This window comes from Dipteris shenzhenensis, chromosome 32 (assembly GCF_047967505.1).
Source record: "Dipteris shenzhenensis isolate YYH24624 ecotype China chromosome 32, Dip_SZ_1.0, whole genome shotgun sequence".
NCBI classification, from domain to species: Eukaryota; Viridiplantae; Streptophyta; class Polypodiopsida; order Gleicheniales; family Dipteridaceae; genus Dipteris; species Dipteris shenzhenensis.
The window spans coordinates 26,520,862-26,592,950 of NC_141627.1; the positions used below are offsets into that span (position 1 = coordinate 26,520,862).

The 72,089-nt window shown below is 42.1% G+C and overlaps 1 protein-coding gene across 1 annotated transcript; it reads right to left on the reverse strand.

Moving 5' to 3' along the window:
- Window positions 1-1,882: 1,882 nt before the first annotated feature.
- ARP7 (actin-related protein 7) lies at window positions 1,883-32,247 on the reverse strand. The gene is made up of 7 exons (XM_087370833.1): window positions 32,098-32,247; window positions 31,764-31,985; window positions 29,818-29,959; window positions 19,656-19,900; window positions 7,466-7,652; window positions 7,258-7,328; window positions 1,883-2,593 (listed from the first exon to the last, which is right to left on the reverse strand). Exons 1-7 carry the CDS (start codon window positions 32,173-32,175, stop codon window positions 2,441-2,443), a joined length of 1,098 nt encoding a protein of 365 aa, XP_087226959.1. The 5' UTR covers window positions 32,176-32,247; the 3' UTR covers window positions 1,883-2,440.
- Window positions 32,248-72,089: the final 39,842 nt, after the last annotated feature.

Genomic DNA, 72,089 nt, shown 5'->3' on the forward strand with positions numbered 1-72,089 from the left:
TGTATGTATGTATATACATACATATGCATATATATATATATATATATATATATACATACATATGTATGTATATATAAAAGATTAAGTCACAAGAGAAGTTTAAATCACAAGTGGAGTAAGGAGCGAATAAGTGCATATTTTGAGAAGGGATTAGAGAAAGTATGGAAGGATTAGTGTGCTTGGTATGTGGGGTGGTTAAAAGAGAGTGTAAATGAAAGATTTCAAGAGGGATACATAAAAGAATCATTCTTAGTGGAGAAAGTATACATATTTACTAATCAAAATTATTCTCTCTCTCTCTCTCTCTCTCTCTCTCTCTCTCTCTATCTATCTATCTATCTATCTGTGTGTGTGTGTGTGTGTGAGATATCTTTTCATGCTTGTAACTGGTTGTCACATTTTGTGGGATTGTTCGTTGTAATATAAGGACAAATGGATTTCACAAGGAAAATTTTGTGTGAGGATTTTCTTTAGGATGCTTGTTCCCTTGGAGACCTTCCTCAAGCCCAGCTGGGAGTGTTTTACTACTGTTTCTAGTTTTAAGTATTAGTTGTTTCATTTTGGGACAACTGTGAATGTACATTCTTCTAAATAAACCATTTTTTAACAAAAAAGGTGTGCGCGTGCGTGCACTTGTGTGTCTCAAAACAAAGTACCAGTAGAAAGGCAACATGCTTATCTATATATTTATAATCCAAGGGAGTGATATAATGTCATGGATAATAGTGTTGTGGAAAATATCTTATATAATATATCTCGAAACAGAGCATAGATCTCTCACAAAGTGCCAGTAGAAAGGCAACATGCTTGCTTATCTATATATTTTTAATCCAAGGGAGTGATATAATGTCATGGATAATAGTATTGTGGTATAATATATCTCGAAACAGAGCGTATGTGGAGAGACAACATGCTTCCTTATCTATATATTTATAATCGAAGGGAGTGAGTCCTTTAAGTGTCTTGATTGATAATGTCATGGACACCAATGTTGTGGAAAATGTCTCAGATAACAGGGTCACCTTGTAGGGAAATGGAGGTTTACCTTGCCTTTGACATTGCTTTTTTTTTTTGCCTTGAGCGGTCTCTCCATTTGTCCTTGCTAGGTCTTTTAGATCATTGTGTTTGATCAATAAATGAATGTAATGAGATGTAAATCTATATGTGAGTAATATGAACATGCCATTTCTCATACCACTTCTCACATTGCTCATGACTCTCTTTCCTTTAATGCTGATTTCCTGCATGACTCTCTTTCCTTTAATGCTGATTTCCTGATTTTTGCAGTAATGACCTCTAATGCTTCACTTTCCGAAGTGTCCCTTTCATGCCAATTTCTTGAATTTGAGTTAACAATAACCTTTTATACTTATATTCCCAGTGTGTTCAGTACACATATGCACTTGTTTGATTTCATGCGACTCTGTTCCTAAAGGCAGTAAGCATTGTAATGTTTCAAAAATCAAACTTTTCAGTGACTACAGCAACACAGATTGAGCACTAGAGTAACTGCTAAAAATGAATATGACAAGCAGGAGAGACAACTTTAATAATGCAAAGCACAGAAGTTCAGAGCAGGTCTATGTCCCAAAAAAACAGTGGAGTTGAAACTTCAAACACTAAGTAGAGTTGATGTGCATTGCTGGAATTTCGTGTCAGCCAACCTAGAGTGGGAAAAAAAAACTTAAATGGTTCACAACACCAGTATACACTTAAATTGAAATCCGGAAATAAGAAGAGAATGTTTAGATCCCCAAGTTTATCTCTGTACGAGATTCTGAACAATGGTAGCAAGAATTGGTCCTAAGAATCACACTATAGAGACACACAAGCTACCCACCATGTTCTACACTTTCAATCATTCGCAAACAAAAGAAGCAAGATCAACATTCATATTTCCAATATTAATTTCCAAGAGAATAAATTCAGTCCCTGTTGTCCTATGCAGAAGTATTTTCAACTCCATCCTGGCTCTGCAGGAGTAGTAGAACTGAACACATGCCGGCTTATGAGCAAACAAGGTCCAATAAGCGGTAGTGAAACCATCAAGGACATTCTCATATGTTCTAGAATTACTTCCAGAAAGAGTATAACACAATGTCTGATATAGTGGAGACACCAGTCAATGTCAACCTTAGTGATATGTAACACTCACAACATGACCGCCTAACAACAGACTTAACCACTTTTGGATTGCATATATAAGTGGTTTGTATTCTCGTTTTTACCTGCAACAGTATGTCATGTGATTGCTGAAAAGAAATCAATTCTGCTGATACCAAGGTCTCCATGCTTTAGCACCAACCATGGGTTCTAAACTGAGTCGACTATAGGGATTGTCATTCTTAAGACACCATTACTATTCATTTGTATGCCCAACAGCACCTTCATCTACTGTACGAGGATACAGATTTCGAAATACACACCAGACATGGTCATATTAAAAGCACTTTTTGTGAACAATGCTTGGACCTGATTCATCATACTCAGCCTTTGTTATGTGTTGATTCTGAGGGAAGACAACCTTTGCCAGAATTGCACCTCCCATCCATGCTGAATACCGTAATGTGTTCTCCGGCATGTATTCAGGAGGCTATTAAGACAGAACAGCAAGTCTGCCAGATCAGCGCAGTTGTATATACAAATTGAAAAGAACATGAAACATTCATAAGTGGGGCAGGAAGGCATGTAAACAACACAGTACTCTAGTCTAGTTATAAGCATTTCATGATTACAAATTGAAGCAATCTTGTGTAATACATGTCTTATGCGACCACATCAGTAAATAAAAACAGAAATTCGTACACTAAGCGCTCAACGCATATGATGCACCACTGTATTATTTATGCTGCTGAAGTCGGGAATTACTTCAGAATAAAAAAATTCTCTAGTTCCAGATCATTATAAACCCCTATTCTTTTCCTTTACTATCTATAAAGTATCAGTCTTCTGAGTTCAAGCTCTCCACAAGATTCAGGGACTGCTTATCAACACTTTAGAGTGAGGGGTTTGCCAAGTATGAAGCTTTATTTAAGATTATTTTAACAAATAAAGAAATGCTGCTGGAAAATTTCTCCGAAAAAGATCTCATTTCATCAGCATCTAGCATAGATGTTCTCTACTCTAGGGTATAGCAGGACATTTCAAGGATTCCCTTTTTTGTCCGTGCGTCATCTCATTATTGATCCCATCAAGCATTCTAAGTTTTTGCCCCCTTTTTTTTTTCGGGGGGGGGGGGGTCCCTAAGTCACCTAGGACACTTGAGACTACTAACCTAAGGACTGGTAAGACAGTTCAAACACTGGCTTAGTCTAACCTAACCCTCCTTGTAACCCTAGTTAGTACTAACCTAACCTAGCTCTACCCAAACCTAAACCTAACCAACTAACCAAACCCTCTAACCCACCGTAGTATGCAACCTTAGAGGCTAAGGTTTGCAGATGGGCGGTGCACGGGCGCAGACTGGCGCAAAGATAATGCGCATGGGCGACGAGAGGCGCAGCTGGGATGCGCACCAATAGGGAGGCGCACCAGCCAGAAGCGGACGGGCAAATACGATGGACGGGTGACGATAACGGAGGTCGACGGTGTAAGAATCAAATTATCAATATATAGGATTACAATTAACTTCCTATCTCCCTCTGAAAAGACATATAAGTTTCCATCTAATCAACTTCGACACACTCCGGTTTTGTTGAAGAAGGATGTTTGCACACACAGACCAGGCTTGCCCACCGGCCCCACTGCTTTTCAACATCGGACCTGCTACGGTCTACTGCCAGGCCTGTAAATAGACCCTGGCATTGCAGCCCCATCTGCTGACATGCTACCAAGCAAACATGCTGCCAACCAATCACTCTGATTTGTAATGCCATGAATGTATGCATGCCGATAAGTCGTTTGTTGTTTCATATGCTCTCCTCTCATCGAACAGCTTGTCACGTTCTGAGCTGGTATCTTAGTTGCACCCCATTTGAACTTGATTGCACTCCAAAGGCTACACTTTTAAAACCTACTTGTATGAGAAATTGAGACAACCTTGAAATCCGTCTTCCAAATTCTATTGAAGGTTGATTTTGGCACCTCCTTATACCCTAGAGTTTTCATGGTTAGATTGATCTTATGCATTATGTCCAATTGTTTATACATATCTGGAATGACGATTTGTGTTTCTCTCTTATGATCCATTGTTTGAGCTTTATGAAGCATCCTTTCAGCATTGTTGTTCACAAACTCACGTAGATTCTTTTGTCAGGGACAACCCCCAATAGGATGCTCATAAGGAGGGGTGTGATGAGATCCCAGGGACTCATTTGCAATGGTGAGGATGATAGCAGCTGACACGGATAGGGAGAGGCCTTCTCTGGTGATGGTTCCTTCCATTTTTCCACCCCACCTCAAGACTCCATGCTGCTGCTGCAATCTCTGATGGAGACAATCCTCTAGTCAGATCCAGACTGCTCAGCAACACCCTGCTCCAAGTAACCCTACCTCACCATGTCCCCTAACCCCTTGTCCTCCTCATATGGGGCCTCACAGGTTGGCCAGTGACATTTCTAACAATAGGTACCACAAACATGGTACAAATATGGTATCTAATCAAACTATCGACCCTTCTTCTGATAGTCCTAAATTGAGTTCAAATCCACAAAGACCACTTTGCACTCTTTGCCTTCAGGAAATATTAGACATAGTGTTGATGCACATCAAGTACCTATTTCATCTATGGTAAGTGAGCCTGGAAAAGAAATAACTTCTCTTCCTATAATCATATGCCATGTGCAATCAATGAGTCCTAGCAAATGCCCTTATCAATGTGATAAGCACACTAATAGGCTGTTACACCATAATTGTGAGCAAGAGGGTATATTGAAAGCACAAAAGAGTGTTTCAAAGGGCCACCTCTAATGGTCATCTCCATTCCAAAGGGTCCAAACAAAACCATGATAAAGGCAAACCTTAAATTTCTTTACATACGTTGCAAATCCAAATCATGTGGAGAATTCCATTGATGACATTTTTCTGATGGAGATGCATTCAAGGAAAAACTTATCACCCTAAGGAGCAAGAATGAGAAATTGGCCTCTAAACTTGAATTGCTATTTCCATCTATTTTGAGGAACCAAACCTTAATGATATGCTCAAGGAGATGTGTATATGTGTTGAAATGGTCACCTCCCCATCTGTAAGCCCCCATATGAGGAGAGAATGGGGAAGAGAGACCTAGGGAAATACACCACAGAAAAAGAGAGAAAGGGGCTGCCACATGGACAGCATCATGGCTGTCATGTGGGCAGCACATCTAGAGAAGGTCCAGGAGCAGATCAGTGGCAATTTGTAGCTCCAGATAGAGGCGAGGAGTGGCTGCATGATGGCAACACATGGTGGCTGACCTCAGCAGCAGTACGGATCAGTACGGCACTGCACACGTGGCTGGAGAGAGCCTGGCAGAGGGCAGAACCAGCAGGACAGAAGGGACAGAGGTGGAGGCTATGGTGGGCCAGTCACCTAACCATAGATGTGCCCAAGGGTAGGGCCCAATGGGGGCTGCCCTTGGGACCAGGCAGCAACCCAAAATAGTCCAGCAACAGCCCTTATATAGGGCAGTAAAGTCGGCGCAGGAGGGCCCAGAAGAGTCGGTCAAGAGGGGCAGGAAGAACCGACCAGATCGGCCAGATCTAGGGGCCTGGGTCGGTGGAGTTCTCAGCCCCTTGGGGGCCTATAAAAGGAGGGCCTCCAGCCCTCATTCATCATCACTTGGAGCAGTTGGGGAGCAGACAGCAGCAGCAGAAAGCCTACCCTTGGACCTACACACAAGAGGAGAAGGAGGCTGACATAGGGCTGCAGACTGAGCTCAAGGTGCTGCCCACCTAGGCTGGTTTCCGGACAGCAAGGTGGAAGGGATCTAATGCTCGAGGTGGAGCATGTGGGCTCAGAGATCTGGAAGTGTCAAGCTTAAGTGTCAAGCTTGTAGTAGAAGGACCTTTTGGTATTGTATCCTGTCCTACTTTGTGTACAGACGGAAATATAAAGAGTTGCTTCTATATTTGTCTCTGAGCATTGTCTATTTACTGGCTTGCACATCGATGCACATAAGTTAAGAAGTTTGTGATTCCACACCCCACATCACACTGTGTGAGCTCCTGGGCATTACTATCAGTCTTCCGCTGTGCATACCCTCTGTTGGGTCATTAAAACAATATGTTGGAAACATCCCAGATTGATAAAACAACATAGGTATCCCACTCAGTTCAACTATCTCATATTGATCCCTACCATATGCTTGTCAATACAAAATAGAAAATTTGTTTAAAAATAATTATTCATCTTGTCCTCATGTCTTCCCAAAACAAGAAGCGAGGTTGAAAAAGAAAGTGTGTGTTTCCAAAGAGCCACTAACAGGTCTTGATGCAATGAACAACAAAATGTGTGCAAGGCTGAAACCTTGGAGTATAATTCCTAAACACATGCTTGACCAATAAGACATCAAAACATAGCTTGAAGTCTAATATACACAACCCTCTTGATTGAGTGGAGTCAAGATGTCAAGCTACTATGCCTATGGCGTCATGCAAGCAAGCACAATGCAAATTTTGTGTTCTCTAGCTATAATTTTGAATGTATAAATGCATCTCTAAACATCCATATCATGCTCTTCACTTGTGTTGAATTGTGAATCGGACTCTCCTTGCTCCTATCCAACTTCATTTGTTATCCTCACCTCCAATAAAACAAGTCGACGCTGCACGCATTCCTTGAAAATTGTGTTGAACTCCTAACAACATTTAGGTTGAAGGTGCAATAAAGACAATAACAATTCAACATATTTTTTAAGGAGTACTATGTCTCATAAACCATTTAGGCCTTTTTCCCTATGTACATATATCTTCACCCTTTATTGCATGTCAACATGAAACTCATGCCTTCAAGTTCAGATCAAAGTAGGAAAGTCAAGAAGGGTTTGTTGGAGACCTCAATAACACTTTCATGAGGATGCTTGCAAAATACTTTAGACTCTGGGTGCAATAGCTACAAGGAAAACCTGATGTCTTACACAATAAGCACTACACAAGACCACATGACACTGTCATTCTTTTTTTGTTGAAAAAAAAGACCCTTTTACAGCTAATCTATATATTTTTTGTAGCCTTTTCATAAAGACATCCATTTATTGCTAATTTATATATTTTTTGTAGCCCTATCATAGGGGCATCCAATTATTATCAGCCTATAGCATCATATGCCTTCAAGACTGACCTTGACAAGAGCAGGTCGAATAGATGGGGTTGCAAGAAGATTTGCTTCTTTCTGAAAGCGAAAATCAAAACCTGCATGTACTAAAATAAGATTATGACTTCTTATGCCATTGAACTTACTTCACTTGTCCTAGAAACATGCCTCGAATCATTTCCAACATGCAGCCATTCTAATTTAAAGAGAGAGAGCCATTTAGCAATTATTGTACCTAGCATGGTGGTTGTTCCTCCACAAAGAACAATATTTTCTAGCAACTGCCTTTGGCTTTCCGATGGCACACATAATGACACGCTCCGAAAAAGCGCCTCCACAATGCTATGCTCGTCAACACGAAGCAAAGATGGTTGAAATAATGCCTCACCAACCATATAACTCTCTTTGCTAATTGAGATGACCTGCTTGTATATAATATTCCATACATCATTCCACATCCATGGCACAAAATACTTATAAGGAAGTTATTCAATTGAATCTAAAATTGAACCAAGTAGTCAAAAGCTTAAATGCCGTGAGCAGCTCATGATAACCCAGAGTTCCTGTATTTTACACTCCGCCCTCAATTCAAAACATCTGTGTTGGGCACATCACATAGGATTTGCACGCTTTTGAGATTTGGGAACATTGACAACCCCCGCCCCCCCTCTCCAAAGAAGGCAAACATCAAGGAGAATCAAGTACATACTGAAGGAAAATTTAAAAAAGGATAAGATACAACACTCAGCACTCCGGAGGTGAAGGGCAGACTCAGCCATAACAAAGGTTAGCTTACTAAAGGAGAAGACTAATCAAAAGGTAGTCTTCATTCTCTTCATTCAAGCAACAACTCCTTGTGAAGACTATACGATCTCTCCAAAAAGAGCATTATAATGTAGATGCTAATGTTCTTCGTGACCATGATGCCAATTGAACCAATCAAGAGAAACATGCCCCATCAAGCATGCAGTAGAATTAAATTTAAGATCAGTCATTTGAGCATTATGTTGATGCATAACTTTGTCTTATGTCAACTTCATATAGTATTTCATTTGCCTTTGATTGCTATGTTTTGTTTTGTTTTGTTTTGTCTTTCAATGCATTGCATATGCACATATAATTGCTAATGTAAAGTACAAGAAATGGATCCTAGTTGGATACAAAGAGAAAAGCATACACGTTAATTTCATCCAATACTTTGACAATTCTTTGTTTCAAAAATGCTATCTGCAGCAGTGACACAATATCTTAGACATTGACAAAGCCAAACAATGTTTATTGCTTTTGTTCAAGGCATGCTTGGAATATTATTCTAATTTATCACGAATCCTACACTTTCATGAGAAGTATGTTCTCTTTCATCTACACCACTCTGTTGTTATGGTTCTTTTGCCAAATTAAAAGAATTGAGATGATATATTGATCACCAATGCCTTAAATTCTAGAAACTTGTTCCATCTATTTCTCTTCCCACCCATTAAATATATCCATGAATTTGTGCAATACCCATCAATAAAGTACAAAATAATATGAATCATTCATTGATCTAGTTTGTGACTGTTCCCAAACATTTGAAGGAATTAAATCCATTGTATCTCTAAATTTGAAGTTGTTTCTAGTATGGGCTTGCTTCCCCACACAAACTTTTCCAAGAAAGGAAATAGGCCAATAACACTATTCTCTCTTCTATTTGTCTTCCCACCATTAGATATATCCATGAATTTGTGCAATAACCATCAATAAAGCAAAAAATAATATGAATCATTCATTGATCTAGTTTGTGACTGTTCCCAAACATTTGAAGGAATTAAATCCATTGTATCTCTGAATTTGAAGTTGTTTCTAGTATGGGCTTGCTTCCCCACACAGACTTTTCCAAGAAAGGAAATAGGCCAATAACACTATTCTCTCTTCTAAGTTGAAAGACTGCTGAGATTGAAATGACCATACCATTTGTGGCCAATATTGAGTCTATTACGTTTCCTTCCTTACACCTTTAATTGATCAAACATGTATCACTACCCTTAGGAAACATATGTTGTTATAACCATCATTCTTTTGTAACTATTGCTATGCCCTAAATGTAGTAGCCATAACGTCTATCTCTATGTTTCTTCTTACACCCGTCATTATGACAATAATTGTTTTGAATATGTGCCTTTGAAATACCTCATTTTCAAATCGGATGTATTCTTGCATCTAATCCTCCCCTTGATAAAAACATGATATTGTTAGAGATGAATTACTAAGGTATTGTTTCATTGTGTCTCGTCAATTACCATCTACCTTTGCCTTTGCCACAACTTGTTGTGAAGGCTTGCTCACTGAATGACCCCTTTTGGCTTCAACAACTTTTACGCACATTGCTCTTTTACACAGCTAAACTCACAATAGATTATCCAACTCATGATTAGTTTCTTAAATCGCACTGCTTTGGATAAGATTTTAATATCCTTTCCTTAGTCCATCTAACAACCTAAATTAAATCTTCTTTGTTCCTACGTTAAGATTGATGCAACTTGATCGTCAAACATATGTAATGGATTAGATGCAAACTTTGACTCATAAGCTTCTTAAAAAACACCTACCATTTGTACTAGGTGCAACAAGCTAGGGGAGCTCCTCACAAGTACTAAAAGAGGGTGGCAAGTTGTACACTCTTGCCTCATTGAATGTGGGAGCATGTATTGCTTTCCAAACAGCAAATTTTGAATAATATTCAAAGGGCACGTGTCCCATGTAAACCTTGAGTGAGTTTTGCACCGGGCAACATGTTGTTTTGGCCAACCTCTTGGGAAAAATACAGCTTTTCTACTTGAACTCATTCACAAGCATATGAGGCACACACTAAACATATTGACACATTTGCATCCCTATTCCCCCAAATTGGGATCTCTAAACTAGTACTATATACGGAATATACATTTCCATCACACAGCCACGCAATCCCAACGTATCGTTTGACAAATGGAGCAGCAAATTCTTATGGGGATGGAGCCTTTGGGATCCCAATATATGAATGTTTCTACTTCTACATGTCTTGCAGTCCTCTTTTGTAATGTCAGCTATAATTACATGGCCTGATTGCGGCATGGGGTGGTAGACCCTGGTCGGGTCAACTTGGCTAAGTAACTATGGTCGGGTCACCCAGGTTGGCTGACCAGGGTCGGGTCCCCTGACCTGACCTAGGTTTGTTGACTGACCCTGGGTTGGCCGTTACAACGCTTCGGTTGGCCAATATACAGCCCCATAAATAGGATCTCCTCTCCCCTTCCTTGGCAGTCACTTGAGTATCCATCCAAGGCTGTGGTTGTATTCCTTGATTTATATAGTTGCTATTGCCTACTTTTGTGTCTACTTTTCTCTCTGTTTCTTGTATGCCTCCGCACACACTCCACTCTAACATGGTATTAGATGTCATAGTAGATGAGGGACCAAGGAGAGCAAGAGGAGCTGATGGATATTGATACGTTGATCACAGCATCTAGTTTAACGCAAGTTGAAGAAAAGGAAGCAAGAAGCTATTCGAAGGTACCTGTCCTAGGCGTGGACACATTCTCTTGGTCGGCAATCTGTTCTGAATACCCTGCCCATGGGGTGTTCACATTCTAATTGATCGGCATCTGGTTGGACAGCCCCACATGAGGTAGATAAGATAGGAGACTGTGTTGAGCAACCGGTCCTAGTGAGAACAACAGAAGGGCCAGCAGTAAGGCCACAAGGCAGCCTGTAGAAAACGGCATCAAGACAACCTGGGGTCGACATCCTGGAGAAGACAGCATCAAGGAAGCCTGGTCGGCATCTTATTGGAGAAATCAGCAGGGAAATTTTCTTTTCTTTTCTGTCCCACACCTCTATCTCGCCTCTCCTTTTTCTTCTTCTCAACCTTAAAGAGTGTCTTTCATCAACAAAGGCGTGTAACGAAAGAAAAGTTCCATGGGACCACCATGTACGAGTAAGGAGGACAAGCTCGGTGGCACAAACTATGCCCACTCTAAGTTCAACTTGAAGATCTGGTTTATACACAAGGGCTTATGGGAGATAGTCAACGATTCGAAAGGAAGCCCGAAGTCCCAAGAGCTCTATCTATTGGGATGCTCTTCAAAATCCTTGATTTTTAAGATGTATGCATCCATGTTGTCCCCCTCTTCCATTTTGACATTCTCCAATTGCATGCGTAAGAAAGCAACACGTGCCTCATTGCGAACTTGGTAAAGGTTAGCCAAGATGTCCCACGCAGCCTTCAATGCCTTGGAAGATCGAATGCCAGGAATGATGTGTCTCTTGACTGAAAAAGCAATGATAGAATATGCTTGGGCATCTCTACCATCCCATCTGACCTGGTCGGGTGTGGGAGGAGATGCTAGAGCAGTAGTAGAAGAGTGGGTAGATCCAGAGGTGGCTGTAACAGCTGCACTAGCTGTAGTAGCCGGATTGGAAGCCACAGAGGGAGGTCGAAGGTCCAATCCTAAGGCAATACCCCAAAAAATGTTGGCAACCAACAAATGTTTCACCATGTATGACCACATGGGATAATTGGGTCCATCAAGCTTGTCCTCTGCGGAGAACATACCCATCCAATCGTTGCTTCCCATTGCAAAAATAAATCTTTAAGGAAAATGTGTTCTCTACCGAAGACAATCCAGCATATATTTTCACCAAGGCTCTACCACAAGAGAAATTCTTCCTATGCAAGAATCTCCTTGGTATACAAGATAACTTGTTTCTTCAGAGGATGTAGGATGCTTCAAGCTCAAGCTCCTACAACTAGTTTGCATTATGGGGTAGGATGATGCACTCATGGATTGTAATTTGTAAATGAGTTTGAATCAAGAATTTGGCTCCAGTTCAATGAAGAAGTGTAGGTCCCCAAGAGCACCATACATGTAGCACTATACCAATTGTTTTGAGGTTTTCTAACTATTTCTTTTTATTTTTGAGTTGTGGCAATTCATTTCAACTTCTCAACCTTTCTCCAACCTAGTGTGCCTCCCCTCTCACAAGTTTCACAATAAAAGCCCCACTTCGTGCATCATTTAAATGGGTCTTACCTAGCCCATGTGCCCTCCTTCCATCCAGTAATCGAAGTCCAAGTGCAGGCGGCAACCTGGCAGTCCCTCATGGATTGAACTTCCTTGATGGTGGTTCCATTAAGAAGGATAATAATATGCCACCTATGTGGCAGCCTGGTTGTGGTTGCCTACATGGCAGCCCAGAATGCATACACGAGCGGCCTCTAGACAATATTCCCACATGACATCTAATCTACACCCATGCTTATGCAAGGTGTCAAAATGCTTACTTTCACGACTATGCAATCATTGCATCCCACGTCTTGTTAAAGGGGGAGAAACCATCCATCGTGATGGCATTTATCCATGTTGCATCAGCTTTAATCTTGCGCAAGTATCTCCAATACCCACCCCCCTTTGACAAGGGTGCATGGCGTTTTGCATGCATCAATGCAACAGGACTGCTCCTAACTAACAGTAAACACTACTAAGTTTAGTAGAATTTGCAGAAGAGTTAAGTAGTGTAGTACCTTATGTTTAGGAAAAGGGAAGGAGAGGAAGATCATGGGCTGTATCTTCAACAGGGACTTGTGAGGGGCTGTACAAGGACAGGAGGAAGTCAATCCTTTTTAGAATTCAGATGAGTACTGAACTCTTGCTATATATTCTATTTCAGTAATGAAGGACAAGTCATGAATGTCTTGCCAAGTACAACTAGAGCCCTTATATAGGTATGGCCCAAGGTAGTACAAAGCAGTATTGCTTATGGGATTACCTCCTAGGATGCCACGTGGCAACTTATGGTATCCCCCAAAAAAAGAAGAAAACACTTACAAGCCAATAAAGGCCTTTCTACTAACTTTTAGCCTAAGTAAAAAGTAACCCTCTGTTACAATCCTCCCTCCTCAAATTTGAAAAGGCTGTAACCTGGACATACAACGCTCCTTGTAAACCTGGGATGCGTCAATTTTACGAGCAAAAACCTATGAGCAAGTTTATCCGAGCGTGTTTTTCAAGAGATTTTTAAAAATGTTTTTCTTTAGGAAACATGGTTTTTACACTTTTATTTTCACTAGAACTAGATCCCTTTATCATAAAAATATACAGACTAGTCACTCATTCATTTTTACACAACAAAATTTTCTTATTTAGAGACATCCCTTTGTACCCCTATTATTACCTTAAAAAAGTGTTGATTCCTTTAAGAAACATTCCTCATAATCACTCTCAATGTAATAATACTATGCATATATAATTACTTATTAACACATTTATATCATATGGCAATATCTTTTTAGTGTTTTTATAGCATATTTATGGACATGTTTCTAAAGAAGTTTAAATTACTATAAATAAGTATTAACTTGGGCTTATATATCACTCTCATAAAATACATGTAATATTTAATACTATATATGAAAGATTTTCCAAAATATAACTCCATAGATGTGCTCAAATGGGGTGTTCCGATCAATTTGAGTGGTTGAATGACTATATTTGGACATTGGATATGAAAGTTATGTCACTTTTAAAAGTGCTGTCCAAGGTAGTTTCGCCAGCGAAACTACCTTGGGAGACTTGCTTCAAAGGGGTTTCGCTGGCGAAACTACTGGATGGCTTGCTTCAATGAGTTTTCTTTGAAGAAACTCTTTCATGAAGATAGGTTGAGAGAGGGTTTTCAATGTCACCCCCTATTAAGTAAAAGTTGTAAGAAGGATCATAAGGGAATTTTCATAGAGAAATCTACTCTACATGTGGGTTTCTTCAAAAGCCATCCCATTATGCTCTCACCATTCCTACAGATTCACCTAAAGATTTTTGTATAAAATAGGCATTGCTATAATACTTTGCATATTTCTAAGTGAAACTATGTTTTCTTCTGATCGATTTTTGCCATATTTATGCATAGTTGGAAGCTTTTTTTTTCCTTCGCTCGGACGCTCGGAAGATTTCGCTCTGAAAATGCTCGTCCCCGTAAACCTGAACAGCTCAATTCTGGTCATATCAACTGAACAATGAAGTTTCTCAGTCAAATACCTCCCTGTAGGCATGCTGATCTGTAAATGGATCATATAATATTCCCAAGAAATCAAGCGATTGGGTGGAAGAGCTATGCTGTCCAATATAACAGATCTGATAATATAATCCAGTGTGAGACATGCTGATCTGAGAAAGGATAGTGAATGCTGGCTGCAGCATGTCCATATATGCTATATAGCAAGAGAAAAACAAATCTGCTCATAAAGACTCAATTTTGGCCATAGAATTCAGCTAAGCAATTGAGGGTACTGCTCCACAATTGTAGATGGCTGCCAAGAAGACTCCTCATCAAGTAGACCTCTCCATTTGATAAGATATTCCATGTAGGACTTGTTCCTCGACACATGATCTCTAAATCCAAGGATCTTCTCAGGTATATACTCAATTTGGCCCTCTTCATCCCTAGGAGGTAGCTCTTCCATAACTTGCTCCTTAGGCCCCAAATACTTCTTGCGCAGTGATACATGGAATACTTTGTGTATTCTAGAGGATGGTGGGAGCTCCAACTCATAAGCCACTTCCCCAACTTTCCTCAAAACCTTGTAAGGTCCATAAGACCTATGAGCAAGTTTAACATTGGTATTACCTTTCAAAGAAGCGTGCCTAGACTTATGTAATCTGAGAAATACATAATTCCCTTCTTCAAAATGAAGATCTCTCCTATGCTCATCAACATAATCCTTCATCCTTGCTTGGGCCCTTACCATATTATCTTTACATTGCTGCAGTAGAGCAGTCATGTGAGCCAAATCATCCTTGGCTTGCTGGCTTGTCAATGCTTGATCAATAATGGTTGATGGGACATGAGCTTTACAGCCAAACATGGCTTCAAAAGGGCTCATACCAATTGAAGTATGCTTGGTGGTATTATAACAAAATTCAGCTAGATGCAACCATTGATCCCATGATGCTTGGGTCTCAAAGCAAAAATGCCTTAGATACTCTTCCAACCAACGGTTAACCCTCTCTGTTTGCCCATCAATTTGAGGGTGAGCTGCTATACTTGGGGTAAGAAGTGTTCCCATAGAACTGAAAAGCTCTTGCCAAAAATGCCCCATGAACTTAGCATCACGATCACTCACAATCTCCTGAGGAAGTGGGCAGCTTTAGTAAGTCTATCAACAACCACAAAGATATTGTTCCAACCCTTAGAGGTCACTGGTAGACCTGTAATGAAGTCCATGCTGATATGTGTCCATTTACCTTGAGGTATAGGTAGAGGTTGTAGTAGACCAGCGGGCCTCAAATTCAACTCCCTGTTTTGTTCACAGGGCTTACAGCTTTGAACATAAGCAAGAACATCCTTCCAAAGCCCCTTCCAGTAAAAACTCTGTTTTACCTTATCATATGTCTTGTTGAGGCCTATATGCCCAGCCATAGGAGATGAGTGAAATTCCTGCAAGATTAGCAGCTTATAGGAGGAATTTTCAGTAAGAAATATTCTATCATTATACCACAAGAGCCCATTGTGCAACTTGAAATTGGGATATTGCTGACAGTCAGGATCTTGCAAGTCTTGGAACATAGCAGCTACTTGAGGATCATTGTGATACTCTTCTTGAATGCCATGGATCCAATCTTTATAAACCTCAGTAATAGATGATAAAGTACAAGCCCATATCCTGGAAAGAGAATCTGCCACAATATTTTCTTTACCCATCTTGTAATCTATGTCAAAGTCATAGTTTTGCACAATGGATAGCCATCTCCTTTGCTTGGGTGATAGAGAAGATTGAGATAGAAAATATATGAGAGTCCTATGATCAGTCTTGACCTTGAAATGGCTGCCTAAATGTAGTGGTGCCACTTTTTGATTGCATGAAGTATTGCCAACATCTCTTGGTCATAAATGTGAAAACTTGACTCTTTGTCATCCAATTTCCGACTTTCAAAGGCAATAACTCCATGACTCTGCTTTAGGACAGCTCCAATGCCCCTTCCACTAGCATCAGCCTCAATTATAAAAGGTTGAGAGAAATCAGGACATACCAAGATAGGCACTGAAGTTAATGCCTCCTTTAATGCTTCAAAGCTCTTAGTGGCACTTTCAGACCATTGGAAAGCATTCTTTTTTAGAAGATCAATGAGAGGAGCTGCCAATTTGGCAAAATGCCTTATAAACCTTCTATAAAATGATGCTAGACCAAGGAACCCTCTCAACTGGGTGATATTCTGAGATATAGGCCAATCCTTTACACACTTTACCTTGCTGGGATCCACCTTAATGCCACTACTACTGACAATATGGCCCAAATATTCCACTTCTTCAGCCATGAAAGTGCATTTACTTGATTTGGCATACAACTGGTGTGCCCTCAATACTTCCAATACTTGCTAGACATGCAATAAATGCTCTTCTTTCGTTTTGTTGTAGATCAGTATATCATCAAAGAATACCAACACAAATTTATAGAGGAAAGGCTGCAATACCTTGTTCATTAGGGCCTGGAAAGTTGCAGGTGCATTGGTTAGGCCAAATGCCATCACTTTGAATTGATAAAGCCCACGTTCTGTCCTGAAGGCAGTTTTATGTTCATCTCCCTCCTTCATCCTTATTTGATGATAGCCTGACCTTAAGTCAATCTTTGTGAAGTACTTTGCCCCTGTAAGCTCATCCAATAGATCATCAATTCTATGGATAGGAAACCTATTCTTAACTGTCATTTTGTTCAAATCCCTGTAATCAATACACATCCTAAATGAGCCATCCTTTTTCTTAACCAATAGCACACGAGAGGCAAAGGGGGACTGTCTGTGTGTAATAAATTCCTTGTCAAGGAGTTCCTTTATTTGCCTTGCCACCTCTTCCCTTTCAGCTCTAGAAAGTATGTATGGAGCTTTGTAGTAAACACTACTAAGTTTAGTAGAATTTGAAGGAGAGTTAAGTAGTGTAGTACCTTATGTTTAGGAAAAGGGAAGGAGAGGAAGATCATGGGCTGGATCTTCAACAGGGACTTATGAGGGGCTGCACAAGGACAGGAGGAAGTCAATCCTTTTTAGAATTCAGCTGAGTATTGAACTCTTGCTGTATATTCTATTTCAGTAATGAAGTACAAGTCATGAATGTCTTGCCAAGTACAACTAGAGCCCTTATATAGGTATGGCCCAAGGTAGTACAAAGCAGTATTGCTTATGGGATTACCTCCTAGGATGCCACTTTGCAACTTAACAAGCCAATAAAGACCTTTCTACTAACTTAGCCTAAGTAAAAAGTAACCCTCTGTTACAATCAAGATGCCGTCACACACTCTAGTTTGGGTCTTTCTTTGCCGAGGCCCTGTTTTTTAGACCTCAGCCAAGCTCGGCTAAGCTAAGGCGTTCGCCCATAGACCAATGATGGTGCCTGCATAGTTTGTTCAAACCTAGATGGCTTGCAACAAGCCACCTAGTCTATGAGAGATCACCAAAGTTAGATGATTTGTGGCAAGCCACCTTGGCTAGAGTATTGGAGCAGAAGGATCAACTCCCACCCATATGAGAAGGATAAATGCACCGCGCCCAACAAGCATGATGCATCGCTCTACGACATTGAGCTTCCCTAGAACTGCAACAACCAAGCTTTGTTTTCATTTGCCCATAGGGCAATGATGGTGCCTGCACAGTTTGTTCAAACCTAGATGGCTTGCAACAAGCCACCTAGGCTATGAGAGATCACCAAAGTTAGATGATTTGGGCAAGCCACCTTGGCTAGAGTATTGGAGCAAAAGGGTCAACTCCCACCCGTATGAGGAGGATAAATGCACCACGCACAACAAACATGATGCATCGCTCTACGACATTGAGCTTCCCTAGAACTGCAACAACCAAGCTTTGTTTTCATTTGAAGACATTTAGAGTCATGGCTTCACAAACAATGGTCATAGGACATAGTAACTCTATGGCTACCCCAAGACTATCTTGGCGATCACTCACGGTAGACCGTTTGGTCCCCAATTACATATCTGTTTTTAAAGTAAAATGTTTCCTTCCACAATATGTTTTTCGAAAAAGTAATATATTTTTTCCATTAGATGTCTAAGGATGTGCACAATTTTCAACCCAAAACCTGCACGCATAAAAGTCCGATCGACATTTTTGACACCAGCCATGCTAGTATATTTCTCAAAGGAATATACAATTCTTTCTTAATTTCTCATTTATGGAACCATATACTTACTTATTTATCATTATAACCCTCATTTTAGTACATCATCTATATATGAACAAATAGTGAATGCTTTAGAAACTCTTACAAATCTCTCCCTACCATACTCTCTTTTGAGGATTATGGTAATTCAACGGATTTAGAAGAGTTTCGCTTAGCTTCAACAATCCCATAGTTGAAGTATTGAGAAACTCTCACGTAACAAATGTATACCATATTCCTTGGATGAGTAGGAAAGAGATATTGAAAACCCTTATACTTGAAGCCATTATAATCAATCATAAATTCATCTCTACTATATTATCAAATATGGGAAGGCAAGGGAAGGATTTTCAAAATATTCCCAATTCTCAAAGCCTAAGTACTTTTAAGGAAATGTGGTCCCTAATGAACTGCTTCCTACCATAATATGAATTAGGAAGAAGTTATAACTCTCATATACATCTTGAAATTCCTAATTTATCACTTCTATACCTCTCAAAATTATACTTTTAAGCCCACCATTGCATAGCTCATGAAATTTTGAACATTTTTCCTTTTTAAAGCTCCTCAATTTGAGCTAAAGAGTAAAAATAATGACCCTTCTTTGTAGGCCCTCCAAGGGTATTCCGACAATAAAATAGGGTTGGGGCAAGCTCTTCAAACCATATTCCTCTAGCAGAATACACTTGGAGGTTCTATTAAAAAGGGGTTATATCTTTTTCTTAGCTTAGCCTGAGAAACTGTAAAGAAGAGATTTGCTCAAAATTTCATGATCTATCTAATGGTGAAAGAAAAAAAATGAATACTTAAAAGTCATAAAATAAGTCACCACTTGGACATTATATAAAGGTATATTTATATCTATCTTATTCATTAATATTTCATTTGTACTTACATATTCCTTGAGAAATTTTAAAATTTTGTACTTCCTTCAAATGACTTGAGACTATATATTTTGACCCATCCCATCTTTTGTCCGCTCGTCGCTCGAGAGTTTTCGCTCGGAATATGGAAACCCCCAAATGTCTAACGGTACAGGTGGCAAGCATCCCCACTAGTTACATAATGTGTTGAGAATGTGAACGTGAGGCTTTCTTCTTTGAATTCCAATTCAGATAATCTGTCTACTTAAGGAATTTCAGCTTAGTCCCACTTTGGAAGCTGTTCAAAATCTTGTATCCCCGTTTCATTATCTATTTAAATCGTGCTTGGAGGTGCTTTTAAATAATGTTGTCATCAAGACAAACCTGCCCATCTGGTAGTGTATGCTCCTCCATAGGGCAGTTTGCAAGCATGTCTGAAGCGACTACATGATCTTCTGCTGCCTTTGCATATGTCTCCTTCAAAGTCTCTGCAGTTGCCCAATCAAGCTTCACTTTTGGATTACTCTTGCCCAGCTCTTGCATGAATAGTTTAGTTAAATCTTCGCCACCCAGCTCAAGCCTCTTTATACAATTATGCTGTACAGCACCCTCCCAAACAGGTGCAATATCTGTCAATAAACAAACAGTAAAGGGCCTGTGTACCATTCAGGATGGTCAGCAAAAACTACTAAAGCAACAGATTCTTCACATAATAATTTCAAAGTTGCTTGTAATGGAATCAAAGAATCCATTTCCATTATTATTTCAAACTAAAAAGGGATGATTGCATAAGAATAAACTGACAACCACAAGGTTTATGCCATGGAGATTACCCACAAGGAATATACATGACTCATTAAAATTAAAAAATAAAGCAGCAAATTTGTTTCAATGCACTTTTGAAATAACACTCAAAAGACATGATGTTCAAGGGCCACCCAAAAGAAAAGGAATCAAAGATAAGATTAGCCTTAATGACACCATCACCAACGGATACTCTGATCGATCAGCGAACATAGCACACTAAGGAAATTGTAGCTGTCCGACAGATAGAAAGGCATTCTGATACATTAGTGTCTAAGCATCTCTCTCTCTCTCTCTCTCTCTCTCTCTCTCTGCACATGGATAGGAGGCATGAGCCCGGTTCTAGCGCAGCTGTTCAATCATGTTGTATGCCATGGCTTCCCACCTACCTGGAGCACTACCACCATAGTACCAATACACAAGGCAAGTGACCCCATGGACACTGGGAACCACCGTACTCTTATGATTGGCCACACTCTGGCTAAGATTCTGGCTAAGATATATGGGTAAATACTACAGAGGGAGATCAGCAACCACACAAAGGGTCACCGGCAGCGGGCTTTGGGGCAGGCAGGTTTTCGGAGACAACACTCCACCTTGGACCACATCTTCATCTTGAGGGCTATCATTGAGGAGGCGAAGTCGAGGCACCAGAAAGTCTACACTTGCTTTGTAGACTTGAGTAAGGCATTTGATATTGTCGCACATTCCCGCTTGATCAAGAGGTTACAAGAGTTGCAACTCCCATAGATCATGATTTGGGGGTTATGAGTCTATATGAGTCTGTCAGAGGGAGGGTACGTGCCTCAGGAGGTTATTAGATTGGGTTGAGAGCACTATCGGAGTGAAGCAAGGCTGCCCCCTCTCACCAACTCTCTTCGGGATCTATGTCGATGAGATTACATTCTTTGTAGATGGTCTAGGTGGAGAGGGTTCACTTCTAGCTGACCTATTGGAACAGATACTGCTATACACAGATGACACTCCTCATATCATCCTCAGTAGAGGGATTGCAGAAACATCTAGAGGCTCTGAAGATGTTATGTAGAGAGCGAGACTTGACAGTTAACCTTGGAAAGACCAAGGTTATGACCTTCAACACCTCGCGAGCAGTGTCCCATCGCCATAGCTTCACGTACCGAGATGAGCTTGTGGAGATAGTGCAGTCTTACACATATTTGGGGGTAGTGTTAACCGGGCCAAGTTTCACGATGACCCATACAGCTACAGCATGACTGACACAAAGTGGGATGCTTTGGCCGGACTAGAGAACACTTCCAAGACCCTCCGACGAAGGGTTGGCTTTTCGACACCCTGGTGAGACCCACTACCATGTATGCAACACCTTTCTGGGGGAGTGACATTCCAATGATAGAGTGGAAGAGATTTTAGAGGCTACAGGTGATTATGGGATCTAGGATGATTCGGAGTAAGCCCTCAATTCCCCATCAGATTATTTAGGCAGAGTTCGCCATGACCCCTCTCCAGGTTGATGCCATCTTTCAGACAAAGGCATTCCTCCACAAAGTGTGGGCCCTACCAATGGAGATTACCAAGGCTAGCATTGGAGTCCTCCAGGCGACTGGCAGAGAGCGGTGTTGATACAGCATGGTACGCACGGGTATCCAAATGGTTTGGTAATCACAGCATTCAAATGGACAAACTTTCCCCCTTTCAATACAGCATAGATGGATGTCTGATGCACCACCCAAGATGATCCCACGAGATGAGATCAACCGTATCATATGGTTGGACCTCCTGCAGCTTCATACGTCTAGGGTGTGGAGGGGGGGGGGAGAAATTCCCCACCAAGATCCAATTCTACCATGACCACTTCCTGAGGGTCTTGAAGTATGGTCTCGTCATCAGACCTCAGTATCTCGAGGATAGGAGAGTCTCACATGCACTGAGGATCGCCATCGGATAGTTGCAAGTCTCATCACATCAGTTGAGGATTGAGAGCTAGGGAGAGCTGCAGGCATACCCAGAGAGCAAAGGATCTGCAGACTATGCCCGATAGGGGAGGTCGAGACAGAGGAGCACTTTCTATGTATCTACCCAATTGACTATGAGATCCGAGGGCGATATCACTACCTCTTTCAGGAGGGGCATGGCTTTGGTCCGCTTACACTTTCCCAACCAGGTTTGTGTTGGGCCCTATCTCAATGGTCAAGACAGAGGAGCACTTTCTATGTATCTGCCCAATCGACTATGAGATCCGAGGGCGATATCACTACCTCTTTCAAGAGGGGCATGGCTTTGGTCCGCTTACACTTTCCCAACCAGGTTTGCGTTGGGCCCTATCTGATTGAGATGTGAAGACACAGAGACATACCGGTGCGATAGACTAGAGAGCAACAAGAGGCAATGCCACATGTCACTGAGATTGACCGAGCACAAACATGTGTTACAGACTTCTATGCAGCTGAATTAGCTACAAGGGGGCTGAGGGAGAGGAGCTTGATGAGATGAGAGCATCATGGATTAGCAATGAGAGCCACCGCTATGATGCTTCCAAATGAGAGGCACACACTCCACATGCAGCACGGAGAGTGACTAGAGCACGCACAATTGAGATCCGGTCTATTTCAGCCCTCCTCAAAGGAGACCACCAGAAATGAGAGAGTTCAAGGAGACAACGCCCTCCACCGCTTCGAGAGACAACTCGACAGACACAGATACGAGAGCTTCTCACATCCCGTCAGAGAGCCACCGGGGTCCCTGGATATATGGAGCCTAGGCGTGTACTAGAAGCATTAGCTCTAAGCACTCGATACTATTTTGCTATTTTGCTCACTAGTTTAGCACTTTAGCCTTCAACAAGGGCCTTAGTGAGCCCTTTGCTTCAGCCCATGGCGGCTTGTATGAGTTACTCCAGTTTTGCACTTTTGTCTCATAGCCCACGAGGCCTCCTGCAGACGTTAATACATCTCCCTCAGATACACGACTGTCATCTAAAAGACTTCAACGTACGGAGAGGAGATAGAGAGATGGGCCTGCTAGATTTCACATATAATAAAGATCCCCATATAGTCCCAGAGCTAGATGCAACTGAGCTTGGGACACTGAGGCACTTTGCAGATGCCTCACACGTGACAGGATACAAGCGACATCTACTTGAGCTGGGGGCAGTCCATGACTTGATCATCTATAATGCTCTTCAGATATGACCATCATTTGGAGGACTCACTTGCTTCCCACATGGCAGTGAGACAAGTACCATGGACTACCTACTCGGCCCACTAGCCTGTCTCGCGGATACACGACTTCGTTGTACCCCCCCACTCGGAGCTGAACACTCATACTTGGCCTTCCATATCTCTGCTACTTCCAATCACAAGGAGAGCCCTGCCCCGCCTGCACGTGTCCAGACCACTTTGAACGTGCCCTCAACCCAGTGTGCATGAGTCACTTAGCCAGAGAGCTTTTGGCCCTACTTGGGGATAATATAGACCTTGCCCGCGTCTTGAACACCCTTGTCTTAGTGGTACAAGACGCTACAACCAAATCCTTTTCCACGACCCGATCCACGCGGGTCCGAGATGGGAATATGCCTCAAAACCCTTGGTTTGTCCGACGAGTGCAAAGAAGCGAGAGCCCACCACGAGAGTGAGCCTTGGGCCATCTGACGTCATTTGAGGCCCTGGTAACTATGATATCCTCTATGCCCGGGCTCGCCACCTATCACTTGTTCACCACACAAAATGTATGGGCTGCACTCCGTCGATTACAGAGCACAAGAACATGAGGGCCTACGGACTGACACTTTGCACATGGGCAGGAGATCTTAGCTGCAGTCCTAGCACAGATGTTCAACCAAGCTGTATGCCACGGCTTCCCACCCACTTGGAGCACCACCACTATTGTGCCAATACACAAAGCCGAGGACCGTATGGATACTGGGAATTACCGCACGCTCATGATTGGCCATACTCTGGCCAAGATTTATAAGTCGATATTAGAGAGGGAGCTCAATAGTCATACAGAGGCTCAAGGGCAATAGGCACTAGGACAGGCACGATTCCGAAGGCAGCACGTACCCTAGATCACATCTTCACTCTGAGGGCTATCATTGAGGAGGCGAGGTCTAAACACCAAAAAGTATATGCATGCTTTGTAGACTTTCGGAAGGCCTTTGATACTGTCCCACTATCCCACACGATCAAGAGACTACAGGAAATGCAAATTCCAGAGACGTTGTTCTAACATGTGATGAGCCTATATGAGTCAATCAAAGGTAGAGTTTGTACTCCAGGTGGTATATTGGATTGGATCAAGAGCACGAATGGGGTAAAGCACGGCTGCCCACTCTCACCAACCCTCTTTGGACTCTACATCGATGAGATCACATCCTTCATAGACCGCCTAGGGGGCGACGGATCATTAATGGCCGACCTCATGATATAGATATTGCTATACACTGATGACATAGTCCTTATATCATCTTCAGTGCAAAGGCTGCAGAGACATATAGAGGCCCTAGAGGTGTTCTACAGAGAGAGAGTCCTGACAATCAACCTTGGGAAGACCAAGGTTATGGTCTTCAACACATTACGCGCAATGGTCCGTCGACTCAGCTTCACTTACCGTGGTGAGCCAATGGAGATACTGCAGTCCTACACATATTTGGTAGCAATCTTCACAGGACCCATTTTCACGATGAGCCCGTCCAAGATGATTCGGAGATATAGAGGTTGACATGGCATAACGTCACGTCACAGACTTTTATGCATTTGAGTCAGCTTTTGAGTCTGCTCCAAGACACAGCAAGGTGGAGGAGGAGCTAGCTGATATGCGGGCAGCCTGGATCACTGAGAGAGAGGGACGCAGAGACCACCTACGGCACAAAGAGCGACTAGAGCACACTCTATTGACGTCCGGCCTATTTGCCAAGGGACTCCTTCCTTCAGAGAGTGCTTTGATGAAGAAGAGTTGAGAGCCTATGGCTCTGATACCATGTTAGAGAATAGGAGGGAATGAATCACTCAAACCTCCACCCAAGATCTCTCCAACTCTTACACACACTCAACTCAGATAGATGATCACACATGCAACAAACACTCACTCAGAAATAGCTTGGACAGAGAGAGAGAGAGAGTATATTCATCCACCGGATGGTGGGCAGAAATAACAGCTCACAGGGAGCAATACAAAATACAGCAAAGTGCTGGAGAATACTGAAGGACTCTCTCTCACACAAACTGCTCCAGAACTGAGTGCACAGCACAGCCTTGGAAGAAGGCTTTCAGTCTTGCACTGGATGCTAGAAACAATAAAGGAGTGGGCCTTTTATAGGCACTGCCCAGGCCCCTTGAGTTGACCGACCAGCAGGGTCGGTACCCTGTCTAGTGGCCGACCAGGTGGGCCCTAGAAAACCGACCAGGGTTGGCCCTGGTTGGGCCAACTTGGCCTGCCACAGGCCCCTATTTAAGGGTGCCCTGTGCAGCCAGTCTGCACAGCTGCAGAAGCCTCCAAGTGAGGCCTAAGGCCCCTTATATTCCTGCTGTTGCAGGCAGCAACCAGCCCATGTGCTGGTTGCCTATGATGCCGGCCTGAGTCTCTCTCTTTCCCCAGTCCTCCTACCTCTCACTGCCCCTTGTCCCCTCAAATCGGGGGCTCATAGGTGGGCACAGTGAGTTTCTAACACCCCCCCTCAAAGTCACAACTGTGGGCCAATCCCCATTCGTTTGATGAGGTGCTCTATCTGTTCTCGAGGAAGTGCCTTCGTGAAGAGGTCGGACAAGTAGTCGGCGGTCGGGTAGTACATAAGCTCGATCACGTCGTCGATGATGAGTTCTCGAACAAAGTGGTCATGAACTTCGATGTGCTTGGTCCGCGCATGGTACACTGGATTCTTGGCAATGGCTATGCAACTCTGATTGTCGCACATCAGCACTGTTGCGTCCTCCTGACATACGTCCATGTCCTCCAAAATCCACCTCAACCACAGTGTCTCACAAGCTGCTGTACACGCGGCTCTGTACTCTACCTCTGTAGATGAAAGGGCCAATAAGGGTTGCTTCTTAATTAGCCAAGAGATGGCACCAGATGCAAGTAAAAAACAATACCCTGTTGTCGATCTTCTAGTGTCAGCATCACCCGCCCAATCACTGTCACAGAACCTGCCTAGTTCGATGCCTTTGGTGTAGGTTATCCCATAGGTGCAAGTAACCTTTAGATACCTCGCACCCGTAAACCTGCATCCCAATGACTCTTCCTGGGAGAAGCAGAGAACTGGCATAATAGCCCAACTGCATAACAAATATCAGGTCGAGTATTGGTAAGGTAAAGCAAACTTCCTACCAATCGTCGGTACAAGGGAGTATCGACCGGCTGAGATGTGTCATGAACACTTAGTGGGAGTTACTGCAATATTGCAATCCTCCATCTGAAATCTCTTCAAAAGTTCTTTGCAATATTTCTCCTGTGAAATGAAGATCATGTCTTTGGCCTGCTTTACTTCTATCCCAAGGAAGTAGTGTGATAACCCAAGGTCAGTCATCTCAAACTCAGACATGAGTAGCTCCTTGACCTGTGAAATCTTCTTGACATGGTCACCTGTCAAGATAAGATCATCAACATAGAGGATAAGTACCAGTCACAACCTTTTCTCAATGAACAAGTAAAGGTTTGCCTCAAAAGGACTCCGACTTAGCCCTATCTTCTGAAAGAATACATCAATCCATTGGTACCAAGCTCTGGGGGCCTGTTTCAGCCCGTATAATGCCTTTTTCAACCTGTAGACCTTTAATGGGGACCCTGGATCTTGAAAGCCCGATGGCTGCTCCACATATACCTCCTCCTCCAGGGTTCCATTAAGGAATGCAGACTTCACGTCCATTTGAAAAATGGGCCACTGGAATTGGGCAGCAAGGGCAATCACTGTCCGGATAGTAACCATGCGAGCTGTGGGAGCAAAAGTTTCATCAAAATCCATGCCTTCAGTTTGAGCAAAACCTTTGACCACTAACCTTGCTTTATACTTATCCAAGCTGCCATCTAATTTGTATTTAAGTTTGTATACCCACTTAGTGCCGATGACTTTCCGTCGCAGGGGCCGGGCCACTAAGTCCCAGGTATTGTTCTTCAGGATAGCATCCATCTCTGCCTGCATGGCAACCTGCCATTCTGGATTGTCCTTCGCCTCCTCGAAGGTCCTTGGCTTGTCAAGCTGAGCCACCAACGCAAAATTCACGGATGGGGTCTTTTGAAGGCGTTGGGACCGACGCAATCCGAAACTGCTACTCTCAGGTAATTCGGTGACCCGAGAGTCTTCCAATGTCCGTAAGTACCATTGGGGCAACCTCTTCTACTTCTCAGTGGGAGGAGGAACTGGAACTGCTTCTAGAACATCCTGCTCTTCCTCAGTATCTTGTGGAATATCAGCTTCTGATTTCGCCACCTTTTGGATGGTCAACCTGGGGCGGGGTGGGTTCGGGGGTTGAACAATCTCCTCCTTCTCAATCTGAGGCTCCTCATGGGGTTCAGGTTCCTTTTCCTCGAAGACAACATCCCGACTGATAAGAATCTGCTTCTTTACTAGGTCAAAGAGTCAATAGGCCTTGGATTCTTCGCTATACCCAACAAAGATACATTTTCTGCTCCGAGAATCAAGCTTGGTCGTGTCTTCCTTGTGCACATGCACCCATGCGTTAGAACCAAAAATGCGAAGATGAGTGATAGAGGGCTTCTTACCATAAAATGCCTCATATGGAGTCTTGTCCTTGACAGCCTTACGGCTGTATTGATAGCTTCACTCCAATAGGCTTTAGAAAGGTTCCTCCCTCGGAGCATAGCAAGCCCTATCTCGGTGGTGGTTCTATGCTTCCTCTCGACTACCCCGTTTTGCTGAGAAGTATGTGCTGTGGTGAGTTGTCGCTTGATCCCATGCTTGCGACAAAATGTGTTGAACTCATTTGAGGTGAATTCTCCCCCCCTGTCTGTGCGGAACGTCTTGACATCCTCCCCTGTCTCCTTTTCAACTCTGGCCTTCCAGTCCTTGAACTTCTCGAAAGCCTGTGACTTTTTAGCCAAACAATATACCCAGGTCATTCTACTGAAATCATCCACAAAGAGAAGTGTGACTACCTGGATCCTGCCCACGATGCTGTAGACATTGGGCCACAAATGTCGGCATGAACCAACTCAAGTGGTTTGATGGCCCGAAACGAGGCCTCTTGTGGAAACTTATCCATGTGCTGCTTGCCTTCGAGACAAGCCCTACAAACATCATCCTTGCCTGTAATTGGTGGAAGTCCATCCACCATCTTCGACTTTGACATTTCAGCCAAGATTCCATAGCTGACATGACCGAAGCGCTCATGCCAAAGTTTGGACTTTCCGTTGTCTTCATGAACCAACATTGCACTGAGGCAGTACAGTCCGTTCTCTTCAACTCCTTGAGCCACCATCTGTCCATTTGCTTTGGATGTCACGGTGACCTTGCCATCTTGAAAGAGAACTGCCATGTTGTTTTTGTCCATCTAACTTACGAGACTGTACCATTTCAATCACGGGAAGTCGGGATGTTTCATATGGTGCCGACACTGACCACAAGAAGCTAGTTGCTGGTCTATCGATAACCTAGCACGAGCAACAAGTCCAGCCCATCTTTGGACAGGGGTCTTCAGCAGAAGGCGATGTCATGGGCATCTATAGCCCATGGCATGATTGCCTAGGTAGCAGCCCTGCAGCTCACTGCAAACAGCAGCTCAGCAGTGAACAACAGAAGCCGCATCCGTACAGTTCTGTACAAATTGCTGGCATCAACACTCAGGCACCGTGCAATCAACAACAAATAGGTGCAATAGGTCCCAAGCACCATACAAGTGCACACAGATTGCAGGCAATGAAATCATTGCTGACATCAGCAGAGCGGTTGTGGCCGGTCAGCAGCAGGCTGGCAGTGACAGGGTGCAAGCCACAAACTCAGTCAGCCTGCAATACTCCTAAACATATATAAAGGGTTCTTGTGCCCTCATTCCAAGACAGCCATAACGAGAGTTGAGACTCTATGTTTGCAGGACTTAGTTGTTAGCTTTAATGCCTCAATGGAGAAATCTCGTAGTCAAATGAAGGAGCTAAAAGCTTTAGTGTTGAGGATCACTCTACTACTACTAGGGGAACTCGATTGTTTGGTGTTGGGGTTTTTTGAGACACAATGTTGATACATAGCAAGCACACAAAAATGGGAGGCACTGAGTTCCCATGATAATCTAAAAGTCTCTTTTATCAAGTGCACATTGTTGGCTAGCACTAAAGTAGAAAGCTCACTATCAAAATGAATTCTTGTCAAGTATGATCAAAAAAGCATCAAGCTTATGTTAGTGACAGAAAGCACGAAGCAGCTTTTTTACACTCACCCTCAAAATTAAGACTTGTCAAGTTTTGTGGAAAAGACTAGAATATATCCAAACTAACAAATTAAAAATGAGTGAAAAAAAAAAGGAGACAAAAAGCGGCAAGGCATTTTAGGAGAAAAATTATATGCTCTTGTTAGTCAGAGAAAGCTCAACAGAAGCTTATCCTTGACAATCTGGCAAACAACTCTTTTTCTTGCTTAAACATGCAAGGAAGATAGAAACAAAGTATTAAATCCTGATCAAGGAAAGTAAAGCAAATCATAAAGCGTGACATCTAGAAAATGGGAAAAACTTGTGCTTTTGTAGTAAAAGCAAAAAGTAGTAGCTTCACTGTTCAAGTTGACAAAGTTGACATCCACTTGGCCAACTTGAATACATACCTGTCTTCCCATGTCCAACATCGACAGCACAGCCAGAAATCCGTCCCACCGAATATAATGAAAGCACAGCTTGCTCAACAGCATACAGGCCAGTCACATTGAAGGTCTCAAACATGAGTTGAACCACCTTCTCTCTTGCTACCTGGTTTGAAAAGAAGGATTACTGATAGGAAAACATTTTGCTATGCTTTCGAGGCAGTCACAAACTCAAGACATAAAATACTCGTAACACTTTAGCTAAAGTAGCACAGTTCAGCCTACAAAAGCAGCCCAACCAAGAAACTCTCCCAAAAAAAGCATATACGGAGGATACAACTAACAATTTGGAGGAAAATAGTTGCTGAAAGGAGAAGCAGGCAAAAATCTTAAACACATGATATACAACTTCAATAATGAATTTTGCCTACCTATCTAAAGGCTGAGATTCGATAACATTCAAATGGATACATGTCCAGTCCTAGACAGCAGGAATCTAGCATCTCATTTAGGACTGCCTCAACGTTCATATACTATCTCGCTAAACCAACCCCACATCCACTTGAGTGTTGGGGATTAGATGTCACTTCCCCACCAGTAAGCCCCCATATGAGGACATGGGGGAGGATGACCTTCAGTAGGGAAGAGGATCACAGAGAGGCTGTGAGCCCCCAAATGAGGAGAGCAACGGCCTTAACAGCTACAAAATGTTCGGTGTAGATTGTGCCACAAGTGCATATATAGGGGGAGTGAGAGAGACTGCCATGCAAGCAGCAAACAGGCTCTCAAATGGGCAGCACTCAAGCATCTTCCTTGGGCAGCCACGGAATATGCCCAGCCAGTTGGCAACAGCCTGGATCCGACTGGTTGCTGGTCGCAGGGTATGGGAGCAAAGATGCAGACAGCGTTGGACCAGTGGCAGAGTGCCCATGGCATGGTCGCCAGCAACTGCAGTCAAACTACGAAGACGGCAGGTCGGTTGGACCTGGATCTGGTCAGCCAAAATCATCAATCTGATCGGCCAGACTGGAACGCTCCTAGCTTGTAAAAGGTCCCATTGCCGGGCAGTCCTCAGTTCAGTGTGGGAGCAATCCTCAGCCAGTATTGGGCTTCACAGTGTACATACCTACAGGCTGCAGGAGAGTACATGTGGGCACAAGACGAAGCACCATGCACAGCTCACCCTAGAGCAAGCTACTGAAGCCTGTGAGAGGCATGTGGTGATTCCAGGAGGGGCTCTACTGTAGAGGTTCAGCAAACAAAGCTCACATTCGTGCCAGACCTCAGCATAGTTTGCTGCAGTTGTTGGTACACTTTTGGAGCTGCTTTTGTATGGACTTCTGTATCTATATATGAGATCTATGTTGGCTGTCCGTCTGCGTACTCTCTCTCTCTGATTAAAAGTGCTCTCTATATCTTCTTGCATCTGCAGAAGTCTCGAAGCGAGATAACTGGTGTTCTACAGGCTGATCATCACAAGCCTCATGGTGGCTTCTAAACCCACGGCATATCTTCCACACTAGATGTCTTGCTTTCTTAGTTGGTGATTGCAAGGACATTTATCTACATGTTGTACATTTATCTACATGTTGTATTAGCTTTGCTATGTTACAGGCAAGTGTAGGTGTGCTTTTTAAACAGGAAGGGGCAGCACATATGGCAACCCTAGGCCTATCTATGGGCAAAGGAACAGGACAGGTCCGGGGTGGGCCAGACTAGGCTGGGAACTGACACGTGATGGGCTGGGACTGACACGTGTCGGCCAACCATACAATCGGCCGTACAGGCCTGACAGTCGGTGTTCTGGGTCAGCAGGCTGGTCGGCCACGCTGTGGGGCTTCTAATTGGGGGAGGGGGGGGGACGGGATTTTGAAGTGTTGCCCCTCTAAAACCAGTCCCTGATCTTTATTTTTCACGGAAGTAGAGAGTCTGAAATCATATTTCATTCGCCTTATGAAGTACAACCGTACCTTGGGTGTTAACAAAGGCTCGGCGATCAGAAGTTGACCTTCGTTTCCGACCTCCCACCCTAATCCTGTGTAAAATATATACCGCCAGAGGTCTTCCATGAGATCCCAATCTTTGATCATACCCCGTACGACCGGGGTGACAGTCATCGAGAAATTCCCTTCCTCAGGGGTGGTCCTCTCGGGATCGTCGTCCCCGGCACGTACCATAGAAGTTGAAAGTATCTGGAAAAGGAGGCAAAGAGCCATTTTCAAAATGGATCTTACCGATATGAATAAAAATCAAAGAGAAAGATTCAATTTCTACAATTGCAGGGAGATGGGAAGAGGATGGAACCATGGAAGGATCCTGGTCGGGGTAAGCAAAGCCGGCCTTGACAAGCTTGGAGCCAACATCCAACACTACAGCCTCCATAGCTTCGTGCACTGAGTTCCAGCAAACGTTTGAATGAAATTGCCGGGAGAGCTCTATTTCTAGTCCCTCTTAGTCAACCTTACACGTTGACAATGCAAAAATATTCTTCTTAAATTTCTTCTTCTTTTTTTTTTTATAACTCGCATCTAGGGGAACCCTTCCCTGGGCCTGCAACGCACACTCCACGAGATTCGGGCACGGACTGCCACCCAGGTTGACAGGCAGCCCTACCATTGGCTGCTGGCTGCGACGCCCGATTTTAAAGGTCAAACTTTGGGCCTTGTGTCTTGGAGGGAAACGGGGGAGAAATAAGGATGGCTACCTTGCTTCCGAGAGCATATTTTGGAAGTTTTTCCCTTGGTGCATGACATGATGCAAGAGAGGGCTATAGAGAAATGTCACATCAATAAATGGTCCTCATGGGTAGACCATGAGGTCCAGAGCATGGGGTGCTATTTTCTTGAGTGCAGTGATGGCATAATTATACTCAATAGCATCGATTTTTAGGATATCTATCAATAAGTCAACAATTTTATGCTATGGTGAGAACATGCACCTCATGAACTACAATTGGTGCAAATCTTTAGAAGTAGCAAGCGACAGGCAAACCTTGTGCTTGGTTAGCATGGCCCACATTTTATTGTCCCTTGAGTGATCCAAAAATGTTGATGATGTTAACTTTTTCTACCACTCTTTCCCACCTTGCACTCTCATGTGTAGGGGGATGATGAACATGCAAAACAACCATCATATGCTTGCACCAAACACAAATTACTAATAAGTACTCAATATAATTGCTCGAGAATCAAAAGGAAAGAATGCCACACATTGGTGGATTGTCATTCTATGAGGTGGGTAGTGAACAACCCATATGTAGATTTACATAAAGAATTCTCATCTGCGTGATAGCATGACGTCTGTGTAGCATTCAATGTGGAGACAACTCAAGATTATATGAGAGTCTATCAAAGTGTGTGCATCTCCAACATGTTGTAAGAGTCCAGTAATCAAGTGTGTGCTTGTGTATTATCATTGATGTCAAAATCACCTCTATATTCAAGAGACTAGCAATCAAGTCTGTGCCCATGGATTATCAATGATGTCCAAATGACCTTCATATTCAAATTGCCCAATGAAGATGATGAATCCCCGCAGCTATCTACCAGCGGTGTGCAATGTAGAAGGTGCTTCGCTGTAGGGGCAAGGCTATATAACAAGCAATTTGAACTTCGATTTTGTCTTTGAGCAAACTAGGGTGTTAGTCTAAAAATTTGAAGGTAGGTAAGCAAAGGGCATGTAGAATGGGACCAGACATACATGTCTTGGTGTGAAGGAGCAAAGAGCTACACAACTAGCCACCAACACCAAAGATGAATGTGTTGGATGAGCTATTTGATGAATCCTCGAGACATAACCAACAGAGGCACTTGCAAAAGGAGGCTATAGAATAGTCATAATCCCAACCCCAACCTTAGCCTTAGCCTCAAATTGAGCCTCAATCTCAGCCCCGACAATAGGGCAAAGGTTCACAAGAGAAGGGGAAGAGCCCCATCTCCAAAGACAAAGATGAATAGGGTGGCTCATCTTGATTCTTTCAAGTAGACCAATGTAGGTGTTACATAGGACCAATGCCAACCTTGCCACAAATCGATGTCATCACCTCAACAGAAGAAGACTATGGCCTAGGGTCATCTTGTTGCCTATACAACTACTATTAGCATAGAGTTTTGTTGAAGAGGAATTTGTATCTTTCATTTCCCAAGGGGCCAAGTAAAAGTAATGAAAAGTTATTTCTTATGTTCGCTTAGTACATTGTTCATGTTCTTTCTTTTCCATTCATTTCTAAGTAACGTGTTTACTCTCGCACCCAACATTTTGCCCCTTCATCACACTCGTTCCATGTAATGCGCACCATCCCTTGGCCTTTGGAAATGGAAATATGCCCTACATACCCTAATGAATGCAAAGGATGAAGCATTCCTAGACGAAGCGAATCAGCTCTACTACTACATGCCTCCATGATTTGGCCTTAGCAAGGATCCAAAATTTCTTGGAGAAAATCATAATAAGAAATCAAGCAGCTAAACACCTTGGTAAGCAATGCAAGAAGCCAAGAGTGTTTGTGCAATGCCATGACAAATGTGGTACAGTCTTATTTAAGCATGAGCACCTAACACATATTGTAGCAATTGCAATTCTTCTTTTTGCCAAAAGGTGCCTAATAACAAGGAGAATTCTAGCAATGTATCTCCTATGTGTTCGAGTGTAGCTTACAATTCCATATCGGCGACTTTCATTTCTAGTTGACCTGTTTATTTACCACAAACTGCTAGCATGCTATGAGATAGAAGGAGGGAGGGATATTTAATATATATGACTTTGCTAATACAATTTGGGATTTAGGGACTTAGCAGAGGCATGGGGATCCTCCTTGCATAGTTTTCGATATCCAAACCATCCTATCGAGAGCCCTATAAGACATTTGCAAAGGGTTGCATTTGGGTTCTCATTTGCTACCAAATAGGTCTATAATCAAAACCCAATCCCCAATTTCTTTGAGCTTATCAAATGAGAGAATCCATCCATCGAAGGATATGACATCCTAAACCATGTGGATTCCTTATGTGGATTAAAAATAAGCTATTCTAGGAGAAAGAATAGCCTATGGTGTAGCAAATGCTTTGCTCCAATGTATGGTCTCATGCCTCAATATATTTCCATATCGTGGAGGCCTCCCAGACCATTGTAGATATCTCAATACTTATTTCCAACCAATAATCAAGGACATTTTAGAACCTTGCCATGTCCATGCATAGATAATATATCCCAACAATGTAAGTTCCATTTGCCAAAAAAACATACTCTAAATTTTGTGCATAAAGCTACTACAATAAGCACCCAAGGCTGATCCTAACCCAAAAAAGTACATATCCTCACTGTTACATGATACTGGATATTAAGGACATTTAGTCCGCCATGCATTTTAGGTGAGAAGAGTCTCTCATATCATAAGAGTCTCAATGCTTTTTTCTTGATGGTTTGTCCTTTATAATACATCCATGTTTTGGGACATAAAACTCTCTATATAAACTTTTAGCATGAGGTGGGAAATAGTATATGTAAGAAATAAGAACAGAATGGATTAGACAATTGTAAATCTAACATGAAGCGGCCATACAGTCAATTTCCAATATTATATCTTGGTCATACCTTCTGCATGACCCATTCCATGGAATGTTAGTGGCTTATGTTGAGAAACCATCTCAACATCACGTGTTCAATATTGTGCATAGTACTAACACATAGAGTGCTATAAAGGAAAGGGTTAGGTGCCCTAACCCTAACCCTTAAAGGGTTTGTATACATTCTACATTTTCAACTAAATATAGTGTACAATTAGTCATTTGTGGTGTGCTCTCTAGCTATGTCCTCTCTCCTCATCTCCACTCTTCTCCTCTCCCCTCTTCATATTTTGTCATGGTATCAGAGCTCCCTTGCCTTTCGCTAAGGCATTGCGATCCACATGAGAGAGTGTGATTGATAGAGAGATTGAGAGTTCTCTGGAGTAGTCTTTGTGAGATTCTAGTTCCAGTGAGAGATCTTCATCCATTCTTTGAGAGGAAATTTCCATCCATTTCTTTAAGGATTTCCGTCCGTGCATTTCCATTGTGAGAGTTCTTCGAGAGAGAGATTTCTTCGCCATTTCTCATGTGATTCTTGAGAGTTCTTTGTGAGGTTTCATTGTGAGAGAGACTTAGGATCTTGAGAATTGAGAGAGAGAGAGTACTTTTGGAGTCTTGTTGAGAGATTTCCTCTCTATGAGAGAAAGAGAGATATATATCTTTTTTAATTTCTATGTGTGCATTGTTGTTTACTTTCTTCTATAGAGCAAAAGCCAACAATTTAGTTACCGACGTCATGAAAGGCAATTTCTCAAATAGCGGGCGGGCAACGATATACTACTGTCAAAGTTGTTTTAGTAATGGAACTCATAGCGGATGTTTTAGTACAAAAGGTTATTGCTGATGATGATATCTTGGAGGCACTTGAGCCAGCCATGTGAAAAAAGCAAATGAACCTTTCAGCGAAAATTCCCCTGACTATAGAGCTCGGCGGGCTAGGGAAGACTGAGCTATACTCCCAATTCATCCCAAGAACTCCGAATGCTTTGTTTCGTGTGTAAGTCTATCGAGGAAAATAAATCAAGAGGTTGCAAAGTGGTGTCAAAGGCCGTGAAGGACTGCCTCAATGACTCTAAGCTTTAGGCATCTAAAGCTCCTACTATGCCACACACCATAGCTGCGCCTCCAGTAGACTCGAGCCTAAACATCACCAGCCAACAATCAACCTAACAGTTGGTAAGCACTACTCCGATGGATAAGCATGCAAGAGGCTCCTCCAAACGAATTGCAACACAACCAACTCCACCTATGCATGCGACCAACTGAAGCAATGACCCGCAAACTACTAGCTACTATAAACGCCTTCTAGGTTGCTTCGTAGATGTCCACCACTAACAAACTTCCAGCCGCCTTCACCGAGCCAATGCATGACCTAGGCGACCTTGTATGCTATGAATTCCATCATGTAGACAACTGGCACCGCCAATAGCCAGCTCTTAGTAATAACAACACCAACACTGACGTCCAACAACTGAACCTCCACTACAGTGAACTCTATGCTCAAGTAGCACCATCGACCATTCTCCAATAGACCTTCATCGCTGACAGCCCACAACCAACAACCCATAGCCAACCTCATGGGAACCGATGGCGAACAAGGATGACGGAACCTTGAAGATCTTGTCAAGATTCCAAGATGTCCAGTTAGGAAATCTGGCTATCCATAGAGACTTATCCCCAAGACAACCCCTTGTGGTTACATTCTTGACATGTGGTAGCCTTATCCCAACTGCCATGTCAGTACATAGGTTCGGTTGCCACATCATCACGATCGAGGAGTGCCACATTAGCACTTCCACATCATCTAGGCCACATCAACACCAGGTCCCCATAGTGCCACATCACCTGATTTGCCATGTTAGCTTATCAATTGGCCACATCATCAAGTTGACTATTCAAAGTGCCACGTCATAAGTGACCACCAGTCAAGGCTGACTCATCAATGCACAATCAACACTCCACCTCAACATTGCCATATGGCACTCAGGCATAGTTGCCCTTCCACTAGCACAATGTGCACCTTGCGTATGTACACAGTTGCCACCAAAGCATAGTGCCTCACAGGCACAGCTCTTCACAAGCACACAGTTTGCATGTGAACATAGTGGCCACATCATCATTTTGCACCCTTCTTGCCCGTCTACTTAGATCAAGCTGTATCTCTTGATCCATGAAGAATTTAAGGGCGCTCCAAAAAGAAAAAATGCTTGATTTTTCATGCTCTACCCGCTCATTACATCATGCACACATTTTGACACAAGTACCACACACTTTTGAGCCTTGGTTACAAAAGAACTATTTGCTACTTTTTCATTGCTCAACGATTGGTCTAGATCTAGTTAAGAGTATATTAGATCATCCATAGCACAGAGAACTCCAAAGCAGCCAATCAAAGCCATGCCCAAAAAATCATAAATAGTTCTTACTTGGAGTCAATCCCTTTGCTCACATGTGGTTTCACGTCATTACATTTCCTAAAACCCAATGTTCCACAGTTCAGTGAGCATACTTCAGAGTGTTTAGAGGAATTCACCAATTGATCAGAGGGCAGATTGCACATGATTTGATTTTACACACACGTGCCATCATTGCTAAACCTATTTGGTTATTTTTCAGCATTGTGCACATCATTTAAGCCTTGTAAAGCCTCTAGGCTATTCTCGGCATCATTTTCCACAAGCCTTGTAACATATTGGATTATATATTATAGTTCTATCTTCACCAACAATTCATATTGCACTTGATACATTTAGTGTATTGGAGTTGTTTCAGATAGTGACTTCACATACACTTTGAGTATATTTCTTGCACCATGTCTACGACTAGCAACCTCAATTTGGAGGCATTTTCTAAGCTAGACAACTCCAATTACGGCACATGGAAATACCAAATTGAGAACATTATTGTACTTCAAAACAAATGGGAGTATGTTGATGGGTCTACACCTAGACCATCCAGATAGTAGTAGCTCCACTCCTCCTATTCTCACAGCACTAGCAGTGGGATCTATAGCAATTTTGCACCACCAATGACCACACTTGTAGTAGATCTTGCCATTGCCCGAGCACAGGCAGAATGGGATAAGAAAGACAAATATGCATATCATTTGATCAAGCAAAATGTGCAAGATGTCATGCTTAGATAGGTCAACATAGTCAAGACATCAAAAGAAGCATGGGATATGTTTGTAGCTCTTTACAAATCCAAGAACACTTCCAGGATTCTCACACTGAGAAACCAAGTCAATTAGAGTTTTTGCAACATCAGTGAAACCCGTCATGCTTACATACTCAAAATCAAGGATTACAACATTCAACTCGCAGCAGTGGGGGAGACCATAAATCCTGCATAAATGGTTCAAGTCATTCTAAATGGACTAGGAGAGGGATACGAGAATCTAGTGCAAAGTACTGCCATTCAACAACAAATTCCAACACTTTAAGAGCTACAGTTGATGTTACTTGGTGAAGAACTTAGGACGCAAGCCATTCATGCATGCAAAGGTCATTTCAATGATAAAGCATTCACAGCTTCATATAGAAGCAGAGTCAGAGGTAGATCATTTCAACGAAGTGGTCATCAACAACAAAGTCACCAAATATGAAGTCAACGTCAACATCATCCCCAATAGCATCAGCATTAGCAACCAAGAACAAAGGAAGATTCAAAGAACTAGAGAATGCATCCACCAACATGTCAAACATTCAATGCAACTACTATCATAAGTTTGGACATTATGAAAGAGATTGCCTCAAGAAGTAATACGACCAAGACAGTCAATCCAACAGTATCAAGGGAATTCCCGAGGAAGAGGAAATCATTGCGGTGGACATTCAAGTCACAGTCATTATGCCAATGAACTTGCGAACATGTTTCTAGCAAGCGAGGATATGCGAAAGACTGAATCAGTGTATCTTGACATAAATTGCAATTCAAAAGGGGAATGCAACTATCAAGTCGATCAAGCAGATCATGATCCTTGGTACATTGACAGTGGCACATCATCTCATATGGCAAAGCATCAAGAATGGTCACATAGATGAAGCCATTGGTAGGACAGAAGAATGTTATCTACACTGCAGATAACACACCAAATCTAGTTCAAGGGAAAGACATTGTCCCTATAAACAATTTCACAGGTACGAACAGATTTGTGAAAGATGTACTCTATGTTCCAAAGCTTAGCAAGAACCTCTTATCAGTTGTTCAAATGATATAACACAACTATAGAGTTATCTTCGATGGAGATGAATGCACATTCAAAGACAAATCCAGAGGATATCAGCTAGTAGGAAAGGCAGTCAAGAAGGAGGCTTGTTCAGAATGCTAGCTACTGTACCAGATTTACATACCATGTCAGCTCAACCACAATAGATGCCACTTTTCATAGTATGGCACAAGAGATATGGACATGTCAATTTCAAAAGCTTGATAGAGCTCAGAAATCAAAATTTGGCAATTGGAATTCCAAAACTTCATTTTCTTGGCAAAGTTTGCGAAGTATACTACTTTGATAAACAAAAGTGAACCAAGTTTTGTAGAAGCACCTCTCCAGCTAGAGGTATTCTTGATTTGATACATACGGATGTATGGGGTTATGCCCAGACCCGCAACATCAATGGTTCACTTTACTAGTTGCCTTTCATCAACAACTATAGCATATATTGTTGGGTCTATGTTTTGAAAGAAAAATCTGAAGTTTTTCTAGATTTCAAGAATTCAAAGCCATGGTAGAAAACCAAATAGGTGGAAGGATCAAAGTCATGAGATCAGACAGAGGAGGTGAATACATATCTTTAGCATTCATGAACTTTTGCTGCAAAAGTAATGGCATTCGAAGACAATTCACATGTGCAGACACTTCTCAACAAAATCCAAGAGGTGAAAGGAAGAACGGTACTTTAACAGACACTGCTAGAGCAATGCTCAATGAGAAGCCTCTTCCAAATTAGTATTAGGCAGAAGCAATTGCCACTGCAAACTACTTGCTAAATCAGCTTCCAACCAAACCGATTCAGGGTGTGACACCTTATGTAGCATTCACTAGACACAAGCCATGCATTGGTCATCTCCGCATATTTAGTTGCATAGCATATGCCCATATACATGAAGATCATCGTAGAAAATTGGATGCTAAGTCACACAAATGCATCATGGTTGGCTACAGTGAGGAAAGCAAAGCAAACAAGTTGTATGATCCCATCAGCCGAAGGGTCATTATCTCTAGATATGTAATCATTGATGAGGAATCAGAATGGAAAACCTCAAATACACAAGAGATAGATACACCAATTACTTAGTCACTTATAGAAAAGGTTGATAAAGAAGCACAAGAATTGCCAAAAACACCCCAAGAAGAGCAACAACAACTCAAACGATTTACTAGTGAAAGCAAACCACTAGCCAGATTGACATATGCTCAGAAAGGCAAAGCAATTCAAGTTGAAACCACCAATCATGCTCTTATGACTACCATCATGGCTACAGAAGAGCCAGTGTTCTTTGAAGATGCAATTGACAAGCTAGAATGGCAAACTATTATGAATGAAGAAATGGAAGCTCTCTACAAAAACAACACTTGGGAATTATGCAACCTTCCACCAAGAAAGAAGACCATAGCAAATAAACGGGTTTAAAAAGTGAAGTACAATCTAGATGGAAGCATTGAAAGATACAAAGCCAGACTAATTTGTAAAAGGATTTGCACAACAATATAGTCAAGACTATGATGAGACTTATGCTCCAGTAGCAAAGATGGATTCCATACAGTTCTTGATATCACTAGCGACACTCAATAGATGGAATGTGTACTAGCTCAATGTCAAGAATTCTTTTCTCAATGGTTATCTGGATGAGGAAGTCTACATGCAACAACTAGCAGGTTATGTTGAACTAGGGAAAGAGAATCAAGTTTGCCATCTCAAGAAAAGTCTCTATGGTTTAAAGCAAGTACCCAAAATTTGGTACAGCAGAATCGGCAAGTATTTTGCTAATCTAGGATACATGAAATCCAATACAGATCATACTCTTTACTACAAAGTTCAAGGGGAAGACATTACTATTGCACTTTTATATTTAGATGATTTGATTGTGACCGGAAGCAATAATAGCTTCATTAAAAAGTTGAAACAAGACCTGTTTGCAAACTTTGACATCAAAGATCTTGGAATTATGCACTATTGTTTTGGAATATAGTTATGGAGAGATCCAGATGAGCTTGCTAAAATATGTTGATAGTCTCCTAAAGAAGTTTCATATGGCAGATTGCAAGATTGCAGCCAATCCCATGGATCAGAGTTTGAAACTTACAAAAGATTCAAAAAAGCCTATAGTCGATGATAGGTACTATCGGCAGCCCATTTGATGTCTTATATATATGACTATCATGTGACCAGATATTTGTTATGCAGTAAGCTCACTTGCATAGTTTATGGCAAATCCAAAATAATCTCACTAGAAAGCATCCAAAAGACTCTTGAGATACATCAGAGGTACAAGAAATTTTGGAATAGAATATAGAGGAAGTCATCCAAGGTTGCATGGATACTATGACATAGACTATGCTAGAGATCATGAAACCAGGAGATCCACATAGGGATATGCATTTTTCCTTAGTCAAGGTGCTATATCATGTTGTCAAACAAACATCCAACTATTTCTTTTGCGTCAACTCAATCAGAATATAGGGCACTCACTACAAGTGCATGTGAAGCTATATGGTTCAGAAGACTATTGTCAAAACAGATTACTTTGATGAATGAAAGCCAACAACAATTTATTGTGATAATCAATTGGCTCAAGCATTGCCCAAGAATCCAATATATCACTCTAGGATAAAGTACATTGATGTCAAAGAATACTTTTTCAGATAAAGAGTGTTACTCGGTGACATCACACTATAGCATTGTGATAGCAAAGAGAATGTTGTAGACATCTTTACCAAACCACTTGGCAAAGAGCTTTTTGAGAAGCATTGACAAGCTCTTGGTTTGACTCAGAGGAAGGACATTCCCATTAAAGGGGTGTGATGGAATGTAATGCTCAATCCTTCTTTGATTCCCCAGAATCATCAACTTGAGGGAAGGCCTACTTCATGATGTTGATCTTGAGGGAAGGTGTTGAGAAACCATCTCAACATCATGTGTTAAATATTGTGCATAGCACTAACACATAGAGTGCTATAAAGGAAAGGGTTAGATGCCCTAACCCTAACCCTAAAAGGGCTTGTATATTTTCTACATTTTCAACTAAATCTAGTGTCCAATTAGTCATTTGTGGTGTGCTCTCTAGTTGTGCCCTCTCTCCTCATCTCCACTCTTCTCCTCTCCCCTCTTCATATTTTGTCATATTATCCCATGTAGCCTCGTTGGTATGAAAATATTTGTGCAATACATCATAAAGAAACTAAGCATTTAGATCTGCATGCTCTACATTGGTATTTCTTAATTTGTTTAAGTCCTTTGCATCTAGTTTATATTCTTTACCATTGTGACACGAATGGAACTATTCTAGGGATGTAATCTCTTATGAGGAAGAGGGAAACATAGAATACAGGAGATCCATGAAAGTGTATACAAGTGCACAGGCTTGTGTGTGCGCATTTGCACATAGTGGCATGCAAATACATCAGCATGCATGCACACACACACATACATGCATGCATGTGTGCATGTGTGAGGCGTATGCATGCACACACACACACACACACACATGCATATGTTCATATATACATATGTACATATGTACACACGTGCATGTTGTGTGTGTGTGTGTGTGTGTGTGTGGGAGGGGGGGTGAAATCCATGTAAATTTATAGTACAAGAAGTAGTCCCCAGAGAAGGGACATGTGATTACAACATTATAAGATGTCTACATAAGGCAAGTAAATAGAGGAATCTATTAGACAATTTAGAGATTGTGGGAGCACCTTATGAACTATTTACATGAGAAGAGACAACCAAAGAATGGCCCCGACAACACCAACACTGGTTTGCATCTGCATGAATAGATTTGTTATGACCCTGTAATGACACTACAATACCATGTGCACAGTTTTGAGGCATTTTAAAAACTCTTTCGAAAGGACAACAATTATAGGACATATCAAAGACTACTTCTTTGTGATAGAGTTTCAAAACAGAGGAAGCTAGCACGACCATGGCCTACTTTGGGTGGAAGATGCCCAAACCTTTCAAATGCAACTACAGATGAGATTGTCAAATTCATCGACAAATACATTACAACAGATATCCAAGCATTGGACTTGCAAGAGAAGGACATTCAAACCCACAGGCATGGGAAAACATGTCACAGGCAAAGAAAAAGGTGTAGATTTAGATTCATAAGACTGAAACAATGACCATTTGGCTAGTGCAAGACAATGAACATTTGAAAATCAACACTAAAGATCTGAAACACATTTAAAAAAAAAAATTGAATGTATGGACTACGAAGCATTCATAAGTCATGTCAGTTTAACACAGAAGAGCACTATTTAATAGCATTAAGATTGAGGGTATCAAAACCAACCAGATCCTTGAGAAGACACCCAAAAGACATATACACCAACAAATTCAACCCAAAATTATCCAAGTTATGGGGAGCAAACATTGACACAATTTATTCTTATTCCTCATGGAGCAGTGACATATTGTACATCATACATGGCCAAGGAAGACAAGGTGACCCTAGATGCTATTAAAGATGCACTTGATGAATGTGTTAGGTGTGGAGCACTAGCAAATGAAAGAGTTAGAAAAATGGGAAATGTAATATTAAACACACATGTCGGTGCACAACAAGCCATGTACCTTCACTCTCACTACCATCAACAAGCACACAAGAGAGTTCACACACATAAACACTAGCACAATGGAGGAATACACACTCTTGCTAAAGCGACGGTGGAAACTGGAGCGAATGGATCCCAAAAGTACAAACATATTTTTCGATGACATAATTCATACACTGGCATAGTAGCTAGAAACATTGGCGAAGCATGTTGCACTCAGCACTGCATTTACCCCTAATTATTGCAAAAACTACACAGGCTTGACACTAAAGAAATTACAAACCCTCTCCATACTGTACGAAAACTTGGAGCTCAACATAGTGATCGATGAAATATCTCTGGTGGGGCAAAAAGGTAAACATGCGCATGCATGAGATCAAGCACAATCACTCCAAACCATTCGTCAGTAGAGTGGACAATTTGCTATGTGGGAACCTATGCCAAGCAAGCCCAACTAAAGACAGTTGGATCTTCAATGGCAAACACACAACATTCGCACTCTCAAGCGACGTTTGGAAGAATGACAAAGTATTACAAGCTATGTCAACCGATGAGACAAGAGAATAGCCTCTACTTAAATCTCCTAAACAAAATTAGACTAGGCAATCACGTTCAAGAAGATATCGACACTCTCAACAACCTATACCATCAACAACCTTTAAAAAAGAAACTCATTCCTCACCTTTTCTATGCGAATGCTTTAAAAGATAAGCACAATGACGTTGTATTCACAATACTGCAAGGAGAGGCCCACGTCATACTAGCAATAGACATAAAAAAGAAGACATGCAAAAAGTCAATCAAAATACCTAGAGACCCTAAATGTAGAGGCGGACTACACCACGAATTAAAACTTAAAATTAGAATGATTATCGAAATTTGTTTGGAAACCTAGACATTAGTGATGGGCTAGTCAATGGTGCAGATGGTTTCTTCATGGGTTCGACAATAACCGAAAAACCACCAGCTATGTGGATAAAATTTCAAGATCCAAAAACTGGATGCAACACAAGATATAGTAATGAAATACTGTAAATAAAAGACACACCCAAAAGTTGGACACCCATACTTCAAATACAAAGAGAGTTCCAAGTAGGGAAAAACTAGCTAAATAGTGTCACAAGAACACAATACCCAATCCAACCGGCATCTGCTAGAACCGTGCATCGATCACAGGGACTATCAATGGACTCCTTGGGATTTGATTCGACTAACATAAGAACTCATGGTCTGGTATACATGGCCCTATTGAGAATAAGCAAACCGGAGAACCTTTAATTGTTGCTAAACAAAATACAAGCAAAACACATTAAAGTTGACAACAACGTCTTATAAGAGATACAAAGAACACAACAAACAAGTGCATGGCATTTTGATCAAATCAACTTACATTCACACGAGAAATAAGACCTTCACATCCAGTCACTCAACACTTACTCACTCGCTGCACATATAGATACATCCCATCGTGCAAGATCTTTATGGCAACAAACATCATATGCTTCCAATAAACAAAAATGAAAAACAAAGATGTGCTGCATATTCCACAATACAAAAGCATTACATAAGAAGATGGCCTTGGAATTGCAACCTACTATGATGAAACAAGGAAGATTAAAGAAGTACATTATAGCAATGAAGATGGCGCCTAATGCTTACTCACAATAATCCAAACAAGGAACACACAAAACATCGCAATTGTCAACGTATATAAGCCACCCAAATCAAAAAAAGAAAACTTGATAAGAAACTAAAGAACAGTTTATGCAAAAGTGAAACAAGGCACATTAATGTACATAGTCGGTGACTTTAAGATTAACTACAAGGTAAAAACGAAACAACTATCACAGCTCAAAGAATTCATTAAAGAAAAGAATATGAGACACTTGATTAACGATCCTACCATCGCATATTGCTCCACTTTGGATCATATTTGGACAAACAACAACTCGCACAACCAAAGATTTGGGACAAACTTCGCTTATCGGTCAGACCATTCCATTGTGTACACTACAACTTCAACACCACCAAGGCAGGCCTCTTGAATGAAATTCATCATGTTAAAACAAGAACTTGCTTGTGTGGATGCTAAAAAAGTCAACAATCAATTTTGACCTTAACACCATAGGTGCAATGTTAATGCTAACACGGCGAGTTTAGGGTGTAGGGCATTATAATGCAACGAGACCATAACATAGCGATTGATTATCATGGTGACTTTAAAGTCACAATGCTATCTTTAATGTGGCAGGTAGGCATTATCTTAATGCAATGAGGCTTAATGCAGCAGGTGATTAACGTGGTAGTTGTTAACACAATGGATTCTTAAGGCGACAACTGAAATAATACAGCAACAATGACTTACAAATTGACATTTTAATGCAGCAGGTTGACCTTTTTCTGACAACCATCCATGCATTTAATGCCACATGATAGGTGGGTAGGTGGTCAAAGAGTCGTTGAGATAACATAGCGACTACCTTGAATGTAGCACGACCCTTAACATAGAGACTACCCTTAATGCAATGACTACCCTTAATGCAGCGACAACTGCGACATTATTGCTAATGCAATGACACACAAAGTCGACTATTTTTTATAGATTTAGAGTTTTTTGTTCAGGTTTTGAAGGCCTGGGGGTGTTCTAGGCCACCTAATCTACCTACTAACAAAAAAACATAAAAAAACAACTTCTGAATAATGCAAAAGGGAGTTTTTCCAAGGGTGGGATTGCTAAACACAAACAAGCATCTCGAAATTTGACTTTAGCAGCATTTTCACTTGTTTTGTTTGGGATTTGAATTCACAACCACCAGCTTAGCAATCACCTTAACTACCTATTTCTATGATTGAACAATAAAAAACAAGCTAGAATGATGCAAAAATGCTTGAAGGATAGAAAATAAAAATTTCACTATTTTACTCACAACTCATTCTCTTTTCCACTCAAACCTCACCTATACTCTAGATTTCAAGCTCTTAGCTAAGCTAAAAGCATGAGCAATGGGTGGATTCCACAACCTCCACCACCACAAATTATGCTTGTTAATCAGGTACTCATAGAGGAAGTGACTAGTGATTTTGGGAAGGTCCTGAGCATGCACAAAGTAGTCGAAGACTCTACACTTAGTATAAGGACCATAAGTCTGTCTACCAAATGGCCCCTATCTCTCAAAGGGTGAGAGAGATAAACACCCTAACAAGGAGACCCCCAATACAATGCTATAGTTGTTTAGGAGCTCATAAGGTCAGTGAGTGTCCCGATAGAAATATGGTGAATCAGAACTAGAATATGGTTTGCTCCAGATGTAAAGGGAACCACTACCAGAGGGATTGCCCACTCAAAAATACAAACACGGCAACTCCTTTAGCACCAATCCAAGCCCCATTATGCTAAGGCTATGGGGTGGAGCATCTATATAAGGATTGCCCTATGTGGAGAGTGCCACCAATGACTACTCAACCCCTGAGCACACCATTGAAGTTGCTTAGTGTGGAAGAGGGTCAATTGTCCTCCGTTTCCTTAAACATGCTCACAAGATTTCATGCCAAGGACATGACGCAAGAGTTGCATAAGCACGCTTGTAAGGATAAGGCCAATACTTTGCCCCCTGGTCAACCACCAAGGTTGACAAGGGAGATGACAGAGTGGTTATCTAGGATGGGTCAGATGAGGATATTGCAACCCTCACCACCACCTCATCATCTAGCGGAGCCTCTTTGAAGCTAGCTGGGTTGGTAATCGAGGTTCAATCTAAAATTCTTTCATAGGATTTGACTTCAACTTGAGACCTACCCTAACCCATCATAGATGGGTTAGGCTACTCATTAACTTTAATTTTAAGTTAACAGAGGGTAGCCCATGCAATCTAAAGATTTCTTTTATAAACACCCTGAGCCTTAATCTTTAGGGGATTCAAGAGGATGGGTAGCTTTGAAACGAGAAAGAAACGAGCTGACAATTTGTGTTGCAAGAATGGATGAAGATGGAGATCACTCTTCCGTTCCATCGTTGCCTCCAACTTTATTAGCTATTGTGAAAGGCTCCTACTTCTCAGATTGCATGTGGGACACTCCAAAAGGAATGTAAATGTTAAATGAATATTAAAAAAATCAATGAAAAATTGTGAATGTTTGCAAAAAAATCAATAAAAAATTTGTGAATGTTTGCATTCTATTATAGTGGGGGTTCTAGAGTCTAAACATTGTGTTCTTCTTGTTGGGGCTTACATATAACGAGCCCTATTTGCTACTTTACATATGCCACTACTATCAGAAACACATCTAAATACTTCCAATATTTCATCACATAGGCTCATACTTTCCTTTTATGTGTTATGACGAACACACATCAAGATATTCCATTATTGAACAGTGCATGCAACAAAAGCACATAGCTGCGACACGCAGGGAGAGTCACACAGTAGGAAACGCCATACCCAACTCCCACAAAATGCCGAGATCACTAAAAATCTCCACACAATGCCAAAACTAACCTAATCACTCCTTTTAAACACTAAACACCCACTAACTATCCACTAACTACTGTAACCTTAATCACTCCTTGTGAACCCTTAAGACCAATTCGACTAGAAAAATAGGGGATGGACATGATTAGAAAAACCTAAGCAAGTCCATCCCGAAATCAATCAATAATTGTAGTGTCTCCCCCATACATTGAAAAATGGGAAATTCCCATTAATTAGAGGCAGGTCCATCCCAATAATAATTATTTGTCCACACCAATCTCTTGGAGACTAACGACAGGCTTGGCAGGTGGTGACGTATCTCTCCAGTTTGCTCTCTTTGCAAGATAGCTATGGAATCCCACTATCACCTCTTTTGGGGTTGTGTGGTGGTGAGGAGACTTTGGTGGGCGATTCAGAGGTGGCTGCATCGAGCATAATTGCTTGTTTGTCTTTCCTGGAAGTTGGCTTTGTTGGGAGATCGTGGCAAAGGTTGCCAGCCCTAGCCCTTTTGAAGTGGATTCCTTGTTGAAGAACGGCAAATCACCCGTGCCTTGTTGTGGGGCATGTGTTTCTTGCAAGCACAGGAATGTTGTTGAAAGAATGCTACTTGAGCTTAGAATGTCATCTTGGTGAAGGCTAAAAGATCTTGTGTTCAGGCTTTGAAGTGTCTTTTCTTGATAATTATTTGAAGAGAAATCCCTCTGCTTGAATTCCCAAACAGCATCTTTCTGCAATCTCAATATTTCTTCAACAAGGTGGCTATTGGATTTTATTTGTTTTTTTTTCCCAGCTTCGCAATGAAGTACATCTTTGTTGGGTCATGGACTCTTGACATTGCTGTGTACACCAATCCATGCGTTCTTATATCAGTTGGATTAATTGTGATCGACTCCAGTGTTAGTCCTTGTGATCAGTGAATGGTTCTCCCTGCTGTTGGCTAGATTGGGAATTGTTTTCTAGTGATTATGTTCATGTGGTTGTTTCCAATCTAGACTTCTCGGACCACGCGTACTAATGGTGTCCATGAGGAAGGCGTGCCATTGTTGTATAGTTGCTTGTTATCGTAACATGCTCTTGCACCCACCCTTTTGTCACTTAATACTATCCAGACAATTGTCGGTGAACATTCCATATTGGAGCCTTTGAAAATTCCATCTTCACCATTGATGATGCCATCATTGATGTTGAGTTTTCTTGAGCATATTTCAATGATCATTCCTGGTTTAAGATGCATTTGGCTTAATGTTCGGCTGTAGCTCTTGTTCTGGACATCCTTTGCATGGAGAATGTGTGCACTACCTAGCAAAGTTTTAAAAACTTGTAGATTATGTTTATCCTATGCATTATTCGTGTAGTAAAGGCGTGGGATGGTATTTTTGTGGGTAGGGATGTGGAAGTGTTTCTCGTTCAAATTTTGGATGTCCTCATCACTTTGTATATTAGTTCTTATTCTATTTAATGTCTGCAAGAAGCTTGTGTTTTCTTGCTACATTGGCTGCAACAACTGGTAGTATTTGACATGCATTCTCCAAAATGATCCTAGCATTGATGAGCTTGTTGCCTGCTCCATAAATATCCAGGAGTCTTTGACTGGGCTTGCTTGGCAGAGGTCACCACAGAGCAGGACATCTACCCCTTCGAAGGGTTTTCTGTGGTTATGCTTGATCTCTCTCATATGCATGTCTGCCGCTAGGAACGTGTTTATTCCAACCAAAGATATCTCATCTATTAGACTGCCTCAACGTCCTTGTATTGTGTGGCTAGCAGTTGAAGTTTTTCAGAGGAAAGACATGTATATGTACTTGTTAATAAAGGTAGGTGAAGAGCAGCATGTATCATGTTTCCATTAATTGCCCTTGCTGCTTTCCCTATGTAGGCTAGTAGCAGGATCTTTGGCAAGTCTACGTTTGAGTTTGTTTTGTGTGAGTGGTGTCGACAAAGGGCCTCTACTATTGATGTTGCAATGAATGTTTTGCTGGCCCCTGCATTGCCTGACAAGAACAAATGCACCTCTTAACTTGGGTTTGTTCTCTTCTTTAACATAATGTCATCTAGAATGTGTCATTGGCTAGGGTTCATTTTCCTCAGCTGCTCGTAGTAATTAGTGTTTGTTAGAGCTTCTTACTTAAAATGATCGAGGTTGTTGTTCTCTTTTCTCTTATTGGCAGAGTCGATGTCCAGTCCAACGTCATATTTTTCTGTCGAACATTTAGATTGGCTTTCACGTGTGCTTTTGAAAGTCGTGTTGCTGTCATAATCTATTTCTATCGCAGTGGCAGTGATCTTGCAAAATATTGCATGATGAGTGTCAATAAGATCTTGATGTTCTATTTACATGTCTTTCCATGTTTGGAGGGTGCTTCCTAATGTGTGCTTGCTATTTGCAAATGGTAAGTAAAGCAGGCAAAGATCTCTGTGATAATTTTCTGGGTCTTTCATTTTGTTGTAGTTATTGAAGCATATGATTCTGTCTCTTTTCTTTTCTTGGTGCTTCCTTTTGTTGTTGTGTAACTGCTCATGAATGCTGCCAAGTAAATGTCCTCCAAACTAGCTTTCCTGGTGGTGTACTTAATAATGTCATCAAAAAATATGTCAGTGCTGTCGGGTTGCAGCACCTCTAGTTATCCTTGACAGAGTTGGTATTTATGTATGTGAATTCCCTGGTGGTTGTATTCAATGGAAGTGAGAGGATAGGTACACCACTTGTTGCATGCTGATATGATGTGTGTTGAGTATTGCATTGCTGACTTTACGGATGCGCTCATCCATGGGAGCATTTTCTTTGATGTTTGCTGCTGCAATTATTAATTTCACTGCTGTGCTTGTCTCTTGGTCGACCTTGGTCATGTACGATGTACAGTAAGTTGCTGCTCTGTGTGGATTAAGAATGAATTAGACATCAATGTTTGCACCCCAGAGCTTGGTCAGCATGGGATTGAAGTTATTTGTGAAAATGTCCTTCAGTGCTCTTTTAATTGAAAACTTTTGTTTGGGAAATACTGCTTCTTAGAGCGAGGTTGTAATCAATTTTATACATTGCCAATGTCTCAAGGAATCCATTAAATGTAAGCACAACAACTACTGTGCCTTGTAAAGCTGTTGCTATCTTGAGATAGTTTTTTTTGGCGTTTCTTCTCGTTTGTGTCGTTATGCAGTGGTGCAAGAATCTTGGTTTCTTGCATAGGTGGGCATGGGAAATCGAACCTGTAGTGTATGTTCATCCTTTTGCAAGTTTTTCTATGCTTGTGGGTTTGTAAATCCATTTGGTTGGTGTTGAGTGAGTCACTATTTGTGGTGATGTTTTTGTCAATGAATTGCTCTATGCTGCTCTCACTGTCTCTGTGTAAAACAAGGTGTGTTGTCTATCCAAATTGACCCATGGTCATGCTGACTGCCCTTGTTTTGAAACTCCTTCTCACAAAGAAGAAATCCAATATCCAGCCCAAAATGCTTTCATCCTGTCGCAACAAAGTCTTCAAAGCTCTGAACTTGTGTATGTAGTACTGCACTATTGTCATGGGGTCACTTCTCATTAGTTCCTATACATCAGGGATTGCCTCACGTGGCTCCAATAGCACGTTGTTGCCCCTCAATTCTGTGAGGCACTGCACTAGAGGTAGCCAGTGTTTCTCGGCTACAAATAGAGTGATGAAGAATGTTGGTGGACCAAGTTATCATACCATGGCAAAAATGTTCTTTTTGAGTCGTAGCTTGTAGTTTGCAGATGTCCTTAGGCACACAAAGTCATGAAAGCCTACTCACGACTGCAACAGCCTCTCAATGTCTGTGTCCAATACAGCTATTCTTGCGTAGCCTTCTCCCACATAGTTGCCCTTTCCTCATGCACACCCATGTAGAAGACAGAACTTGTCGCACCAAGACTTTCATTGTTTTGAAGAACAAATTTTCAACTGACATTGCGAAGCACTGATCCTAGTTGCATAGTTTCCATTTGGCTATTTCCTGGTGGCTTGTTCTGGCTAGTATAGCATACATACATAGGTGGCCAAAGAACAGCATGGGGAAAGCGAGCTCTCGCAATGTTTGTCCTTAAAGAGACTCAACAGGGTGAAGCCCTCTGATGGAGCCACTATCACATGCCCATTCTCAAAATAAACTACTTGCTGGGAAGTGTATATGCCATGAACAAATGTGTCCGTTGCAGTGGGTAGATGATTAGGGCTATTGCAATCTTCACCATCCACTGGGGGCAATGCGTCTTCTTCTTCTTGGATGTTTTGAATGTGTGAAAGCCATGCTTGGTTTATATTTACATTGTTTTGTTGGTATAGATGAGTTTTTAACATCTCTTACAGTGCTCGCATTGTTAGCGTAGGACGGACTAGCCCACTGATGTAGTTGTGTCTATAATGTAGGTGTCTCTTTATCGCCACTATGACTATTGCACTGTCTGTCAGAAAGTGCGGAAGGAGCCGTTGTGCCCTATCAACATCTGCGAAAACATTAATAACGCTCCCGTGCAAGCCTTGTTGTCTTTCATATGCCAGCTACCTAATTTGTGCGAATGGTATTCATATTGAAATAAGGCGTTGCTTGACTTTTTTAGATTGGCAGTGTTTTTATGAATATTGGCCATTGGCATGTTGTCTTTTGAGAATTTAGGTTTCTTGCTTTTCTAGAGTTGGCCATAGCACAAGTGTTGAGATATCGAGCTCCACTCGCGATATGCCAGGGTGACTGTTATGGATTTATGTCACCGACTTGTTAGCTGGAGATGCGGTTTGTATACCGCCCACGAATAATAGCTGGATGATAGCTATCCTTATCTACTCTAGTTTGTGGCTCAGTTAGTATGCCACCTTAGTTAGTTGAGTTTGGTTTGAGACCCACATATAGGGTTCTTCTATTTCTTTGTATTTTGAGTTCTTTTGGCTTTCACAACTAAGAAGAGGAAAACAGTTTTCAGCCTCCACCTTTGTGTGTATTCCCCCATTGTGCATGTGAGAAAGCCGCAAGTGAGACTCCTTCCCTCTCTCCCACATTCTTCACATGGTATCAGAGCCTTGTTCGTGGTAAGGAGCTCAAGAAAGCAAGCCAAGTTCGTGGTGTCCTGGTAAGAGGACCAATGTTGCTTTCCTATTTCGAGTTTGGGAGCAAATCTTTGACGGTAGCACAGCCAGAAGTGCAGGAGTGCACTGTTTCAGATTGAGACGCCCTTCGCGGTGTGGCGAGAGCGCATTATATGATTTGAGGCCGTTTCGGGGCCCGTTTTGAAGGCGGAAGTTCTTCGCAGGCACTCAGAAAAAGGCCCTGTTTTTTGCTGTGCGACCACTGCGCGGCTAGTCGGGTGGAAAGGTGCCGCAGAAATTGCATCGTATGCCTGTGTGCAGAGATATTGGGAGTTGCAAATTCATGCCTATTGCCTGTTGATGCAAAATCGTCACTAGGAAGTGACTGTGTGGTGAAATACCACTCTCGTCGGTTTTGCAGATCTGCCCGTGTGAGGCAAAAGCTGTGTTTTTTGCAGTGACAGAATATTTTGCAGTGTTCTGTAATGGCATCTGATTCTCTTTCACAGATTGTCACTGAAAAGCTTGACAAGAACAACTTCCAGGCATGGAAGTTTAGAATGACGAATTTCTTGATGGGAAGAGGCTATTGGGAATTCATTACAGGAAATGAAGAAAAACCTGTTCTTCCTAATGTTCCCAGTCAACAGGAAATGCAGGCATTCAAAGGATGGCATGAGAGAGCCAGGAAAGTTATGTACTGGCTGTCTATCAGTATTTCAGACTCCATGATTGTGCATATTCAGGATGCAAATACGCCAAAGGAGGCATGGGATACTTTGGCAAAAATGTATAGCACAAATACGCAAGCCAGGAAAATGCAACTCAAACAGGAGTTGCACAATGTGCAGAGAGAAAATTTGAGCATAAATGACTACCACATGAAAGTGAAGAAAATTGCAGATGCACTTGCTTCCATTGGGTCGCCAGTGGATGATGATGATTTGGTTTCTGTGACCTTGAATGGTCTAGGAAAGGATTACGCACAGTTCCGGACATCCATTGCCGTCGGTGAAAACTTTCCTGATTTTGAGGAGTTGATTGCTCTTCTAATTTCTGAAGAGAGGAGAAATGGGGGTGCATCTTCTTCAGCAGGAACTTCAAAAGAAACTATCTTCTACTCAAATGCTGGCAGAGGTAGAGGCAGACGTAGAGGAGGCCGATCTACAGGCCGTGGTAGAAATCAGAATATGCAGCAAACGCAAGAAAACCAGTCCTATGCAGGAGGACGTGGTAACTCTAGAGGCAGGGGGAGCCAAAGAGGCCGTGGTGGATGGCAGAGAAGCCAAAATGCAAACAGCAATGTTGAATGCTACTATTGTGGCAAAATGGGTCATATGGCTAAAGACTGCTACAAAAAGCAGAATGACATTATGAGTGGAAAATTGCAGCAAGGCAATTATGCATCCTCTAGTAGACAGGGTGATGATAGAAATGAACATTTGTTTATGGTGCAGCATATGACCAATTCTGTAACAAGTGCAGAAGAAAGCAATGATGTGTGGTATGTTGACTCGGGTGCGTCAAACCACATGACAGGTCACGCTGAATGGATGCAGGATGCAAGAAAAATGGAAAAACCAGGATTTGTGGAGACTGGTGATGATACTGCACATCCTATTGTGCAGATTGGCAAAATTCCTTTGTCTATGCAGGATGGGAAAAAGAAATACTTGTCTGATGTATTTCATGTCCCGAACATCACCAAGAACCTGGTTTCTGTTGGTCAAATGGTTGAGCAGGGCTTGCAGGTTAGATTTAATCCTCATGGATGCTTTGTTGAGGATATGAAAAATAACGGTCGCTTGATAGCAAAAGGAAAGAAGAAGGGCAGGATGTTTACGTTGGATGCAGACATGCCTGAATTGAGTGCAGCAATGTTTGCACATGGGACCGGTGTAGTTGCAGATATTGATATCTGGCACAAACGCATTGGTCATGTTAATATACAGCGACTAAAATCAATGCAAGCCCAAAATATTGTTGCAGGATTACCTAAATTTAAGGTTGCAGAAATGCACAAGGTTTGTGAAGCCTGTCAATTTGGGAAACAGGCAAGGAAACCTTTTCCCAGGCATGTTCAAGAGAGTAAAAAGCCATTGGAATTAATCCACTCTGATGTGTGGACTAGAAAAGCTGCATCTATTGGAGGCTGTCACTATTTTGTCACATTTACTGATGACTTCAGCAGAAAACTGTGGGTGTATTTTATGAGAAAGAAAAGTGAAGTGTTTGGGCACTTTAAAGCTTTCAAAGCTATGGTTGAAAAAGAAACAGGCCTGCAAATAAAATGCCTAAGGTCAGATGGAGGGGGAGAGTACCTCTCAAATGAGTTTGCAAGGTTCTTGCAGGAGCATGGTATAAAGCAGCAATATTCATGCAGTCATACCCCACAGCAAAATGGAATTGCAGAAAGAAAAAACAGGCATATTGGAGAGGTATCTCGGGCTATGCTAAATGAAAAAGATCTACCAGATTATTATTGGGCTGAAGCAGTTGCTACAGCAGTCTATATAATGAACAGGACTCCCACTGCAGCAATACATGGCATGACGCCAGAGGAGATGTATACTGGTAGGAAACCAGATATTTCTCATTTGAAGATTTTTGGTTGCATTGCCTATGTCCATGTGCCAGATGATCTGAGGTCCAAGTTAGATCCAAAAGCTGAGAAGTGCGTCTTTATTGGTTATTCTCTGCAGCAGAAAGGGTATAGATGCTATAACCCTTCTACACGAAAGTTCACAGTGAGCAGAGATGTTGTTTTTGATGAGATGAGCAGCTGGTATAAACCAGTAAATGTGATGATTGATGTAGATGCACAAAATGGTAATGCTGCACAGAATGCACAGCAGCAATCACAAAATATCAGTGGACCTGGAGTGTCCTCTAGCAGTGGTTCACATACTTCGCCATGGACAGGCAGATTGAGATCAGGAGAATCCCCTCAAAGAAATGCAGAGAGTGGTACGCAGGTATCACGAAAAGGAAAAGAGAAGGTAGATCAGCCCATGTATGATGTGAATGCAGGTCACTCTTGTGTGGATGGTGAATCCAGTGGCTCAGAACAGAGCATTGATGATGAGTTGGGTATTCCTTCTGTTGTTACACCTGGAGTAAGGAAGACCAGGGATGTTTTGAGAGCACCTAAAAGGGAGCCTATTTTGCGCAGGTCTACCAGGGTTAGGTATCCTGTGGATAGGCTGAAATATGATGGATTTACAGCCATTCACTATGCCTATATGGTCAAAGTGATACAGGAACCAGAACCCACTTCTTTTGAGCAAGCCATGGGAAATGAAAAATGGGAGAAAGCCATGGATGAAGAAATGGATGCCTTGGATGCTAATGCTACATGGGAATTGGTGCCTTTGCCTAAAGGCAAGAATGCAATTGGTTGTAAGTGGGTTTATAAGATCAAGCACAATGCAGATGGTTCTGTGAATAGATACAAGGCAAGATTAGTTGTCAAGGGGTATGCACAGACATATGGCGTTGATTATGAAGAAACTTTCAGCTCGGTTGCAAGGATGGCAACCGTAAGAGCAACCATTGCTATGGCTGCATCAAAGGGATGGTCTTTACATCAGATGGATGTAAAGAATGCCTTCTTGCATGGTGATTTGCAAGAAGAGGTCTTTATGGAGTAGCCAGCAGGTTATGTTCATGCTATTCATCCTGAGTTTGTTTGCAGGTTGAAGAAAGCCTTGTATGGCTTGAAGCAAGCACCTAGAGCATGGTCATACAAGATAGGATAGTATCTTGTCACTATTGGCTTTCAGATTTCAAGGCAGATTTCTCACTCTATGTGAGAAAAACAGAGAAAGGGATTATGCTGCTGGTCATTTATGTTGATGATCTGATCATCACAGGTGATAGTGATGAAGATATCCTTCATGTGAAAATGCTATTGAGGCAAAAGTTTGAGATGAAGGATTTGGGAGAGCTGCGTTATTTCTTGGGCATTGAGGTGATTAATTCACCAAGTGGGGTACAGCTCTTGCAGAGGCAGTATGGATTGGACATGCTGTCCAAATATGGGATGACAGGCTGTAAGCCTATTTCAGTTCCTTTGGAGTAGAATGTGAAGCTGAGCGCAGATGCAAGGTGAGCTTCTGGAAGACCCTACTATGTACAGACGCATAGTAGGAAGTTTGATTTACATGACTATTACCAGGCCAGATTTGAGCTATGCTGTTGGGTTGGTAAGTCAGTTTATGCAGGCTCCAAGGAAACCGCATTTGGATGCGGCTAGACGCATACTCAGGTATGTGAAGTCCACATTGCAGTATGGACTATTTTATGAGGCTGGGGTTCAGATACAGTTGCATGGATACACTGATGCTGATTGGGCTGGTAGTATTTCTGATAGACGATCTACCAGTGGATATGTGTTCTCTTTTGGGAGTGCTGCAGTCACTTGGAGCAGCAAGAAACAGCCTACAGTTGCCTTGTCGAGCACAGAGGCTGAGTACAGGGGTGCAGCAATGGCTGCATGTGAGGTAGCTTGGTTGCATAAGCTACTTTATGATATGCATCAGTCTACAGATGGGCCGGTTGTCATTCATTGTGACAACATGAGCAGTATACATTTGGCAAAGAACCCAGTCTTTCATGCTAGAACAAAGCACATTGAGGTGCATTATCACCATGTGCGGGAGAAGGTTTTACTAGGTCTTATTGATCTAGTTTATGTCAGCACAGAGGATCAGGTAGCTGACATATTCACGAAAGCATTGGGTGCAGAGAAGCTGCGCAAGTTCAGAGACCTGCTTGGTGTGCAGGATTTGGGATTGAGCTCGAGGGGGAGTGTTGAGATATCGAGCTCCACTCGCGATATGCCAGGGTGACTGTTATGGATTTATGTCACCGACTTGTTAGCTGGAGATGCGGTTGGTATACCGCCCACGAATAATAGCTGGATGACAGCTATCCTTATCTACTCTAGTTTGTGGCTCAGTTAGTATGCCACCTTAGTTAGTTGCGTTTGGTTTGAGACCCACATATAGGGTTCTTATATTTCTTTGTATTTTGAGTTCTTTTGGCTTTCACAACTAAGAAGAGGAAAACAGTTTTCAGCCTCCACCTTTGTGTGTATTCCCCCATTGTGCATGTGAGAAAGCCGCAAGTGAGACTCCTTCCCTCTCTCCCACATTCTTCACAACAAGGTGCAAAATAGGTTATTCAAATTATGTCTTCCATTGTCGCTACATTCAGTTGCCTCCCCTAGCAGTACTTCAATGCCTAAGGATATGAGCTTGCACTTAAAGGTTAGGCAACCGCAACAAGCGCATTCAAAACTTGATGTGTCCCCTCTATCTTTTGCTGATACAGATGGTGTGATCTAATGGTAGCCCTTTTTCTCTTCATTTGAATGGATTTGGTGATGCTGGGAAACACCTGCTAGCTTGAGGAGATGTCTCCTCTATGCAAGCTTGTTTGCATGGCAGGAGCGGGACTATTGGAAGGTGCCTGCACTTGCTTTCCTTTGCATAGTGCAGCTCTCATTTTGTAGATCTTGTTGCATGTGGCAATGGCATTGTGAACGGTTCCGTGGTGGCCTTCTTTAAATGCAATTACAATCTTCTTTGTATGTGCATTCAGGTCTTGATGCAGAAGCTCATCCTCTTGGTTCCAATTGTGGTATGCTCTTTTTTTTGGAATGCACGTGAGTGGCATGATGGTGGTGGGAACATGGTCCTAGTCAATAAGCAAGGCATTGCACTGGCCGACACCCAAAGAACATAGTTCCAGTATCAAGTGTGTTGAACCAGACCATCGCAAAAGAACAACATATGAGTCTTGTGTGGTTTCATGCAATCTCTAAATCATTTGGCACACAAAGCTGACTGAGGTGCCATAGCGAAGGAGTGTCTCCGGGCTTAGTTTATTTCCTGCACCATAGGTACTTGGAAACTCTGATGGAATGTGGTAAGCCCGGATGGCATCATGGCTTTATCGATGTAAGTAGCTACTTTAGAATGCAAGGTCACACGAAGGAATGCATGGGCATGCTGTGAGGAAAGAAAGAGGCAACATACAAAAACAAATTAGTATTACCTGGTTGTTCCATTGCAAATGCTGGGTCCAAACCCATGTTGGCGAAGCATGGATCCCATTCCAGGTTCCATCACGAAAGCTAGTTTCTCCTTTGCTATGCAGCAATGTCATCCAAAGTGCATTGAGTGTGCCAAGGAATAGCAAAGAGGGGGAAAATGGTATCGAAGTCGGGGATTCCAACAAAGCATACTGGAGGGGGGTGCAACGTTGGCTATGCACGGAGAAAATGTGTGGCTTCTTATACCGTAGGGATTGCACACAAGCTTGTTTGAGCATTTGAGCTTCTGTAGATACTACATGCCACAAGCCCTATTTGAAATCAGAAATACTCTTCCTAGGCCCTCGCTAGCGGTGGCTTTTTGCATGGAGACTGTGTTGGTGATGCAATAGTTTCACTGCGCACAACCTTTTTTTAATAGCAATGCATAGGTTGCACTGTGTTACTTTGATATTATGACATCAAAAGGACCACATGGCATCGGGTCTTTATGTAATGCATAGCCAAAGCTAACGGCATCGATCAAATGTGGTTGTGTGTGGCTCAAAAGCGAAGACAACAATATCCATAAAAGCAAGGGAAGATCGTGTAGCTATCAATGAAACCATGTACTAGAACTTGATGGAGAAATGAAAAGGCTTGCGAGGCATGTACAATGAGTAGTGGGTGTGGGGTGGAGCGATGGGGCTAGGTGTTTTCCACGAATGATGCAATGGAGTCTGTGTCACATCTAGTCTCCTGCATGAGAATGGAACTGATTGCCTTGCACCTTATTGAAATTATGACAACGTACTGAATACACGAGATTGGCTTGCAATAGCCTACAAAGTTTGCTCACACATAGGTTTATGTACAATTTCTTATTTTATTCATGGAAGTAAGTACAATGGAGGGGGCTCTATCGAGCATGACATGGGATTTACAATGCAATATCAAAGGCCAACATATCCACAAAAGCAAGGAAAGTCCACATAGCTATCTAAAAAACCATCTATGGAACTTGGTGAAGAAACAAAACGGTTTATGAGGCATATACAACGAGTGGTGGGTGTCGAGGCTATGTAGTCTCCATGAAGGATGTAATGAGGCCAGAGCTATTAATGGTAAACTCTTCAGTGGGCCTCTTCCCAAGAAGGAAGGACCGGGTTGCAACCACACTACGGTTGTGAAACTCAAGGAAGAAGCAATGCAGGCCAGGGACCTTGTCGACATGTGGGCCACAGACTTAAACAACAACCTAGTGGCCATCACGCTGCACCACGTAACCCTTAAGGGATGGCACTTGGGAAATGGCTTGGGTGATATCGCAACTGTAGCAGAATGGTTGCACTAGATCACGGTTGATGCATGCTCCACTGCATGTCTCATAGTGGTATTCAACAAGGGGGTTGTTAAGACTGATCAGGTGAAGTACGCCTACAACTTGCATTTGCAAACATTGTAAGCATAAATTGAAACAATTAGAACTACAGGCATAAGCAATTGAAGTTTGAGTTTCACCTTTTTCCCATAGCCAAGATGTGAAACTTGGTTGTTGAATGCATCGAGAAGTGTGGTTTGGAGATGCCCCTACGGGACTGCACCGAGGATGGTGAAGTCAAAAACCCCTATGGCATGCCTCGCCTGCATATAAAAAACATTTTTTGCCACATACATTACGACCCCTTCGCCCACGAACTCTTCCACTAGTCATGCGAGCATGTGCCTCCTATTGGCCACGAAAGATAGCTACCACAAACATGTGAGCCTAAGTAAAAGAAGGTAGAAAACATTGTTGCTCATTCGAAAATCATGACTCGGAGTAGTGTGTGTTCTTTACTATCACATGGTCCTCGGGGTTGGGGCCATCCGCAATGATCACCTGGTCTATTGGAAGGCCATCCACAGGTCCACCTTGATGATAACAAAGGCTATGGTATCGATTACTAAGGTGAATGGTGCTCGCACATTCTCCATCTAATTTGCCACCTAGGGTGCATAGTGCATGTTGTCGGGGATGAATGATAGATTTTTGCTATGAGAGAGAGAGACTTTACTTTGAGAGAGCCTTTGAAAGAGAGATAGAGTCTCTTTGCAGGTCCTATCCTGCACTTTGACCTGCACTTCTATGAGCTACCTCTATCAGAGCTCCTATGCTCTAGAAGTTTTGATCATAGTTGACCTCAGGACCATGCTCCTCATGAAACATGGAGAGAGGACTATGGGTTGCAAAATTAGCAATGCCATTCGAAGCTGTAGTATAGCAACTAGTCACGGGCGGCACTCCGCCATTCGAACTCTAGCGCACACAGAGCCTTAGCCCACAACAACCGTTGCCTCCTACACCAATGACTCTAGCCTCAGCCACAGCACCCACAACACTGCCATATGGGCCTTGCATTAGTGCCAACTCCCCTGCGACCTTAGTCTAGCAAGCAGTAGTAATGTTGCCTCCAAACATAGCCAACCAGGCTATTAGCCACCAGTCCAAAGTCTCCTACAACTAGGTTGCCTCATCCACAATGCTCCTAGCCACCTCCTACTACAACCAGTTCCAATTGCTTCTTGTTCTCATACCCTGATCTAGCACAGTTCTCCTAAGAAATGGTGCCACCTCCACAGACAACAATATAGCACTAATGTGCCAGCTCATAACCTGGCCATAGTTAGCCTTCTAAGACTCAATGGCTCCTCTCGACGGCTTAGCCTCGCTGTAGATGACTCTTCTTCAGTGACTCCAACACATTTGCTAGTAGGCCAGTGCTCACGATCTCTTGCACCACTTCATTAGAAAGAAGACAAAATCTCTTTGATTCCATCAAAATCTTCATAGATTTTGGTCACCCACTTAGTGACATGTGGCAAGCTAAGGCTATCCTTGAGCTTGGCCACAAAATTGACACATGGCATCTATAGCTCTATCTGCCATGTAGGCTTTGACTGCCACATCAGTAGCCCTATGAGGCTACTAGAATATCAAGCAATCTAATCTGCCACATCATCAAGCAATCTAATTTGCCATGTCATTGTCCAGCTAGTCAACTGACACTTCATCCTTATTTGCCACGGTGGCAACCACATCAGCATTGCCAAGTCAACATTGCCAAGTCAGCATACACATCACTTGCCATGTCATCTACCACATCGCTTGTGCCACATCATCATTGCCTAGTCAACTGTCACCTCATTAGTGCCACGTGGTAGTGTGACCCCCTTGCTGACATCATCAGACCATGGTGTTGGAGAAGTGAGAGGAAAGCATGGAGCTGAACACAAAACAAGAGAATGCTTATCAAATGAAGAAGGGTGAGGTCCATATGTAGGCACCTCTACATGAGCCACCAAGCTCCACAATCATCTCTTCAATCAGCTCCTAGAATCTCTCAATCAGCCTATGTGGCATCTACCACCACCTAACAATGCTTATGGGCACCTAACTGCTTGGGGCATACACCTTGAGATATCCCAACAAACCCCCCCTCAAGGGAATGCCTCAGGCTATGTCAAGGATACATCTAGCCACATAGTGTCTCAAGCCATCTCATAGTGGGTCAAGGATAAATCTATGGCTAGGATCTCATGCTAGCAAGGGTTCCCAAGGGTGTGAGGCAAACAAAGGGATACATAAGATCCCCCGAATGGTTATCTCCCCTGCATGTACATGCACACAATGTCTGCATGAGGTACCATGGAGCTAAACACATACACATGGCCTACATCATATGGTGACCAAAGGTGTTTACAAAGAACATAATAGTTTATTCCATTCATTTTGGAGGACTATCTAGGCAGAGTAACTTGACTCAACATAAAAGAGAGATATGGAGCATATGTGGAGCTGGTTCAAAAAGCATAATCATCATAGGAGGCCTCATCTTGTGGAGGCACATCAACCGAAAGTAAATTGGCAGTTTCTGGTTTTGTAGTTGCTTCCTTCTTGGCAACCATTATCTTGGCAATCTGCAACAAGGAAGCCATGCTAGCATTCTCTTCCATTGTAGCATAACTAAACATTGCTTCATGATTTGGCTTTCTGCATATTTTGCATAAGCAAACCATGAGAGGGTCTAACCCAAGAATTGGGCAATGTCTACTCTCTTACAAGGCTAGAAAAAACTGAAAAGCTTCAAAGTACAAGCATTTGGTGTAGCAAAGATTTGTAACCAAATTCCATAATAAAAATCATAGTGGAAATGATACTTCAACTTGCATGCTTCATAGAGGTGGCTAAATGAAAGTATTCCAGGCAAATCGAGGTATAGCAACCTAAAGGAAAGTTGTAGGCACAATTGTACTGATGCTATTCAACACTCAGAAATGCCAAAGTAGCATCTAATGTAGCACCAAATTCATAATACTGTCAAAACTGTCCAAAATAGAGGCCTGATCTTGGAGGGCTTGGATCTCCCTCTTCAAAGAAAAGAAAAGAGGTCTTTTTAGCTCAAATGAAAGCTCACATATGGGCAAATCTCTAGTATACAGGTCAGGCATAATGTCACACAGAATTGTTGGCTAGAATGTCGTCAATGTGGACTAGTTTTTGGGTTTGTTCTCCTCGAATATACAACCATTGCTGCTCAAACTTGGATACAAGATAGTCCAAAGTATGGGAAAGCTTTCCCTAAAAGGAATTAGAAAGAGGTGGAGCAGAGAAGGAGAATACGTGAAAGAGAGCTTCGACAAAATTCGAGGAATGGCGACTAGCAGCAACGATCATTCTCTAGTTCCTTGCATGTGGAAGGTCGTCTATACGAAGGGTCTCCCAAGCGAGAAGGACTGTAGAAGAGGTTGCCTATAGGAGGATAATTCAGCCCTCCAAGTGGTTGGGTAGAAAGGGGCAAAATGGAGACGAAGGTGGAGGTGGGGAAGAAGATGATGACATGGCATAAATGGGCTCAAGGAGGATCATAGTGCTCTAATACCATGTTGGAGAAGTGAAAGGAAAGCATGGAGCTGAACACAAAACAAGAGAATGCTTATCAAATGAAGAAGGGTGAGGTCCATATGTAGGCACCTCTACATGAGCCACCAAGCTCCACAATCATCTCTTCAATTAGCTCCTAGAATCTCTCAATCAGCCTATGTGGCATCTATCACCACCTAACAATGCTTATGGGCACCTAACTGTGCCTCTAGTACACACACATAGAACCCAAGGTGTGCATGGGGCATACGCCTTGAGATATCCCAATACATGGTTGGGTCAACTTGAGCTTGGGTTAGGTCAACCGGTGCCACATCAGTAGCACAATCGGCATTGACCTCTGTAGGCACACACAATGTTCCACAGGCACTTCATGTGACCACACCTACCACCTCAGCACACTGCTCCATTGGCACACCTCTTGCTAGGCATAGTGCCACATCATCACTGCATGTGACCCACAATAACACATCATCATTGAGCACCATTTCAATCCTTTTGCCCCTCCATCTAGATCAAGTCGTATCTCTTGATCCAAGAAGAATTTGAGGGCACTCCAAAAAGGAAAGTCGCTTGATTTTTTGTGCTCTACATGATCGTCACATCATGCACACATTTTGGTGCAAGTATCACTCACTTTTGAGCCTCATCGACAAATCCACTTCCAACATGCACAGCTGCCTCTACATCGATGCATCTGACCCAGCACTTAAAAAGAACAAAAGAAAAGAAATTATTTGTTGTTCTTTCATCAATTGATGGTTGGTATGGATCTAGATCAGAGTAGACTAGATCGCCATAGAGGGGACACTTTGAATCTCCCCAAGTTGCCAATCTAAGCCATGCCTGAAATTCCTGACTAGTACCTACTTGGAATCAGTCCATACAATCACATACGGTTTCACATCATCACATTACCTAAAACCTAACATTCATCAGATCAGTGAGCAAACTTTAGAGTGTTCAGAGGCATTGTCGATTGTTTAGTGGGTAGATAGCATATGATTTGATTTCACACACACATGCCATCATTGTAAAGCCTATTCGGCTATTTCACGGCATTGTGCACATCATTTCAAGCCTTGTAAAGCCTCTTGGCTATTCCTGGCATTATTTGCCACAAGCCTTGTAATAGATTAGATTTTATATATTGTAGTTCTATCTTCACTGACAGTTCAAATTTCACTTGGCACAGCCAGTGTTTTGCAGTTGATTCATATAGTGATTCTCATGACACTTTCAGTACATTTTTTGCACCATGTCTACAACTAGCAACCTCAATCTTGAGGCATCTACTACTAAGCTAGACAACTCCAATTATGGCACATGGAAATACCGAATGGAGACCATTCTAGTACTTTAGGACAAATGGGACTATGTCGATGGATCTACACCTAGATCATTGGAAGATCCAGCTAGCGGTAGCTCTGCTCCACTATTGTCACAACACCATCAGTGGGATCTATAGCTACATAAACAGTTTTTGCACTTGTAGCAGATCTTGCCATTGCCCGAGCTCAGGGATGGGATAAGAAAGACAAGTACTCATATCATCTGATCAAGCAGAATGTGCAAGATGTAGGTAAATTTGCTATTGGATTTTGAGCTATCTGGACATTAAAATGTCCAAAGCGACTAAGATGTGCCATGAGATTTGCATAGCAATATGGTCAGGACTATGATGAAACTTATGCTCTAGTGGTAGCAAAGATGGATTCCATACGGTTCTTGATATCACTAGTGACACTCAGTAGATGAAATGTGTATCATATCAATGTCAAGAATGCATTTCTCAATGGTTATCTAGACGAGGAAGTCTACATGCAACAACCAGCACATTATGATGAACCTGGAAAAGAAAATAAGTTTTGCCATCTCAAGAAAAGTCTCTATGGCTTAAAGCAAGCACCCAAAAGTTGGTACAGTAGAATCGACAAGTATTTTATTGATCTGGGATACATGAAATCCAATGTAGATCATACTCTCTACTACAAAGTTCAAGGGGAAGACATTACTATTGCACTTTTGTATGTAGATGATTTGATTGTGACAGGAAGCAAGGATAGCTTCATCAAAAAACTAAAACAAGACTTATCTACAGAGTTCGATGTGAAAGATCTTGCACTTATGCACTATTGTCTTGGAATTGAGTTCTGGAGAGATTCAAATAGCACATTCATGAGTCAGCTCAAGTATGTTGATATTCTCCTGAAGAAGTTTCATATGGCAGATTGCAAGATTGCAGCCACTCCCATGGAATAGAGTTTGAAACTTACTAAAGATTCAGAAAAGCCTACAGTTAATGACAGGTACTACAGGCAGCTCATCGTATCTCTTATATATCTGACTATCACTCGGCCAGATATTTATTATGCAGTAAGCTCACTAGCACAGTTTATGGCAAATCCAAAACAGTCTCACTGGAATGTAGCCAAAAGAGTCTTGAGATACATCAGAGGTACAAGACAGTATGGGATAGAATACAGAGGAAGTCATCCAAGGTTGCATGGATACTATGACAGTGTATGTTGGAGATCATGAGACTAGGAGATCGAACGACATAGGGATATGCATTTTTCCTTGGTCAAGGTGCTATATCATGGTTGTCAAACAAACAGCCAACTGTGTCTTTGTCTTTGAATAAAGCTGAACATAGAGTACTCACTACAGGTGCATGTGAAGCTATGTGGCACAGAAGACTATTGTCAGAAATAGATTACTTTGATGAGTCAAAGCCAACAACAATATACTATGATAATCAATCGGCTCAAGCATTGGCCAAGAATCTAGTATATCATTCCAAGACAAAGCACATTGATGTCAGAGAGCACTTCATCAGAGAAAGAGTGTTACTTGGTGACATCACACTGTTGAGATATGGAGCTCCACTCGCGATATGCCAGGGTGACTGTTGTGCATTTATGTCACCGACTTGTTAGCTGGAGATGCGGTTGGTACACCGCCCATGAATAATAGCTGGATGACAGCTATCCTTATCTACACTAGTTCGTGGCTCAGTTAGTATGCCACCTTAGTTAGTTGAGTTTGGTTTTGAGACCCACATATAGGGTTCTTCTATTTCTTTGTACTAGAGTTCTTTTGGCTTTCACAACTAAGAAGAGGAAAACTGTTTTCAGCCTCCACCTTTGTGTGTATTCCCCCATTGTGCATGTGAGAAAGCCGCAAGTGAGACTCCTTCCCTCTCTCCCACTATCTTCACATGGTATCAGAGCCTTGTTCGTGATAAGGAGCTCAAGAAAGCAAGCCAAGTTCGTGGTGTCCTGGTAAGAGGACCAGTGTTGCTTTCCTATTTCGAGTTTGGGAGCAAATCTCTGACGGTAGCACAGCCAGAAGTGCAGGAGTGCACTGTTTCAGATTGAGACGCCCTTCGCAGTGTGGTGAGAGCGTAGTATATGCTGCGGGAGAGGGCGAAGCCCTTAGTGACTTTATTTTTCTGATTCGAAGCCATTTCGTTTTGAAGGCGGAAGTTCTTCGCAAGCACTCAGAAAAAGGCCCTGTTTTTGGCTGTGCGACCACTGCGCGGCTACTCGGTGGAAAGTTGCCGCAGAAATTACATCGTATGCCTGTGTGCAGAGATATTGGGAGTTGCAGATTCATGCCTGTTGCCTGTTGATGCAAAATCGTCACTAGGAAGTGACTGTGTGGTGAAATACCACTTTCGTCAGTTTTGTAGATCTGCCCGTGTGAGGCAAAAGCTGTGTTTTTTTGTAGTGACAGAATATTTTGCAGTGTTCTGTAATGGCATCTGATTCTCTTTCACAGATTGTCACTGAAAAGCTTGACAAGAACAACTTCCAGGCATGGAAGTTTAGAATGACGAATTTCTTGATGGGAAAAGGCTATTGGGAATTCATTACAGGAAATGAAGAAGAACCTGTTCTTCCTAATGTTCCCAGTCAACAGGAAATGCAGGCATTCAAAGGATGGCATGAGAGAGCCAGGAAAGTTATGTACTGGCTGTCTATCAGTATTTCGGACTCCATGATTGTGCATATTTCGCCAAAGGAGGCATGGGATACTTTGGCAAAAATGTACAGCAGCACAAATACGCAAGCCAGGAAAATGCAGCTCAAACAGGAGTTGCACAATGTGCAGAGAGAAAATTTGAGCATAAATGACTACCACATGAAAGTGAAGAAAATTGCAGATGCACTTGCTTCCATTGGGTCGCCAGTGGACAATGACGATTTGGTCTCTGTGACCTTGAATGGTCTAGGAAAGGATTATGCACAGTTCCGGACATCCATTGCCGTCCGTGAAAAATTTCCTGATTTTGAGGAGTTGATTGCTCTTCTAATTTCCGAAGAGCAGAGAAATGGTGGTGCATCTTCTTCAGCAGGAACTTCAAAAGAAACTGTCTTCTACTCAAATGCTGGCAGAGGTAGAGGCAGAGGTAGAGGAGGCCGATCCTGCAGGCCATGGTAGAAATCAGAATATGCAGCAAACGCAAGAAAACCAGTCCTATGCAGGAGGACATGGTAACTCTAGAGGCAGGGGGAGCCAAAGAGGCCGTGGTGGATGGCAGAGAAGCCAAAATGCAAACAGCAATGTTGAATGCTACTATTGTGGCAAAATGGGTCATATGGCTAAGGACTGCTACAAAAAGCAGAATGACATTATGAATGGAAAATTGCAGCAAGGCAATTATGCATCTTCTAGCAGGCAGGGTGATGATAGAAATGAGCATCTATTTATGGTGCAACATATGACCAATTCTGTGACAAGTGCAGAAGAACAAAATGATGTGTGGTATGTTGACTCAGGTGTGTCAAACCACATGACAGCTCATGCAGAATGGATGCAAGATGCAAGGAAAATGGAGAAACCAGGATTTGTGGAGACTGGTGACGATACTGCACATCCTATTGTGTAGATTGGCAAAATTCCTTTGTCTATGCAGGATGGGAAAAAGAAATACTCGTCTGATGTATTTCATGTCCCGAACATCACCAAGAACCTGGTTTCTGTTGGTCAGATGGTTGAGTAGGGCTTGCAGGTTAGATTTAATCCTCATGGATGCTTTGTTGAGGATATGAAAAATAACGGTCGCTTGATAGCAAAAGGAAAGAAGAAGGGCAGGATGTTTACGTTGGATGCGGACATGCCTGAATTGAGTGCAGCAATGTTTGCACATGGGACCGGTGTAGTTACAGATAGTGATATCTGGCATAAACGCATTGGTCATGTTAATATACAGGGACTTAAATCAATGCAAGCCCAAAATATTGTTGCAGGATTGCCTAAATTCAAGGTTGCAGAAATGCACAAGGTTTGTGAAGCCTGTCAATTTGGGAAACAGGTAAGGAAACCTTTTCCTAGGCATGTTCAAGAGAGTAAAAAGCCATTGGAATTAATCCACTCTGATGTGTGGACTAGAAAAGCTGCATCTATTGGAGGCTGTCACTATTTTGTCACATTTATTGATGACTTCAGCAGAAAACTGTGGGTGTATTTTATGAAAAAGAAAAGTGAAGTGTTTGGGCACTTCAAAGCTTTCAAAGCTATGATGGAAAAAGAAACAGGCCTGCAAATAAAATGCCTAAGGTCAGATGGAGGGGGAGAGTACCTCTCAAATGAGTTTGCAAGGTTCTTGTAGGAGCATGGTATAAAGCAGCAATATTCATGCAGTCGTACCCCACAGCAAAATGGAATTGCAGAAAGGAAAAACAGGCATATTGGAGAGGTATCTCGGGCTATGCTAAATGAAAAAGATCTACCAGATTATTATTGGGCTGAAGCAGTTGCTACAGCAGTTTATATAATGAACAGGACTCCCACTGCAGCAATACATGGCATGACACCAGAGGAGATGTATACTGGTAGGAAACCAGATATTTCTCATTTGAAAATTTTTGGTTGCATTGCCTATGTCCATGTGCCAGATGAGTTGAGGTCCAAGTTGGATCCAAAAGCTGAGAAGTGCGTCTTTATTGGTTATTCTCTGCAGCAAAAAGGGTATAGATGCTATAACCCTTCTACACGAAAGTTCATAGTGAGTAGAGATGTTGTTTTTGATGAGATGAGCAGCTGGTATAAACCAGTAAATGTGATGATTGATGTAGATGCACAAAATGGTAATGCTGCACAGATTTCATAGCAGCAATCACAAAATATCAGTGGACCTGGAGTGTCCTCTAGCAGTGGTTCACATACTTGCCATGGATAGGCAGATTGAGATCAGGAGAATCTCCTCAAAGCAATGCAAAGAGTGGTATGCAGGTATCACGAAAAGGAAAAGAGAAGGTAGATCAGCCCATGTTTGATGTGAATGCAGGTCACTCTTGTGTGGATGGTGAATCCAGTGGCTCAGAACAGAGCATTGATGATGAGTTGGGTATTCCTTCTGTTGTTACACCTGGAGTAAGGAAGACCAGGGATGTTTTGAGAGCACCTGGAAGTGAGCCTATTTTGCGCAAGTCTACCAAGGTTAGGTATCCTGTGGATAGGCTGAAATATGATGGATTTACAGCCATTCACTATGCCTATATGGTCAAAGTGATACAGGAACCAGAACCCACTTCTTTTGAGCAAGCCATGGGAAATGAAAAATGGGAGAAAGCCATGGATGAAGAAATGGATGCCTTGGATGCTAATGCTACATGGGAATTGGTGCCTTTGCCTAAAGGCAAGAATGCAATTGGCTGTAAATGGGTTTATAAGATCAAGCACAATGCAGATGGTTCTGTGAATAGATACAAGGCAAGATTAGTTGTCAAGGGGTATGCACAAACATAAGGCATTGATTATGAAGAAACTTTCAGCCCGGTTGCAAGGATGGCAACCGTAAGAGCAGCCATTGCTATTGCTGCATCAAAGGGATGGTCTTTACATCAGATGGATGTAAAGAATGCCTTCTTGCATGGTGATTTGCAAGAAGAGGTCTTTATGGAGCAGCCAGCAGGTTATGTTCATGCTATTCATCCTGAGTTTGTTTGCAAGTTGAAGAAAGCCTTGTATGGCTTGAAGCAAGCACCTAGAGCATGGTCTGACAAGATAGGACAGTATCTTGTCAATATTGGCTTTCAGATTTCCAAGGCAGATTTCTCACTCTATGTGAGAAAAACAGAGAAAGGGATTATGCTGCTGGTCATTTATGTTGATGATTTGATCATCACAGGTGATAGTGATGAAGATATCCTTCATGTGAAAATGCTATTGAGGCAAAAGTTTGAGATGAAGGATTTGGGAGAGCTGCATTATTTCTTGGGCATTGAGGTGATTAAATCACCAAGTGGGATACAGCTCTTGCAGAGGCAGTATGGATTGGACATGCTATCCAAATATGGGATGACAGGCTGTAAGCCTATTTCAGTTCCTTTGGAGCAGAATGTGAAGCTGAGCGCAGATGCAAGGTGAGCTTATGGAAGACCCTACTATGTACAGACGCATAGTAGGAAGTTTGATTTACATGACTATTACCAGGCCAGATTTGAGCTATGCTGTTGGGTTGGTAAGTCAGT

Coding starts and splice junctions, on each gene's coding strand:
- ARP7 (XM_087370833.1), bottom strand. CDS start 32,175: ATGGAGGCTGTAGTGTTGGATGTTGGCTCCAAGCTTGTCAAGGCCGGC. Junction 19,901..29,817: donor TGTTGGACATGGGAAGACAG/GTATGTATTCAA, acceptor GTTTATTGACAG/ATATTGCACCTGTTTGGGAG. Junction 2,594..7,257: donor TTCGACCTGCTCTTGTCAAG/GTCAGTCTTGAA, acceptor CTGTCTTAATAG/CCTCCTGAATACATGCCGGA.